Here is a 72,089-nt window from a genome sequence, read left to right on the forward strand (position 1 = left end):
ACACCACCACCTGCAAGTTCCCCTTCAAGTCGCACACCATCCTGACTTGGAACTATATCGCCATTCCTTCATCGCTGCTGAGTCAAAATACTGGCATTCCCTCCCTGCCAGCACTGTAGGTGTACTTACACCACATGGACTACAGTGGTTCAAGAAGGTGGCTCACCAAGGGATGGGCAATAAATGTTTGTTTTGCCAATGACGTTCTCGTCTAATGAACGAATAAAAAAAAGTACGAAATGTAAATAAAAATCCAGGTTTAATTGTGCTAAACCAAGGCCCGGTCTGCCCTCTCAGGTGGACATAAATGATCCAATGCCACTATTTCAAAGCAGAGCAGCGGACTTATCCCCGATGTCGTGACTAATATTCAGCCCTCAATCAACATCATAAAAGCAGATTATCTGGTCATTATCACATTGCTGTTTGTGGGAACTTGCTGTGCATAAGATGCCTGCTGTGTTTCCCACGTTACAACAGTGAATGCAAAGGTACTTAATTGGCTGCAAAGCACGTTATGAGATCCGGTGGTTGTGAAAGTCACTATATAAATGCAAATTTTTCTTTTTTTTAACTAATTGTTGTCTATGCTATATTGTTTGAGTACAAGCTCATTTTATCTAGAGGAAGTCACAGTCCTGCGAAAGCTGCTGGCTGAGTCTAGAACACTGGTGTATTTACTAATGTGAATTTATGTTTGTTAAATTAATACTAAGAATCTGCTTTTCCATGTAATTGCCAGGTGTCAAATGCAGCCAATAGCTCTCCATTAATTGTTACTGGTTGGATTGCTATTAATTCAGCCAGCAGCATGCTGACCTTGAAACAGAGGTTTAAACATGTCATGACGTTATCTCTTTATGGACTACTTGAGTCATATTGAGTAGATTAGTATTTCAGAGAATCATACAAATTAGAAGACATTAACCTGTAATTTCGGAGGAAACAGTTTTGTGGAGTAAGATTGATGTTTTAATTATTCGACAATGGCTAAAGAGGACTGTGCCATATTGCTTTGTACAAAAATAGCTTATATTGTATCAAATCCTTCTGCATAATTCTTTTAACATTGCCAGACAGCAAACAAAACTCTGATTTGTTGGGAAGATTGTTCCACATTGACCACAACCATTTTATTTGATGAGTGTCAGATGTTTTATTTTTATTCTCTTTAGAAACCATTTCTATTTAGAACAGATCACAAGATGTCAGCTTTTGCAATTGTGCTGATGTACATGGGTGTTTAATCTCTCTCATTTACCCTCCATACTGAAACAGACATCACTGTATCAGTTGCATTCAGGAAAGAATAGTCTTTTGCATATTGGATGCAGGCCAATTAAGGTTGATTTAACATCAACCTGCAGCAGCATTTCTCTGCCTCAATGTTAATTACAGGGAGTTTTATTAATTTGGATTAGTCGTAGAATCCTTTGAAATGACTTGTAAATGGATCTACATGTTATCCTACTTGATTGCATTTGGTATTAAAAGTTTACATCAGTTTTCATCATAATTTACTGATGTGGAATTATGTTTGATATATTTTTGCTGAAGGTCTTTTTTTTTCAAAATCATTAAAGGTTTTGAGAGGCTAAATAGTGAAAGCGCTGATATTAGTAGGGAGGCGGGGAGGGTGCAGAGCAGCCTGGAAGTGTGGGAAGAACCAGGCAAGGCCAGGAATGTGGAGGTCCTGATAATCTAAATGGCAGGGCCTCATTTAAATAATTCTGTGCAGACTCTGGCCTGACAGCAGACCAGAATGACTACCTGGTTGGTGGGTGGGAGAGAAAATCTCGCAGGAGGCCATAGTCAGTGGGGGCAGCTTCCAGCTGCGATTGGGTTGGGATTGGAATCAGGGTTACTATTGGAGGAGAAAGTCTGCTCATGGCGGTGATCGAGGTGGGGTGGGGGAGGGGATGAGGGGTGATAGTTGTGGCTGGGGAGGCCGAAGGCTTTCTTAAGGCCTGCTCCTCTAGGCCCCCATGGAGCTTAAAACCAGACAAAGTTATAAAAACCCAGACTTCTTCTGACCAGTTGACTGCTCCCATCATGTTTCTGCTGTCAGGCCACAAACTGCAAAGAACTACCCCTGTATTGAGGTAAAAATAAGTTGTGGCACCAGTGATATTGTTTGGCTGCATCTTTCGCCTATTAAGGGAAGGCGGTGGTGTAGTGGTATTGTCAGTGGAGTGGTAACCCAGAGACTCAGGATACTTCTCTGGTGACATGGGTTTGAATCCCACCATGGCAGAAGGTGGAATTTGAATTTAATTAATAAATCTGGAATTAAAAGCTAGTCTAATGATGACCATGAATCGATTGTCGTTAAAAAAAAAGTCTGGTTCACTAATCTCCTTTAGGGAAGGAAATCAGCTGTCCTTGCCTGGTCTGGCCTACATGTGACGCCAGACCCACAGCAATGTGGTTAACTCTTAAATGCCCTCTGAACTGGCCGAGCAAGCAACTCAGTTGTGACAAAGTTGATAAGGAATGAAACTGGACGGACCACCAGCATCGACCGAGGCACTGTAAACAACAACGCCAAACCAAGCCCTGTCGACCCTGCAAAGTCCTCCTTACTAACATCTGGGGGCTTGTGCCAAAGTTGGGAGAGCTGTCCCACAGACTGGTCAAGCAACATACTCATGGAATCATACCTTACAGACAATGTTCCAGACACTACATCACCATCTCTGCAGAGGTGGTGGCACAGTGGTATACAGTCAGGAGGGAGTTGCGCTGGGAGTCCTCAACATTGACTCTGGACCCCATGAAGTCTCATGGCATCAGGTCAAACATGGGCAAGGCAACCTCCTGCTAAATACTACCTACTGCCCCCCTCAGCTGATGAATCAGTACTCCTCCATGTTGAACAGCACCTGAAGGAAGCACTGAGGGTGTCAAGGGCCCAGAATGTACTCTGGATGGGGGACTTCAAAGTCCATCATCAAGAGTGGCTTGATAGAACCATTGCTGGCTGAATCCTAAAGGACATAGCTTTTAGACTGGGTCTGCGGAAGGTGGTGACAGAACCAATAAGAGGGAAAAACCTTTTTGACCTCGTCTTCACCAATCTGCCTGCTGCAGATGCATCTGTCCATGACAGTATTGGTAGGAGTGACCACCGCACCGTCCTTGTGGAGACAAAGTCCTGTCTTCACATTCAGGATACCCTCTACCGTGTTGTGTGGCACTACCACCGTGCCAAATGGGATAGATTTTGAACAGATCGAGCAATGCAAAACTGGGCATCCATGAGGTGCTGTGGGCCATCAGCAGCAGCAGAATTGTACTCAACTACAATCTGTAAAATCATGGCCCAGCATATCCCCCACTCCACCATTACCATAAAGCCGGGAAACCAACCCTGGTTGAATGAAGAGTGCAGGAGAGCGGGCATGCCAGGAGCAGCACAAGGCCTACCTAAAAATGAGATGTCAACCTGGTGAAGCTACAACCCAGGACTACCTGCATGGCAAATAGTGTAAGCAGCGTCCAATAGACAGAACTAAGCAATCCGACAACTAACAGATCAGATCTAAGCTCTGCACGCCTGCCACATCCAGTTGTGAATGGTGGTGAACAATTCAACAACTAATTGCAGGAGGTGGCATCACAAATATCCCCATTCTGAATGATGGGGGAGCCCAGCACATCAGTGCAAAAGATAAGGCTGAACCATTTGCAACAATCTTCACCAGAAGTGCAGAGTGGAAGATCCATCTCGGCCTCCTCCTGATGTCCCCAGCATCACAGATGTCAGTCTTCAGACAATTTGATTCACTCCACGTAATATAAAGAAATGGCTGAAGGCACTGGATACTGCAAAGGCTATGGGCCCTGACAATATTCCGGCAATAATACGGAAGACCTGTGCTCCAGAACTTGCCGTGCCCCTAGCCAAGCTGTCCTAGTACAGCTACAACACTGGCATCTTGCCCAGGTATGTCCTGTACACAAAAAGCAGGACAAATCCAATCCGGCCACTGCCCCATCAGTCTACTCTTGATCATCTGTAAAGTGATGCACGGTGTGACAGTGTAGAAATGCATCAAGGTCTGGACAATATTTAGCTTGGGCTGCTAAGTGGCAAGTAACATTCACGCCACACAAGTGCCAGGCAATGACTATCTCAAACAAGAGAGAATCTAAACATCTCCCCTTGACATTCAATGTCATTACCATCACTATCAACATCCTGGGGGTTGCCATTGACCAGAAACTGAACTGGAGTAGCCATATAAATACTGCAGCATCAAGAGCAGGTCAGAGGCTAGGAATCCTGCAGTGAGTAACTCACCTCCTGACTCCCCAAAGCCTGTACACCATCTACCAGGCACAAGTCAGGAGTGTGATGGAATACTCTCCACTTGTCTGGATGGGTGCAACTCCCAAACACTTGAGAGGTTCAACACCATCCAGGACAAAGCAGCCTGCTTCATTGGCACCCCACCCACATTCACACCCTCCACCATCGACGTACAGTGGCAGCAGTGTGTATCATCTACAAGATGCACTGCGGCAACTCACTTAGACATCACCTTCTAAACCCGTGACCTCTACCACCTAGAAGGACAATGGCAGCAAATGCATGGAAACAGCACCACCTACAAGTTCCCCTCCAAGTCACACACCATCCTGACTTGGAACTATATCACCGTTCCTTCACTGTTGCTGGGTCAAAATCCTGGAACTCCCTTCCTAACAGCACTGTGGATCCACATGGACAGCAGTGATTCAAGACGGCAGCTCACTGCCAACTTCTCAAGGGCAATTAGGGATGGCAATAAATGCTGTCCTGGCCAGCGACGCCCAAATCCCATGAATGAATAAAAATAAGTAGGTTCCTGCTCAAATTCTGTCCGGGACTGAATTACCACCATAAATGGAGTCTGGTTGCTCAAATCTGATATTTTAATTCGAACTCCCACTCTTGCCTGTCAGGAGCAGGTTAAAATTGAGGCAATTTCTTCTACTGGTTAATTAGTAATTAGTTAATCAGTAACAAGGAGACAGAGGCCGGAACGTTATGTTGTGGCATGGCCCCGCCCACTGGTTGAAATGTCCGGGACAAGCCCGCCTCTGCCAGGCCTGGAAGCCACAGTGTGGCTCAGGCCCTTAATTGGACTCGGTCAGAACATCCACCCCACTGTCAAGACGTTCCGCCTCCAAGAGCTTCTGGCCAATCAGAGATCTGGCAGCTCTTCAGTCCCAGCCACACCACCGGGAGTGGCGACCGCTGCTGGGACTGCACCCAGCAAGAAGAGGAACAATGGACGTTGCCCTTCAAAAAGGTAAGTGGGGATCAGGCCTTGCCAGGGACAATCAGCTGGGCCCTGGCGTCAGAGAGCAGGACGGGGTGCTAATTTTAGCGGGGGTGGCCTATGCTACTGGGGTGCCCAATCACGGGGTGCCCCCCCAGCCCGCGAGGAAGCCACCAGGTATTACTGGGCAGCCTCTTCAAGTGCTGAAGCACCCATCCGCCACTGGTAAAATAGCAGCAGTAGCAGCAGGAGGCCCTTAAGTGGCAATTAATTGGCCACTGAAGGGCCTCAATTGGCCTGGGACAGGTGGACCATTTTCCATCTCACCCGCCACTGGCAAAAGAGCAGCAGGGACGGGTAGTTAACAGGCACGCCACTCCCCGTCTCCCACTCGATTTTACACGTTCCAGCCCGTTCCCTGGGGCGGGCATAAAATTCCAGCCTTAGGAGTAGAAATTGGTTTGCTTGAGCTGGGTGCATGGAATGATCCCTTCCCCAAAATAGGCAGGCTCGATATGAGGTCTCATTTACACAAGGCCAGCAAGCTGCATATGCCTATGGGATATTTCCAGGCAGTTCGCCAGCTCAGAGGATTTGGCTTCACATTAAAATATTTACCTTTTGAGTTACTGCCTGGCATTCGTTATACAACCCAATTTTACACAGGGGCCCGCAGACAGTTTCCAGGCCTCCATTTCTACATGCAAATTCCTAAAGCCAATTTCAGGTGAGGATGCTGGATGCCTCTTTTTCTGCATTCTGCATTCATCAATATGGTGGTGGGGCACTTCTGGAAAGAAGATTGTGAGATTATGGAATGTACCATTTAGCCTGGGTTGAGTCATTTCATTTCTGGATTCCTATGTTTTACAGAACTAATTGAGAAACAAAATGTGGATTGAGTACATTCTGACTATCTATTGCCTCTACATCACAACAACAACTTGCAGTTGTATAGTGCCTTTAAATGTAGTAAACTACTCCAAAGCATTTCATATGGGCAAAAGCAGTGGTAGGAGAGGAATTAGGGGAGGTGACCATATGCATGGCCAAAGAAATTGAGGAAATACTTGACAGAGGGAAAAGAAGTAACAAAGCAGATGAGTTTTAGGAGTACATTTAAGACCAAGACAGCTGAAGACTCTGTCATTGAAGGTGGAGCAGAGAATGCAAGGGATGTAAAAGGAAGAGTAGAGTCATGCTCTGATTCTCAGGGCCGGATAAGAAAGCACAAATGGTAAGGAGCACGGTGGTGGAATCATATGTAATTAGGAACAAAGATTTTTAATTCAATGCATTGGGAACAGGGAACCAATACAGATTTGCAAAGGCAGGAGTAATAGGAGAGCAGGACGTGACATGAAATAGATTGAGGCAGTAGAGTTTTGGATGAATTGTCATTTAATTAAGGCAGAGCTCGGGAGGCTGATGAGGATACGGTTGGTGAAATTGAGTCTGCAAGTGACAAAGGCATGAAAGGAGTTTTCATTAGCAGTGGGGATGAGATAAGAGAAGTGAGCAAGGTTGCAGAGTTGGAATTAAACAGTCTTGGTGGTTGAGGATATAGGGTTTGTAGCTCAGCTCAGGATCAAATGGGACGCTAATAGCTATTTTTAAAATTCATTCATGTGATGTGGGCGTTGCTGGCTAGGCCAGCATTTATTGCCCATCCCTAAATGCTCCTGAGAAGGTGGTGGTGAGCTGCCTTTAAGAGCTGTTGCAGTCCATGTGGGGTAGGTACACACAAAGTGCTGCTAGGAAGGGAGTTCCAGGATTTTGACTCAGCTAACAAGAATTTTACTGCAACCTCAGACATCTCCTAGTTTGGACCCATTTCAAATTGCATAGTATTTATTGTCCGGATGATGATTTTGTAACATGCATAAAAACAACATTGTTACTGTCTGTGAACCACTTGCTAAATCAATGCCTTTCATTCAATGGTGCAGAACAGTAACTACAATATTTGGTACTAAAGGCAGTGATCTCCATGAAATCTGATTTATATTCATTCACTGTTGTACAAAAGCTGCAATTATCACTAACATTTCATAGATCTCAGTTTTTATTTAACCCCTTAAATTGTTGACACGTAGAATGAAATGGCAATCTTCCTGGAAGAATGAATGAACAGATTTTCAGATTTGAAATTGCAGCCCTCTTGCAGTAATATCATTACTCAAAAGTTAGGTGTAGGTTTAATTCTGTTACATTTACCTTAAGCTACTGGAACAAATTAGATTTTTGTCTGTGTTGCCTGCATTGAATTTCTAAACTTACAATTATTCCTCTATGGTTAAATTCAGCATTTTTCTCAACAATTAGCCAGTAGTCTGAAACCAGATTAGTATGATAGTTATTTGCAGTGATGGTGTGTAAAATATATATACTCTTTACCTATAATCTCAGGCATGTGAGGCCTTTGTGAGTGCACCAGCCTCTGTTTAGTCCCGTGAGGCCGGTGGATGTTTCATCCCATTTGCACGGCTAAGGACTTAGTTGAGGTCGACATTTAGGAACCTTGTACTCGCATAACAGGCTATGTTGATAAAAGCAAAATACTGCGGATGCTGGAAATCTGAAACAAAAACAAGAAATGCTGGAATCACTCAGCAGGTCTGGCAGCATCTGTGGAAAGAGAAGCAGAGTTAACGTTTCGGGTCAGTGACCCTTCTTCGGAACTGACAAATATTAGAAAAGTCACAGATTATAAGCAAGTGAGGTGGGGGTGGGGCAAGAGATAACAAAGGAGAAGGTGCAGATTGGACTAGGCCACATAGCTGACCAAAAGGTCACGGAGCAAAGGCAAACAATATGTTAATGGTGTGTTGAAAGACAAAGCATTAGTACAGATTAGGTGTAAATACACTGAATATTGAACAGGCTATGTTGATAGTTTGGTGGGCTGACCTCCACTTTCAAAGACTGAAGGCAAGGGTCAGCAAAGTCTACCTGTCTGTCTGAGACACAGAGTACAAGCTGGCCCTAGCAGGCAGCAGCAGAAGTTGCAATTTAAAAGTATGTGCCAGCTAGCTTTGAGTAGCTTAGCCCATAAAGCAAACCTATGTTTACGGAGTTAATCACTTGGAATTTTCACTGGAATTTCTAGGCAGCTTTCTCTTACTGTTCTGGCTCTTCATAAATAAGGGGATGAAGTTGCTTGCTGTGGAATGTATTATTTATTTAATATATGTGGACTGCTGTCTGTGACAGCTGGGAAACAGTCTGACTTGAAAAGGTTCAAGATTGAGGGACATTGACACTGAATGACAATGATGTGCCTGCCCTGGAGTCAAGCTGACAGTCATTTTGTAGCATACAGACAATTGTGTTGCTGCCTTCCTGATGAATCTAAGTTTTTGTATGCTTTGTTAATTAGGCATAATGAGATAAGTCACCATTATCAATAGTTGCAGTTGCAATGGTGGGTTGGGATTTTCTCCTGTCACATAACCTAACTTTCCTGGCATCCCTGATTCCATCCTTGTACCCTTCTTCCTCGAAATAACACGATACAGTGGGATTCTCATAGGATAACCATTGTGTGAGCGGCCATGGGGGCCGTAGAGTGAACAACCCAATGAAGCCCTAAAAAACTTAATCTCTTTACAGTTGTACAGAAAACAAAAAAAAAGAACATTCTCCTGCAATTGAAAAACTGCATTTAAATTACAGGTCCTCTTTAACCATCCTTTCTTGTAAAGGTGCAATCTAGCAAGTGTGAATACCCAATTTAGATGAGTAGAATTAGGAAGGACTCTTGCAAGAGCCAAGTTGAAAATCTCCTGATGGTATAAATAAAAAAATGATTTTTTTAATATATTAAAATGACCAGTAAAGGTCGGCTCGGATCTGCAAATCAAGCCCGACCCGAGCTCGACAGAACCACCTCCAGATTTGAGCCTGACCCGGCCCTAGTCCTTTCATTTTTTCCCGCGCCCAACCTGACCATCAGTTAACCTACCTTCCATTTTTCACTTTGTTGCTTATCTGTACAAGCTTAAAATAACTGTAACAAAACCACTTTTCAAGTCCAAAAAGTATATTAATATTGGAGCCACTTGCCGGAGGTGATGATAGAGCGTGTCCGATCCAGCCTGACCCGACCCGAGCCCGAATGCCAGACCTGGAAGTGCGACCCGACCCAAACCTGACACATGTCGTTGGGTCCCGTCGAGTTTGGGTCGGACAGCACAGTTAGCGAATACATACAATTGAATTGCTGTCATAAAAATAACGTACATGTATCTGCTCTCAAATGGGCACATCTCACTAGATAAAGTGTGGTTAGTTCATTTACATCATTTGCTGGCACTCCAGATGCATCTCTTTGAAAGAGCCAGCACATAACCGATGGGTTGAATGACCTCCTTCTGTGCTGTACTATTTTATGATTCTGTTCTATGATCTCTCATGAGCATCAAAGCTGCAGTGCTCAGTACTAGCAGCCAGTGAAGGGCTGTTGGATGCCTGCTGTGCACCAGGCATTATCATACGAGAAGGGACACTGGGCAGGAGGGCTAAGGAAACAGGGGGCAGGGAAATCAGGAGAAAAAAGAGCATGATTTCTTGAATTTTTTTCCAATTCTTATTGTGATTTCCCCTCAATTTTCATTCCAATCATATGCAGTGCCGACAACCTATTATTGAATCTATTATTAAGGAGGTTATAGCAGCTAATTTAGAAAATCTCAATGCAATCAGGCAGAGTCAACATGGTTTTGAGAAAGGGAAATCATGTTTGACTAATTTATTAGAGTTCTTTGAGGAAGTAACAATCAAAGTGGATAAAAGAGAACCTGTGGATGTGGTGTACATGGATTTCCAGAAGGCATTTGACAAGGTGCCACATCAAAGGTAACTAAACAAAATAAGAGCCTATGGTATGGGGGTAACATATGAGCATGGATAGAGGATTGGTTAGTTAACAGGAAACTGGGCTGATAAGTGGCAAGTAACATTCATGCCACACGAGTGCCAGGCAATGACTGTCTCAAACAAGAGGGAATCTAACCATCTCCTCTTGGTGTTCAATGGAATTACTATCGCAGAATCCACCAATATCAACATCCTGGGGGTTACCATAGACCAGAAACTGAACTGGACCAGCTACATAAATACTGTGGCTACAAGAGCAGGTCAGAGGCTACGAATTCTGCAGCAAGTAACTCACCTCCTGTCTCACCAATGCCTGTCCACCATCTACAAGGCACATGTCAGGCGTGTGATGGCATACTCTTCACTTGCCTGGATGGGTGCAGCTCCAACAACGCTCAAGAAGCTCGACACCATCTAGGACAAAGCAATCTGCTTGATTGGCACGCCATCCACCACTTTCAACATTCACTCACTCTACTACCGCGCACAGTCGCAGTTGTGTGTATCATCGTGCACTGCAGCAACTCACCAAGGCTCCTTCGACAGCACCTTCCAAACCTGCAACCTCTACCAACTAGAAGGACAAGGGCAGCAGATGCATATGAACACCATCATCTGCAAGTTTCCCTCCAAGTCACACACTGCCCTGACTTGGAAATATATCACTGTTCCTTCACTGTTGCTGGGTCAAAATCCTGGAACTCCCTTTGTAACAGCACTGTGAGTGTACCTACACCCCAAAGACTACAGCGGTTCAAGAAAGCAGCTCATCACCACCTTCTCAAGGACAATTAGGGATGGGCAATAAATACATGTTTAGCCAGGGATGCCCACATCCCAGAAATGAATTTTTAAAAATTTGCTGCGATCCTACCAGGCATTCACAATCTTTTGCATGACATGCGGCATTCATGTGCCTTCACTTGCCTGTCTTTGAAAAGCTGGTGCCAGCGAGACGAAAGTCATTGGTGCCTGCAAAGGTTAGGTAAGTTATCCGTTGTTATCTTCTGGAATTTTGTTTTTCACATCGGACATTGCTGCTGAGCTCAATCTGAAGATGTGAGGGAAGAAGGGAACTCTGCAAGTGGATACTGTTGCGCGGAGTGCTGGAACTCTGCAATCCAACATCAGGAGATGCCATTAACAGCGTCTCCAATGCTGCCCCCGTCAGGTGATTGGGCGGGGGGCGGGCGGGAATGGCCGATGTCATTATGCTAAATGGCTGCCCACCGCGAGACTGCCAGCAATTTGCATACCCACTGAGATCAGCAGCAGGATAATAAAGTCCAGCCCTAGGTGTGGGAGGGGAGGGCTGATCGTAGGAGGCCATACCCAGCATACAGGGTGTACAGGTCCAGAATGACTTTCCTGGATCTGACTGAGGAGCAGTGCTGTAGGAGGCTTTGCTTCATCAGTCAGACTGTGTCAGACATCTGCAATTTCCTGCAACAGGACCTGCTACGTTCTGCCAATGGAACAACTATTCTGCAGTTTAAATTGCAGTCCTGTCAAGTCAGGGTGGCGAGGCCGCCTTAGTGCTTTCCTGCCACTGAATAAATCCGGAAATGACGTCACAATGTCAGATTTACATGCAGATTCACCTGACACTATTCATTGGCCCCCCCATGCCTCCATTCCCACTCCAAATGGCTGCATTAAATCCAGCCCAGCGAGTCACAGAGCACCAGTAAGCTACACAGGATGGAAGCAAATTCCTCCTCTGTTAATCATCGTAGTAACATTGCTTGGCAGTCCTTCCAATACCTCATACATCTAGTGTGTGATTCCAGCTGTTTTCTTTTCATGGTTGGGCCCTGTAGTTAACACATGGGTGAAACTTTGCCCTCCAGTGAGCTGTCTCCTGTGCTATTCCTGCCACTAATACCTGTTTCTGCTTACTGGGGCTCTGTGAATCACTGGGCTGGATTTAATGGGGGGTTGTGATATATTAGTATGTTATTGATTGTGATTCAGTTGGGGGCTTGGAATTATGTGGATGATGTGCAGCCTTCACATGCCTTTGGATCACCAGCTGTTGAAAGCTGGTGGGACTACGGCGAGGCTTTAGTGCCGCAACGGGTAGGCAGCCATGACCAGCACTGCATAAAGAAGAAGGGGGAGCGAATGCAAAGGAATCCAGCTATAATAAGAGGCTATAAGGTTAAAAGAGTTATTTTCCCATGAATTAGGGATTAAAAAATTAAAACAGGATTAATCCGCCTGGAAGGTTAAAAAAAAAGTTTCATAGCATATCTGTAACATGTCCCTGTAGTCAAGCATCCTAACACCCTGTAGTCAAGGATGCAGCATAATTGCCTCTTCCTAAGAACACAGTGGCAGGTTCTGACAAACAGGAACTTGCTCCTCAAAAGCATAAGCAAATTTACTTCAGAAAAGTATGGACAATAGATGTCTCATGAATAATCATTTGAAATTTACCACAACCTAACAAGGGATGACATGATTTTCTGCAGACGCAATTAATTTACCTGTCAAATGAATCTGGGAAACTGAGTTATTGGTCAGAATTTTACACCCCCCCCAAACAGCGGGAAGGTGCGGGGGAGTGGCGTAAAATGTAGCTGGAGGCTCGGGGGGCCCTTCCCAACCCGTTCCCGCCTCCACCGCCACTTTATGCAGAGCGGCAGCAGCTGAAAACTGCCCGCCCACCCCAGGCCAAACAATGACCTTAGGTAGCCACTGAACGACCACTTAAGGGCCTCTGCCCGCCGCCATGGGGATTTTACCTGTGACTGGTTGGGCGGCCAGGCCTGAGAAAAGCCACCGATTAAAAGCTGGCGGCTCTCTGATGGCGGTGGGGGTGCCTTATAATCGAGCACCCTGTGCCCGACGGAGGGCCGCCCCGCTGCCCCAACCACCCCCAACACCCAACATGCCCTCCCATCCCCCCAGTCAAGCTCCCCTGCCTTACCGGGGCATGACCGCTCACCTCTGTGGAGACAACAAAAACTTACCTGCATTCCGGGGTTCCCTGACATCATCCTCACAAAGCTGGGCTGCAGTCCCAGCAGTCGCCACCGCTCCCTGTGGCGCTTCTTGGACAGAGAGCTGCCGGCCTGCTGATTGGCTGGCAGCTCAATGAGAACGATTTCTTGCCTCAGCGAAGTGGAAGTCCCACCTCAAAACAATTAAAGGCCAGGGAACCGCAAAACGCAGGTCGGATCCCCAGTCCAGGCAGAAGTGGGATCGCCACCGACTTTTCAATTGGAGAACGGCTCCCGTCTGCCAAGTGTAAAATCCCGGCCTAAGGCCTAAAACACTATTGTATTTTTAGGAAGTGCATCATCATGTCTCCAATATTCTTCCTTCTAGCTCAGCCTTTTCTTAGAAATTAAATAATGTGGATTTCAACTAGAAATCGACAGTTATAAAGCCTTATTTGAGAAAGAAAAGGGGACAAACCTATTTGCAAGAGAGGTAACACCTACATATTTAAAAAAAAACTAGTTATGCAGCTTAGAAATTGTATAAATATTGAAACCACGCAGTGGATCTATAGAATTGTTGGATTCATTCCAGCCTTTTTCATGCGAAAGGTATGAGCTACCTGGTGCAGCAATGATAGTTCCCCCCTTAATTGGGATAGAGGTATCTCACTAAACTCTGTAGCTTTCTATTTGGGAATTTAAGGTAAAAGCTGCTTTAAATATTTTTGAATATCTTAAATATTTTACTGTAACATTATTTAGACTTAAAACTTGGATTCTCCACTGGGAATAAGATTATACTTTCTTTTCCTAGAACTATTAGTGTTGCGATTGTTTTACCCATCAAAGTGTGAATTGCATGCTCAGTTCTTTAATAAACTTTTCTATAATTGAGAAAATATATTATCTCATATAGTCTTCTGTATCTCAATTCAAGAACCCATCTCTGTACTCTCTTTAGTGGAGAGGTACATTATTGAGGAGAGATACCTGGACCCTTGTAATATCCAGGTTGTTATAATCTGGCTAAAACTTGTTAAAAAGGCTACCTGGAAGATGGTAATATCCTTTGCTGGTTCCTTTCTTTCAGGGAGAGTTAGATCAGTTCTTCAGATCCTTTCAGGTGTCTATGAGATCTGTCTTTCTCAACCTTAAGTGTGAGTGATCATCTGGGGAGTACGCCTGATCTGGGATGGTTCCAAAAAGGGGCTAGGATTATAATCCACTTCAGGCAGGTCATTGTTGGCCTATAGGGCTGTGCGCGCTGCATGGCTGAGCTGGGTCTCGAATGCCAGTACTAGGTGGGCTAGGTCTCGGGTGGTCTGCAAGGGTGAGCTGGGTCTCGGGTGGTCTACAAGGGGAGGCTTGGTTTTGGGTGGCTGTTGTTAAATTCCAGAAAGCTTGTTGTGGAAGGATAATGCTGGAACTTATCTTTACTCAGTTTCACATTTATTGTACAGAGTAAAAGGATTATGACAATGTAGCTCCTCACTCAAACCATCCACCAGTCTCAGTAAGAGTGTCCTTATAAGTGGTCAAGTAAGATCTCTGTTAACACTCTCCACCTGCATATGATTAAACAATTGATACACAATTAACAGCTGTATGGGGGGGCCAAACTGTTGGATGAGAGGGTCAGTTGCCCAGACTGCATGGTGAGAGGGTCATCAGGGAGCCTGCTGGGAGAAATAGCAAAGGGACAGCTGCCAAGTCAGGGTTGTCTCTGCAATGTCAGTAATCTGGAGGCTACTGATCACATGGCATGGGTCTCATACACCTTGTCATTTTGGACGTCTGTGATGATGGAGGGAGGTCCAGGATGCAGCTGCACCTGCCCGTGAAGCTCTATGGTGAGAGCAACAGCAGCTGGCCATGCTAAGAATGGCCCACCTGGACTCGAATCAGCTACCTCCACATATCCGAGCAGCACTGTCAGTGCAGACTATTGCTGTCCATGGAGGCTATCACCAACTTATGCGCCCTGCTGCAGGACGACTTATGACCTATGGGAGTTAGTGGTCACCCCATGCCCGTGGCCTTGAAGGTCGGTGACTATGTGCACTACCAGACCCACCCTGAGAGTCAGGCTGAGAGGGCCATCCGATTCGGAGCCATTGCTGAATTCCCCCAGGTGCAAGATGTGATGGATTGCATGTGGCCATCCAGGCTCCAATGGACCAGCCAGCCACCTTCATCATCAGGAAGGGCTTCCATTCTGTCAACGTGCAACTGATCTGTGACCACCAAATGCATTTCCTGCAGGTGTGTGCCCGCTTCCCAGGAAGCAGACATGGTGCCTGCAAACTTCAACAGTCCCAGGTGCCACAGCTTTTCAGGCACTCGGCTCACCTTCAGGGACAGATTCTCAGGGACAAGGGCTACCCATTGAAAACATGGCTACAGACGCCTGTGAGGAACCCTCGCACTGTAGCAAAGGTGAGTTACACATTTGCCATGGCCCCACCCAAATGATTGTGTCCTCTGATTTCGATTTGAGGGGGCGATCTTCTTGATGGTTGGCCCAAAAGCTCTCTTAATGCCATCATACATTCCTCTGATGTTTCCGGTGTCAGAGGCCAGCTGAATATGACTGCATAGGTGTTGCCAGTAGTCATTTGCGCAGCGCCTGGCTGTTCTTTGTGCAGTGCTTCTGGCTGCTTTAAGTGCTATGAATGTTAACTCGTTGGGGGCTTTCTTGTAGTTCAACAGTGCAATGTACTTAGTGGCTATGACAGGTTCCAGCTCTTCAAAATTAGATTGAAACCAGTCTGCATTCCTCTTCGCACGTTTGCCATAGGTGGTCAAAGCTGACTCATAGATGGCGTCTCTGATGTGGGCCCACTTGGTCTCAGCATCCCCTGTGGGAGTGTTTTGAAGGGCTTTTACAAGTGAATTTGGACATTTTTGTAACAGCTGTGGATGAGAAATTCTGCCAGTGTTGATACGCGGGTGGCCCTTCTGCTTGGAGTGATGCAGCTTCTTTGGTTTGAGTCTAACCTTGCTGCACACCAGGGAGTGGTCGGTGTCGCAGTCCGCACTGTGGAAGCTGCGTGTGATTTGAACACTGTTTAAGGAGGCTCGCCTTGTGATGATGAGGTCCAGCTGGTGCCAACGACGCGATCTTGGGTGCCTCCATGAAACCTGGTGACAGGGTTTAGTGTGAAAGAACGAGTTGGTGATGCAGAGGTTATGATAGGTACACAACTCAAGCAGTCTCTGTCCATTCTCATTCATCCTTCCAACGCCATAGCGCCCAAGGCAGGAGGGCCATGAGTCATGGTCAGCCCCAACCCTGGCGTTAAAGTCCCCCAGCAGGAACTGATCTTTAGCTTCAGGTGGGGAGCAGAGTGTTGGAGCATAGATGCTGAGTAGGTATACTGGACCAGAGGCTGTGAGCAGTCGGATGGACAGTATGCGTTCCGAGCCATTTGAGGGAGGCTCTATCATGCTGAGCAAGGTGTTTCTGATGGCGAAGCCCACTCCATGCTGTCTTGGTTCTTCAGGATCCCTACCCTGCCAGAAGAAGGTGTAGTCTTGCTCTGTTAGAGATCCACTTGCAGGGAGGTGTGTCTCCTGAAGTGCTGCAATGTCTACATTGAGTCTACTGAGCTCGTTGTTAATGATGGCGGTCTTCCGAGAATCGTTGATTTGTGTAAGGTCTTCCGACAGGCCAGGACACATAGTTCTGATGTTCCAGCTTGCAAAACGAAGGGCTGGTACCTTCTTTCCTTTTTTCGTGCTGTTTGGTGCGGTGTTGCACTCCATTTTCCGGGCAATGACCCTGAGCTCCAAGCACCCATTGAAGCAGGTGGACTGTGGCGGGACAGAACCTTATTGACCGGGGGCTGCCCGGCTTGAGGCGGGCGGCAGCTGTCCAGTGAGGTGCGATGACCTCTCCCACCGACAAAGGCAACCTGTGGCGCCCAATCTCTACGCCAATTGAGCTGGACTTATAACCCTTAACTGCTGCCTTCCGTGTTGTTTCGGTCGCTGTGAGGCGACAATGGAGTGACCTCTCCATGGCGCACGCCTGGGCGAATGTATGGAGGTTGAGAGTTGCCCAAGCGTCAAAACCCCCCTCTCGGCCTTTCTGGTGGGGTCCAAAGGAGTGCAGAGCACGACGTTTGGCATCGGTATGACTGCAGGAATTGCCGGAAACATGCCAAAAGTGACACATGACCGCCTATGGGGTTCCGCTCCGGATTTTCTGTTAGGGTTTATTCCCTTAGCCTTGGTCTCTCCCGAGACGCCCACAAGGCAGTGGGGTTGTTAGGGCACCTACACAGGGGTAGGAGGATGCCGGTGGGAGGAGTGGGTGCGGGGGGGAGGGGTGGAGGGTAGGGGGTGCGAGGGGGAGCTGGGAAGGGGGCTGTAAGGGGGTAGAGGGGGTGCAAGGGAAGTGGGTGCAGGGGGAAAATGGTGCGAGGGGGAACCTGGGAAGGGGTTGCGAGGGGGGAGGGGGTGGGGGAGGGGGGTGTGGGAGAGGTGAGCTGGGAGAGTGGAGCTGGGAAGGGGAAGGGGAGGGGGGGGAAGGGGAAGGGGGGGAAAGGGGGAGCAAGTAATAAACCATTTCATCATTACCCCTGAAATAATCAAGAGTGCCAAGCCTGCTATACTCTCAGCACTACATGAACTGCTATGCCTGTGCTGGGAGGAGGGAGCAGTACCTCAGGACATGCGCGATGCCAACATCATCACCCTCTATAAGAACAAGGGTGACCGTGGTGACTGCAACAACTACCGTGGAATCTCCCTGCTCAGCATAGTTGGGTAAGTCTTTGCTCGAGTCGCTTTAAACAGGCTCCAGAAGCTGGCCGAGCGCGTCTCCCCTGAGGCACAGTGTGGCTTTCGAGCAGAGAGATCGACCATTGACATGCTGTTCTCCCTTCGTCAGATACAGGAGAAATGCCGTGAGCACCAGATGCCCCTCTACATTGCTTTCATTGATCTCACCAAAGCCTTTGACCTCGTCAGCAGACGTGGTCTCTTCAGACTACTAGAAAAGATCGGCTGTCCACCAAAGCTACTAAGTATCATCAGCTCATTCCATGACAATATGAAAGGCACAATTCAGCATAGCGGCACCTCATCAGACTCCTTTCCTATCCTGAGTGGCGTGAAACAGGGCTGTGTTCTTGCACCTACACTGTTTGGGATTTTCTTCTCCCTGCTGCTCTCACATGCGTTCAAGTCTTCAGAAGAAGGGATTTTCCTCCACACAAGATCAGGGGGCAGGTTGTTCAACCTTACCCGTCTAAGAGTGAAGACCAAAAAACGGAAAGTCCTCATCAGGGAACTCCTCTTTGCTGACGATGCTGCTTTAACATCTCACACTGAAGAGTGTCTGCAGAGTCTCATCGACAGGCTTGTGGCTGCCTGCAACGAATTTGGCCTAACCATCAGCCTCAAGAAAACAAACATCATGGGACAGGACGTCAGAAATGCTCCATCCATCAATATTGGCGACCACGCTCTGGAAGTGGTTCAAGAGTTCACCTACCTAGGCTCAACTATCACCAGTAACCTGTCTCCCGATGCAGAAATCAACAAGCGCATGGGAAAGGCTTCCTCTACTATGTCCAGACTGGCCAAGAGAGTGTGGGAAAATGACGCACTGACACGGAACACAAAAGTCCGAGTGTATCAAGCCTGTGTCCTCAGTACCTTGCTCTAGGGCAGCGAGGCCTGGACAACGTATGTCTGCCAAGCGCGACGTCTCAATTCATTCCATCTTCGCTGCCTCCGGAGAATCCTTGGCATCAGGTGGCAGGACCGTATCTCCAACACAGAAGTCCTCGAGGCGGCCAACATCCCCAGCTTGAGTCAGCGGCGCTTGAGATGGCTTGGCCATGTGAGCCACATGGAAGATGGCAGGATCCCCAAGGACACATTGTACAGCGAGCTCGTCACTGGTATCAGACCCACTGGCCGTCCATGTCTCCGCTTTAAAGACGTCTGAAAACGCGACATGAAGTGCTGTGACATTGACACAAGTCGTGGGAGTCAGTTGCCAGCGATCGCCAGAGCTGGCGGGCAGCCATAAAGGCGGGACTAAAGTGTGGCGAGTCGAAGAGACTTAGCAGTTGGCAGGAAAAAAGGCAGAAGCGCAAGGGGAGAGCCAACTGTGTAACAGCCCCGACAACCAATTTTATCTGCAGCACCTGTGGAAGAGTCTGTCACTCTAGAATTGGCCTTTATAGCCACTCCAGGTGCTGCTCCACAAACCACTGACCACCTCCAGGCGCTTGCCCATTGTCTCTCGAGACAAGAAGTGCAAAGAACCCAAATGACCAAAGAACAGGACATTGGGCTGCTGAAGATGAGCTTCCATTGCCTAGATCGATCCGGCGGCGCTCTGCCACAGAGCAGGTCTCATGTTTCCTTGTGGTCTGCTGTGCTCTGCACAATCTAGCACTGCAGAGGGGGGAGGCCTTGCATGATGAGGACATGATTGAACGACACTCCTCCACCGACGGGGAGGATGCGGAGGAGGGTGATGCGCAGGCAGCAACGGGTGTTGAAGCCCTTGCACCGGAGTTCAAGCAGATTGAGTGATCGGTCAAGGAGGCAAGAGACAATCTCATACTTACCTGCTTCCAGCCACCATGATGGCCACTCAGAATAAAAACAATAAAGACTCACCTCAATGCATGCAGCCTGTCGCCTCCGTTCTATTTATCTTCCCTGTTTAGTGTTCAGCTGAACCAGCGCGATGGCCCATGGGAGACTGAACTGAGGACTGTACCTACATTGGCATCCACTAACGGGGAAGGGGGGAGTCAGCAGCTCACAATTAAGGCATAATAGAATAATCACTTTTATACAATGAAGGTTAATTTCAAAAACAAATGGAACGTACATGAAAAAACAAATGTTAAATTTCACACAGCCTTGAACTTCCCAGTGTCTCTCGGTGGTTTTCTTTATATGTTTGAGTGCTTCTACTCAGTGTGACCCCTGCACTCGTAGCTGGGCTGGAGGCAGGCTGCTGATCAGACTGCCCCTTGGCCTGTGATGACTTTAGCAGCCGCCCTCTGACTGCCTGAGACCTGGAGGGTCCCGGCTGCCTGACGGTTTCCTACACTGAGGCAGGACTTTCCTTTGGCATCATGGCTACTAGAGCTGGGCTCACTGGCCGAGGGGCTGAGAGGCTGAGGGGCTGAGGGGCTGCTGTCCACTCTTGGAGCGCCCTGTGGTTGGGGGGCACGGGTGGCATCAGTGGAGGTCAGCTTCTCATTTTTTTCAAGGCTCATTTAAACCTCCCTACTGAGCAGAGAAGGACGTGGAGCTGGAGAAGACTCCAGGTGCCTTGTCCTTTTCTCGCCTTGCCACTGCTACGTCGAGTTCATGGCCAAGGCGATGGTGTGCAGGTCAGCGCGTATTTGTGGGATCTGGCTCTCTATGAGAGTCGCCAACCTCTCGATGGAGGAAGCCATGCACTCACACACCTGAGATATAGCAGCAGTCATGTCATAGATGAACTCCTCCTTCGTCTGCTCCTGGCTGCGCACTGCCTCTGGCATCTCCGCCAGATGTTGCCTTAACCATCTCCACATCTCCAGCATGCCCCGTGCTGCTGACACCAGAGGCTCATCACGTGCCTGGGGCTGAGTATGGGCTTTGCCACCCACAGTCCTCCGACTGTTGAAAGCTTGGCTGTCACAGCCTCCGTCAGTTGAACAGGTGCATGTGACCCTGATTCTATAGCCGAGCGGAAAGCCAATGAGGTGAAGTCTGTGCACTGGTGGAGGGTGCAGGAGACTCACGTGATGGTGCATCCTCTGAGTGGTGATCTTCCTTAGAGGTGGAATTATGTCCCCCTTCAACTGGAGCCGCCTGTGGTTGCCAACCTGCAGGTGTGGGTTAGACATTGCAGATCTTGTCATTTCAATGATGCGTGATGTGAATCTTCAGAAGTGTGTTGGATGTCAGAGGAAGACAATCCTCACTCTCTTGCATGGAGACTCCAATCTCACAATCCTTTATTGAGCAGCCGCCCTGGGTCGCCGCTAATTCTAGTGCTTCTTCCTCTGGTGTGGAGAGAGGCCAAAGATCTGAGATGCCTCCGCCAGTCCGGGATGTATCCCTCCTGTTATGGGCCCTCTTGCCCTGCAAGTGGAAAGAGGGAGATAGTTTTACTTCACAGAGCGATCAACATGACAGTTTTGCTAGTGGCAGCCCCTCGTCCCCTACTGGGGTATCCTTTCTAGTTCATCCTCCTGTCAGCTCCCAGGCAAGTTAATGGGGGTTGTTACGATCAGGTGAGGAGGGGTCACAAGGCTCCCCTCTTGTCCTTCCTCTTATTTGACTGCAACAGGGTTTATTCCTTTTTAAACAGTGGTTGTGCTTGCCACTTCAGTGAATGTTTATCTTTTACCTTTGTTGTGATTGTAAAAGAACCAATTGGACAGGTTTTCTTGAGTTTAAACAAGAAAGAGGTGAGTTTATTATACTTAACAATCTAAACCCAATCTAAATAAAAGAATAAAATTATACTACACATTTACACACACACTCACACGAGAATTCTTGCCTTGGTGTCTTTGTCTTGGATCCAGCAACCAGCAGCTAGGCTTCGTACACCTCCACCAGGCCTTCTGGGGAGAGAGAGAGGGGTGGGGAAGGGAGAGCTACAGCCATTCTGGCTTCTGCCCAGAATGAGTCACTGGCTTGTCTGCTTTGGCCAAGGGAAACTCCCAGCTGTCACAGAGATGGACAGTCACATGACTGCCTCAGTGCATTGTCTGGAATCTTGTAATAAGATTCAAGTCTATGAATTTCAGTCCCTCAGGCCTCAGGATATTAATATTTACATCTGGAAAGGTTAGCTCTTTCAAGGTTAATGTTCCAGGATGGCTTTGAATGTCCTGCTAATTAAAGCAATCTCCTGTGGTTCACTCAAATAGAGCAAGCCATTGTTTTGGGTACAGGCTCATCAGACATGGGTGTCCTCTTTGAGGCCTTGGAATGTGCAAGGTGCTTGAATGTAAATTATGGTGGCCATCTTGGCTAACAACATTTTTTTAAAGTTAACGATAGAATTCCAGCTCTTTGTGCCTCATTAAAAGTTTAATGTAGGTTTCCAATCGATGAATTAAAAAATACTCCTTTGGCATAGCAGGTTTTCTTGATTGGTGAGCTGTGAAAGAAGGTGACCTGTGGCCGAGATGCAACCATGTATTTGTCAGGATGAGGTGATGCTTAACACCCTTTGCCAGTGCCTTTGTGGTGCCTCCCTCCCCATGTCCTGCTTTCTCCTTTGCAGCCACATGCAATCCCTAAAAAGGAGAGAGATGTGGAACAGTCACCTTGGCAGAATGAAGGAGGTCATTGACCCTCTTGCGGGACTGTACCCATGTCCAGGGGGTGACCCCATGGCTGCTGACCTCTTTGTCCAGGTTGCTTAGTCAGGTGGGAGAACCTCTTCTTGCCATCGTTCAGGAAGAGACCCCCTGCCTTTCCCTTGCAGCCTGGGGGAGAATCTCGAGGGAGGCATCGGTGAACCATGGGACCACCCTGTGTCTTGTCTCTGCCGTTCTGCGGCATCCTTCTCCAGTGGGGTTGGGGATTCAAACTCTCACAACTGCAACGGCTTCAGCAGACAGCACTGCAAATGAGTCCAAGGTAGCAATGCAAGCAGGGCTGCTGGGCTTTAAATATGGTGCTAGCACCTGCTCCGGTGTCATCTGACGCTGTATTCAGTGCCTTGCATCCCGCCCTCACTGCGTGATTGGCCAGGCCCTGTGCCTCCATTATTGTATTTGGCTGCCTGCCGCGCGATCGCGATGGGCTAGCCACCAATGTGATTAGCAGGGATGGTGCCCATTTCGGGGTCTGCTGCCAGGACCCATGACGGGCTCACTAAATTCGCCCACTGCTTGAGTGAGGCAGATCCCTCAAACATTATCTGTCCCTTGCAGAGCACCAATTTTTGAGCTGGTGACTGGAAAGGATAGAGCACTCGATGATGCATTCTCTCCTCCGAGGTGCTTCTTATGAAGGAGGCTCATGCTGCTGTGAAGTATCTTGAACAAAGAAAAAAGGGTTATGATGGGAGATAGAAGCTGCACATTTTGAGATGATAATCTTAAAATATGGTTACATACCAACATACGAATTAGGAGCAGAAGGAGGTCATTTGGCCCTTTAGCCTGCTCTACCATTCAATAAGATCATGGCTGATCTGTTTGTGTCTCGAATTCCACACCCCCATCTACCCCATACAAAGATATGAGGTTGCGGTTGTAGAACTTGCTGAGGTGAAGGAAAGGCTATAAGTACTATGCAGATACTCCTCTTTACATTGTCAGCTTCACATTCCTCGATAGTATTGGCTCTGCCTGGATCACTGATCACCAGGGCATCCTGCTCTGCTTGAGTGAGGCAATGATGTTAGGTACTCCTCCCTTAGTCTTTATTTTCTCCTTTCCACTGTCTTGATTTGCAGAAAGGGAGGGATTTAATGACAAAAAAATTATCTCAATATGTCTACATTTAATGCACCATTCTCTGCTCTTGTTTGAGTGCTGGGAAATAATATTTGAAAATGCAGTGGATCACTTAAAATAGTAGAAAATGTGCTTGAATAATAATAAAGGCCTCTAACATACTCCTTTAGTAAACAGAGGACAGCAAGCCAATTGAAAAAATCCACTTGAAGTTTGTCATTAAATCAACCTGCCTATCCACAGTTCTTTACTGCAATACAGGTGGTTGTAAATTACTAGCTCAACATACTGTGGCATCAAATCATAACTTTTTATGGGCCACAAAAAAGACAAAAATACTAATTTTTTTCTCTGTGAAAACCTACAAGTGTTATAACAAGAGCATAACAAGGTCTGCAATATATTACAAATATTTCCACTCACAAGGCCTACTTCTTTATCATTATTAGCCAAATTTCTTCATTTAGCAGATATTTAAGATACATCTAACCATGGTCTAAGGAATAATTTATGATAGCATTTATACGATGCTTTATCATATCCTCAGGATGGCCCAAGTGCCTCACAGCTAATGATTTAATTTTGAAGTGTAGTCATTTGTTCAGTAGGCAAAGCCTCTATGTTGCATTGATGTCAAGTCATTTGGATTTGTACTAAAAATGATTACAACCCTTGTGTCTATAGTTCATGAATTATAGGGCTTTCCTCCTCAGGAATGAGCAACATAATTGTCTATGGTGAAAAAACCACAACCCCATTATTATTTTCAAAAGAATATATGTATATCTGAGAGCATTTTCCAAACCCTTTAAATGATAATTGTAAACTTTCTTCATGCAGTGTAACATAGGCCCCTTATTTTATAGGAATCTGCTCCAACTTGAGCAGGCATCAGTTCATGTTGGAGCATCAGGAATCTAATAGTTTAGAAGGATAAAGCTCACAACACTAATCTAATTATTCTTGAAATGCGGTAAAACTGTGGGACAGAAATACTCACAATATCAACTTTGTTCTACCTCAATTCTTGAGACAATAGGCTTTGTACTACTACTGCATAGAATTGTGTGGGCTGATAACCTTATGACCTGTTATGAGGCCTGTATTATTTATGAAAACAGCAAAGATAGACATCAATTATGTAGACCTGGAGTTGACAGCAAATAAATATTGTAGTGTGCATTTTTTAAGAGGGAAGGTAACATAGGTTGGAATTTTGCACCCCCCATAGGAGCCGGCGGAAGCGGGGGCGGGGTTGGGGGGAGCATAAAATTGAGTGGGAGGCGGGGAGTGCTGTTCCTGTCGCCTTACAGCCCCCGCTGCAATTTTAGCAGTGGTGGCATAGAGAAGTGGCCTGTCCGCCCCAGGCCATTTCATTGCTATTTAAGGGCCCCCTCCCACCGCCGCTGGTATATTACCAGTGGATTCCCAGGAGGCCACTCAGTAAAACCTGGTGGCCTCCTCGCGGGCTGGGGGGGCGGCCCTCCTGCTTGGGCGCCCCGTGCCCCACAGAGGGATCCTCCACGGCACAAGCCACCCCACTGCACTACATTCCCCCCCCACCTCCCATCTGACACCCCTTGCCTCACCAGGGACCAGCCGATTGTCCCCGGCGAGGTGCAACACACTACCTTCATTCTGGGACCAGCGTCCCACTTGCTCTTCTGGCTGGGTGCAGTCCAGTGACATTGGGTGCAGTCCAGTGAGACTGAAGAGCTGCCAGCTCGCTGATTGGCCAGCAGCTCTTGGAGGTGGGATTTCCTGCCTCAGAGGGGCAGAAGTCTTGTCCGAGGCCAATTAAGGGCCAGGGCCACGTAAAATCATAGCGTGGCTTCCAGGCCCAGAAGAGGCGGGCTTGCCCCCAACTTTTTGGCCGGTGGGCGGGGCCTCCAGCCCAACGTAAAATTCTGTCCATAATCCTGCATTGTACAAAATTTTGTGCTTCCTACTGCTTCAGATTGTCTGTTACTTCAAATTCTGAATGTCCTATTGCAGGTGGAGAATAAAATTTGTGCTTCTTCACAAAATGCTCACAAAAACAATAATTCTGCACAATTCTAAGATTGAACATCATGAGGATGATAATGTGGTACTTGGCAGTGATATTGCTGAAGCACATTAAGCATTGGCAACCAACCGTGTTGGGCATTAAGGCTTGAGGCCTGTTGTGCATTCATTGTGCATAGCACAATAATGTGCTGGGGAAGCAGCTGTGGAACTGAGGAGCTGCACACTAGGCGTACTCATTAAGGCCTCAAAAAATATGTTAATTAGGTCCTTCCAGAGCTCCCTGAATGACAAAAGAGATAAAGGTGAAGAAGATAAGGTGTTCTTATGACAAGTGTCAAATGGATAATACTGTAATGCTGTAAAGCATTGCTGGAGTTTAGCATCAAGATGAGACAGGCAGTGAATGGTTAGCCCATTCAAAAATGTTGGCTCCTATTTCTTAGAGAAGAGCCTTCATAGTTGCATCCAGTACCTGCATGTTGATCCAATGACATCATTGGGTTTCACTACTGCTGTTATTCACACCTTATTAAAGCTGAAGATCTTGGTACTGATTCAATGCACTTCCTGAACCTTACACCAGTCATCTGAACATGCAGATCTATGACTGTCTCACAAAATCTCCCATGGTGTGCTATGAATACCCTCGGCAACTACTTAATATAATGATACGATGGCTGGTGTTGGTTAGCTATGTAGCACAGCGGCAAGCTGGGGAGGAGCAACCAGTAGCGATTGGGGCCAGAGGATAATGGTGGTGATCGGGGATTGAGGGAGGTAGTGATGGTGATCAAGAGAGGTAATGATGGTGATCGAGGGAGGAGGTAGTGATGGTGATTGAGGGGAGAAGGTAGTGATGGTGATCGAGAGGAGGTTGTGTCGGTGATCGAGGGAGGAGGTAATGATGTGATTGAGGGGAGAAGGTAATGTTGGTGATCGAGGGAGGTAGTGATGGTGATCGAGGGTAGTAGTGATGATGATCAAGGTAGGTAGTGATGGTGATCGGTGGAAGATAGTGATGGTGATCGGTGGAAGATAGTGATGCTGATTGGGGGAGGTAGTAATGGTTATTGGCGGAAGATAGTGATGGTGATCGGTGTAAGATAGTGATGGTTATCGGTGGAAGATAGTGATGCTGTTTGGGGGAGGTAGTGATGGTTATTGGCGAAAGAGAGTGACGATAATCGAGGAACGTAGTGATGATGATCGAGGGAGGTAGTGATGATGATCGGGGAAAGATAGTGATGGTTATCGGTGGAAGATTGTGATGGTGATTGTGGGAGGTAGTGATGATGATCGAGGGAAGATAGTGATGGTGATCAGGGGATAGTAGCAGCAGTGATTGGGAGGAGGTAGCTGTGATGATTGGGGGTGGAGGTAGAGGTGGCAATAGTGAGGAGGTAATTGCTGCTAATACTCACTTTTGCCCTAATGGCATGCTAATTCCCGAAGAGGACAAAGGGGACCTGAAAAATTGACCCCATTTACACATCTAGCAGCAACCAAAACAAAATAAATTAATAATCAGGTTGTGAAAGGGATGGAGATCATCAGGGAAGATGATAAGTTAGTTGAGTCCTGAGTATGATGGTATATTTACATTTGGTATTTTGTATTATAGTAGATAACTATATGCCACTGAATAATAATCCAGTTCAAGTAAAATAGTGGGCTGAATTTTCCCGGCCCATTGGTAACAGGCTGGGAGGTGGGAGGACTGGCAAAATGGTGGGGGAAGGCATTGGGAGGGGAGCCCGATGTCTTCCTGCCACCATGCCATATTGCCAGTGGCAGGAAAGTTGGCAGCTCAGCCTCCCACTGTGTGGCCAATTAATCCACTTAAGGGCCACTTCCTGCCACTGTGGTCTTTTTGCTCGCATTGGCAGGGCCCACCGCTGCGTGGGGAGACCGCCCAGTCCATGTACACCACACCAACAGCATTGCTCTCATCAACCCTTTCTGTTACTTTATCAAAAAACTCAAGCAAGTTAGTTAAACATGATTTGACCTTAACAAATCCATGCTGTCTTTCCTCAATTAACCTGCATTTGTCAGGGTGTCTATTAATTTTGTCCCGAATTATTGTTTCTAGAAGCTTCCCAACCACTGTGGTTAAACTGACTGGCCTGTAGTTGTTGGGCATATCTTTACATCCTTTTTTGAACAAGGGTGTAACATTTGCAATTCTCCAGTCCTCTGGCACCACCCCTGAATCTAAGGAAGACTGGAAAATTATGGCCAGTGTCTCTGCAATTTCCACTCTCACTTCTCTCAGTATCCTTGCATGCATCTCATCTGGTCCTGCTGCCTTATCAACTTTAATTCCAGACAACTTATCCAATACATCCTCATCAATTTTAAAACCTTCAAGTGTCTGAACTACCTCCTCTTTCACCATGACCTGCACAGCATCTTCTTCCTTGGTAAAGACTATTCAAAGTACTCATTTAATACCTCAGCCATGCCCCATGTGTAATTAAAAGCAAAATACTGCGGATGCTGGAAATCTGAAACAAAAACAAGAAATGCTGGATTCACTCAGCAGGTCTGGCAGCATCTGTGGAAAGAGAAGCAGAGTTAACGTTTCGGGTCAGTGACCCTTCTTCGGAACCCGGAGTTCCGAAGAAGGGTCACTGACCCGAAACGTTAACTCTGCTTCTCTTTCCACAGATGCTGCCAGACCTGCTGAGTGAATCCAGCATTTCTTGTTTTTGCCCCATGTGTAATTCCCCTTTTAGGTCCCTAATCAGCCCCACTCCTCCTTTTACCACCCTTTTGCTATTTATACGCCTATAGAAGACTTTTGGATTCCCTTCTGCTCTCTATGCTTTATCAATTCCCCTCTGAACCTTCTCTATTGAGCCTAGTTCTTGGTTGTATTATCCATCTGATACTTGTCATAAGAACACCTTATCTTCTTCACCTTTATCTCTTTTGTCATTCAGGGAGCTCTGGATTTGTTTGCCTACCTTTCCTCGTCATGGGAATATATCGTGACGGTGCCCAAACTATCTCACTTTTATGGGCAGCCCATTGTTCAGTTACTGTTTTGCCTGCCAACCTTTGATTCCAGTTTATTTGGGTCAGATCCATTCTTACCTCATTGAAGTTGGTTTTCCCACAGTTCATTATTCTTACTCTGGATTGTTCCTTGTCTTTTTCCACAGTTAACTGAAACCTCATGCTACAATGATCACTGACCCCTAAATGTTCCCCTACTGACACTTGATTCACTTGGCCCACCTCATTCCTAAGAACCAGGTGTAGCAATGCCTCCTTTCTCGTTGGACTGGAAACATACTGTAGAAAATTCTCCTGAAAACAATCTAGGAACTCTTGCGCCTCTCACGTAACATCTTGACTATAGTGTGACAGAAATCACACTTGCCAAATGGAAACATATTAATTTTGTCATGTGGGACACTATTTGAATCTTTTTTTTTACAGGATATTGCACATAACTTGTTTAAAAAGACCACAGAACTGAAAACATAGAATAGAATAGAATCATAGAACGTTTAAGGCACAGAAAGAGGCCACTTGGCCCATTGTGTCTGTGCCGGCCAAAAAATGATCCACCCATTCTAATCCCACCTTGTAGCATTTGATCTGTAGCCCTGCAGATTACGCAGTTGAGGTGCATATCCTGACTCGAGAGTTTCTGCCTCAACTACCCTTTCAGGCAGTGAGTTCCAGACCCCCATCACCCTCTGGGTGAAAAAAACTTTCCTCATCTCCCCTCTAATGTTTCTACCATTCACTTTAAATCTATGCCCCCTCGTCACTGACCTCTCTGCTAAGGTGAATAGGCCCTTCACCTCCGTCTATCCAGGCCCCTCAAAATTTTGCATTCTGAGAGACAGTTGAATAGAGAGACAATAGGAGTGCTCCCTGATTCAATTCGAGAGATGGGTTTTGTCAATAGTGATGATCTTTGTAAGAGACAAAACTACACCCCCCCCCCCCCCCCTCCACCAAGTGTCCAGAAGACTCTGAAGTCCAGCAACCCTCCAAGAGGTTGCTATTTCAAACAAAGAGATGGTCACATGACTTACCTGCTGGCCAGACTGGGGTCTTTTTTGAATTGTGCCACACAGAAAGGGATCAGACTGCAACTGAACTCTAAGAAGACCTCTCTCTCTCTGTCTCTCTCTCCAACAAAGTCACAGGAAAACCATTGTGGCAGTTTCTACGCATCAAGACTACAGACAAAGCATATCTTCAGCCTTCTGGTACCAGAGAAGCAAGTCTAGAATTGTGCACCGGACCCCAGCAAGCACTCCAAGAACTTAACTTCAATTGAGGACATAGTATCAAAGACATGACCACCCAGTAACTGAATTCTATTTATTACCAACTCTACTTCAACACCACCACCATCCCCCCCACAATTCTTTCTCCCCCTCTGTATCTATTTGTGTGTGTGTTTCTCTTGTGTGCATGCGAGCGTGGTTGTATTGTGTATTTTAGTAGTTTTAACTGAGTTAGAGTGATAAGGCGAATAAACTTACATCTCTTTTGTTTAAACCTTTGTTCATTTGCAATTACAAATAGAGCACAGTGAGCAAAGACTCACTGAGGTGGTAAGCTAAAATCACTGTGTTTTAAAAGATAAACTCTGTTACGGCCAAACAAGGAAAGGGGCAAGAGTGGAGCTTGAGACCCCTTCCTCACCCGGTCATAAAAGAAATTTGGGGGCTAGCATCTGGATTGGACCCACAGACAAATGAGAAATTGGAAGTGGGAAATCAAATTGATCCCAATCAAAAAAAAAAGAAAAGGCCTGAATACAGGTTTTCTTGTGGTTTTGTTTGCTAAAATACTAACATGTTTGCAACCGAAGCCAGTACCTCCCCAAGCCAGGATGAAGTAACTTGGAATAAGTTAAAGGCACTGTGTATGGAAGAGTTGAGGAATATGGCTGACCGTGACAAAGCTAGGAAATCGGAGCTCCTAAGACTAGTGGTCAACCATTTTCCCCTCGAATCTGAAGAATCAGAGGAAAGGGTAGAATTCGAGTCAGACAGGGTAATATTGGCAAAGGTACAATTGGAACAGAGGAAACTGGAATTAGAAGACAGTGTCATGCAGACCCCCACCTGCCAAGAATGAGGCACATTAATTTTGCCACATGAACATTAAATTTCAAATTGTTGCTGGGAAGAAGAGAAGGCCTGTTACAAGGGATTGCAGACCCCTGGCTGGAAGGACATTTTCTCATGTTAACAGACACTGCTTGGAACAAAGGAGCTATCCCCTGCTCCCAATACACAGAATAGACATGGTCTGACCAGTTTAGTCACATGACTAACTGGCTGTTTCCGAGTTTGAACTGAGAGTTTTAAATTGGAGAAACAGTGTTTGAAGGCAGAAAGCTCTTGGCTTCTGGACTGAAGCAGACCTCCTCTCCTCCTGTCTGCTTCCATCTCTTTCTCACAAGCTTTAGAATCCATTGAAGACACATGAACCTCAAGAGAGAAAAGTCTCCTACAGTGAACAAGGTTTAAGAAGAATACTGGGCCCCAACGAAAAGCAAGAATTACCTACAAGAAAGGACTCTACAGTGAGCTCGAAGAACCATAACAACTCTTCAGATATTGCCTCAAACCTTTCCATTATATTTTTTTCTTCTGCTCTTTACTGTCCCTATTTGCATGTGTGTATCGCGCGTATGCATGCTAGCTTGGGGCATGACCTGTGTCCGTAGACATTAACCAAATTAGAGTTTTAAATTTAAGTTTATTAAATTTCAGTTTTCTTCTTTAAACCTAAGGAAGCCAGTTTGTGCTAATTTCTTTGCCTTATAATTGGAAAGCGGTGAACAAGGATTCACCAAGGGGAGCTCAAAATACAGTGTGTTTAAAATTAAACCCTGTTACAGTAAGATCAGGTGAAGGCTGAGAGGGACCCCTTGACACCTTTCTCACCTGGTAGTAACACCAGGGAAAGAGAGAGAGAAAGGGAGAGAGAGAGAGAGAGAGAGAGAGGAGAGAGAGAAAGAAAGACAGGAGAGAGAGAGAGAAAGAAATTTCCAGAAAGAATAGGAGGAAAGAGAGCTGAGGTTGCTTGAGTTAACTAGGGGGTGACAGAGTAACCCCAGTGAAAGCCTGGGCAACATGGAGAGTACAAGTAATGCAGGGCTGTGTACTGAAGTTTTAAAATTTTCCCAATTGATTCCAAAATTCAATGAAGGAGATGCAGAAGCATTTTTTTGTATCTTTTGAGAAACTTGCACGGCAGTTAAAATGGCCAGCTGAGAGCTGGACTCTCCTGCTGCAAAGCAAGTTAACCAGAAAAGCCCATGAGATTTGTTCCCTGTTGCCAGATGAGAGTTCATCAAATTATGAACTGACTAAAAATGCTATCCTCGGGGCATATGAGCTAGTACCGGAAGGCTATTGCCAGAAGTTCTGAACAATCTGGAAACAAGCTGATCAAACTTACTTGGAGTTTGTGAGAAGTAAGCAGCTGACCTTTGACCAGTGGTTGGGGGCTGTTAAAGTACAGCCCACCTATGAAAACCTCTGAGTGGTGATTTTACTAGAGAAATTTAAAAACTCTCTCCCACTCTCCATAAAGCTCCATATGGAGAAACAAAAAGGACATAGAGTGAGGCAACCTGCAGTTCTAGCTGCTGAGTTGACTCTCATTTACAAGTCAGCTCCCCAAGGGAAAACCTTTCCTAGTCACCTCCACAAACCCGAAAAGGACAAAAGGTGGGAAGGTGATAGGAGCCCAAGCAGTCCTGGGAGAGAAAGAAAATTTAGACACAGGGGCCTCTTCTCCAGACAAAAATAGGAGTGAGACTTGAAAACCTGTGTGCTTCCATTGTAATAAGGCAGGTCATCCAAGAGCTGACTGCTGGAAACTATGGGGAAAGCCTGTGGGGTTAATCAGGGCACACCCGCTCAGTGCAGGAGAAGGGACCCTGATGGAAAGCACAGCCGAGCGGGCTGTGGCTTTACCTGCAGCAGCAGTAAGACCCAGAAAACATACTGCTGTGGGTGGAGGAAAATCTAATGAGATCCCTGAAGGCTATCAGGATTTTGTATCCAAAGGGAGAGAATGTTAGTGCATGATTGGGTGGTAGGTAGATGCAGTGTGATGCTGGTGATGCATTATTGAGAAGTGTGTTTGTGAGATGGGATATTACCTTGGCCACCTATGTTAAAGCATTAGTTTTTTTGTGGCACTGGAGCCATGTCTTGGGGGCAGTGCTCCTGGCAATGACCACCTTGGTGATCTGCTCTTAAATTCGCCACATTAATTGCCTCTGTGGTCTCTTTGCCCTCTGTGTATACAGGACATCCATCCTCCCCTGTAACTCCCCTACCAGGACCTCCAGTGCTACCTCTGAAAACCTCTGAGTCCTCTGCCTCTGAGCTATCCTATTCTGAGAAGTGTCGTTGCCCTACTCCTTCACTTTCACTGCCAGTCAGTACACTCCAGACCTTCAGTGGAAGTGTGTGCATGGAGGTTAAATCTGCAGGTCTCTGGGTCTCTGTTTTAGCACTTACAAACATGCTTAAGTCATGGCAATTACCAATTAACCTCAAGATTATAGATTAAATCCAGACTTTTAAACAGATGCATTTTATTTGAACATACACCCTTTCCCCAAAATAACCTCCATAATATTGTTTGATCTGAAGGGTTTGATCAAGGCAATTATTGATTCTGTCAGCAACATAAAGAAAGAAAGACATGTATTTACTTAGAATTACATAGGATATACAGCACAGAAGCAAGCCATTCAGCCCAACTGATCCATTCCAGTGTTTATGCTTCTCACGAGCCTCTTCTCATGTCTCACCATCTAACCCGATCAGCATAACCTTCTATTCCTTTCTCCTTCATTTATATAGTGCCTCTCAGGACCTCAGTGTCAATTGCATATTACAGTAAAAGCTTTGTTATCCGGCATGTTCCGGACCTGAGAGGTGTCGGATAAGCAAAAGTTCTGGTCAATCAAGAGTTGTACTTACCAAGGCGGGTGGAGATCTGACCTTCCGCCCCCAAGTTATTGCTGTGAGAGTGAAGGGTACTCAGGGGTCGGTGCACCAATATAGTACGTGGGAGAGCTTGCCCTTTCCAATGAGCCATCTCCGGTGGAAATTGGATGCGGAACTCCAGAGCAAAACGTGTCTGACTGCAGGGACCAAGAATTCCATTATTGGGAATGGGGAACCAGTCACCAAGGCAAGGTAACATTTCTAACTTCAGATGGCAACCTGAATTCCCATGGAAATTCTGCATAATGGAGCTTGCTGGTTGGTAAACTGCCGGATAACAAAGCTTTTCCTGTAACTGTATTTACACAGGATTCTTACCTTCCGGGAGCAGAGCGGAGAGGACCTGTCGGGAGAACGCTGGGAGCGGAGCCTATAAATCGACTCCGAGAATTGAGGCCCAGTCTCTCACCTTCCGGGAGCGGACCGGTGGGGAGAACGCTGGGAGCGGAGCCTATAAATCGACCCCAAGGATCAAGGCCCAGTCTCTTACCTTCCAGGAGCGGAGCGGAGCGAACCTGTGTGACAGCAGTTGAACCTCTTCCAACGCGCCGGAGTTTTGGAAAAAAAAGGCAAACAGTGACGTCAAAGGAGAGTTGCAAGGTGATTGGTTGGTGAGTAGCAGCTGTTAGAATATCTTAAAAAATAAGGGATAAGTTTTTTTTTTGTTGAAAATAAGACTCTGGGGATAAGGTGAGTATGACTAAAGTGTTTTTTTTAAAGGACTTTAGATTGAAGTAGGTAGAACAGGCCCCTAGTATAATTAGTAATTTGTAATTAAGGGAGTAACGAATTAACCGAAGGGTAAGTCATGGCAGGAGAGCTCAGCCCTGTGATTTGCTCCTCCTGCGCTACGTGGGAAGTCAGGGACGCTTCCAGTGTCCCTGGTGACCATGTGTGCAGGAGGTATATCCATCTGCAGCAACTGGCTACCCGCATTATGGAGCTGGAGCTGTGGGTGGATTCACTGTGGAGCATCTGCGATGCTGAGGAAGTCGTGGATAGCATGTTTAGTGATGTGGTCACACCGCAGGTAATGGCTGCACAGGCAGAAAAGAGATGGGTGACAACCAGACGGAGTAGTAGGAGCAGGCAGGTAGTGCAGGAGTCCCCTGTGGCCATCCCCCTCTCAAACAGATACACTGCTTTGGACACTGTTGGGGAGGATGATCTCCCAGGGGAAAGCAGCAACAGCCATGTTCGTGGCACCACGGAGGGCTCTGCTGCACAGCAGGAGAGGAAAAGGGTTGGAAGAGCTATAGTGATAGGGGATTGTAAGGAGTGCAGATAGGCATTTCTGTGGACACAAATGAGACCCCAGGATGCTATGTTGCCTCCCTGGTGCTAGGGTCTTGGAGCAGCTGCAGGACATTCTGAAAGGGGAGGGTGAGCAGTCGGAGGTCGTGGTCCATATTGGTACTAACGACATAGGCAGGAAGAGAGATGAGGTCCTGCAAAGTGAATTTAGGGAGTTAGGCAGAAGGTCAAAAAGCAGGGCCTCCAGGGTTGTAATCTCAGGATTACTCCATGTGCCACGTGCGAGGGAGGGTAGGAATAAGAGGATTAGGCAAATGAATGCGTGGCTGAAGAGCTGGTGTAGGCGGGAGGGCTTCAGCTACTTGGATCATTGGGATCTCTTCTGGTGCAGAGGTGGCCTGTACAAGAAGGACGGGTTGCATCTAAACTGGAGTGGGACCAATATCCTTGCGGGGAGGTCTGCGAGTACTACTTGGGAGGGTTTAAACTAGTCTTGCAGGGGGGGTGGGACCCAAAGTAGTAGTCTCTCAGATGAGATAGTTGAGGCAAATGTAGAGGTTAAAGCAAGCAAGTCCAGTAGGCAGGCCGGGCAGGGGCAGGACAGGGAGCATGGAAGGTCTGGTAGGCTAAACTGCATTTACTTTAATGCAAGAAGCCTTACAGGTAATGCAGATGAACTCAGAGCATGGATCGGAACATGGGATTGTGATATTATAGCTATTACGGAAACGTGGTTGAGGGATGGGCAGGACTGGCAGCTCAATGTTCCGGGGTATCGATCTTTCCGGTGTGACAGAGGTGGAGGTAAGAAAGCAGGGGGAGTTGCACTATTGATTAGGGAGGACATCACGGCAGTACTTAGAGAGGATATCCCGGGGGGACTGTCCAGCGAGGCCATATGGGTAGAACTTAGAAATAAGAAAGGGGTGATCATTTTGATGGGATTATACAATAGGCCGCCCAATAGTCAGAGGGAAGTGGAGGAGCATATATGTCGGGAAATCACGGATAAGTGTAGGAATTATAGGGTTGTAACAGTAGGTGATTTTAACTTCCCTAATATTGACTGGGACTGCCTTAATGCTAAGGGATCAGATGGGGAAGAATTTGTTAAGTGTGTCCAAGATAGTTTTCTGAAGCAGTATGTGGATGGCCCTACTACAGAAAGGGTTACACTCGACCTCCTCTTCGGAAATGAGGATGGGCAGGTGGTTGATGCGTCAGTGAGGGAGCATTTTGGGACCAGTGACCATAACTCTATTAGCTTCAAGATAGTTATGGAAAAGGATGGGACTGGTCCTCAGGTTGAAGTCCTAAATTGGGAGAAGGCTAATTTCGATGGTATCAGACAGGAACTCTCAAAAGTTGAATGGGAGAGGCTGTTTATAGGTAAAGGGACGTCTGTCAAGTGGAAGGCTTTTAAAATTGAGATAGGAAGAGTTCAGGGCTGGCATGTTCCTGTTAGATGGAAGGGCAAGGCTGGAAATTTTAGGGAACCTTGGTTGATGAGGGATATTGAGGGTCTGGTCAGGACAAAGAAGGAGGCATATGTCAGGTGTAGGTAGCTGGGATCGAGCGAGTCCCTTGAGGAGTATCGGGGATGTAGGACTACACTTAAGAAGGAAATTAGGAGGGCGAAAAGGGGCAATGAGATTTCCCTGGCAGATAAGATAAAGGAGAATCCTAAAAGATTCTATAAGGATATTAAGAGTAAAAGGGTAGCTAAGGAGAGAGTAGGTCCCCTTAAGTATCAGTGTGGCAATCTATGTGTGGAGTACGGGAAATGGGCGAGGTCTTAAATGAATATTTCTCATCCGTATTTACCATGGAGAATTGCCATGGAAGCTACTGAGTTCAAGGGAGGGAACAGCGATATCCTGGATCATACCTACATTACAAAGGAGGAGGTGTTGGAGGTTTTGAAGCGCATTAAGGTGGATAAATCCCCAGGGCCTGACCAGGTGTATCCTAGGATGCTATGGAAAGCAAGGGAGCAGATTGCTGGGGCCCTGGCAGAGATTTTTGTATCATCGTTAGCCACGGGTGAGGTACCAGAAGACTGGAGGAAAGCTAATGTTGTGCCTGTATTTAAGAAGGGCAGCAGGGATAAGCCAGGGAACTACAGGCTGGTGAACCTTACATCGGTGGTGGGAAAGTTATTGGAAGGCATTCTGAGAGACAAGATTTATATGCATCTGGAAAGGCATGGTCTGATTAGGGATAGTCAGCATGGCTTTGTGCGTGGGAAATCATGTCTCACGAATTTGATTGAGTATTTCGAGAAGGTGACCAAGAGGATTGATGAGGGCAGGGCGATGGACGTTGTCTACATGGACTTCAGCAAGGCCTTTGACAAGGTTCCGCATGGTAGGCTGGTCCAGAATGTTTGAACACATGGGATCCAGGGTGAGCTAGCAAATTGGATACAAAATTGGCTTGGCGATAGGAGGCAGAGGGTGGTAGTGGAGGGTTGTTTTTCAGATTGGAGGCCGGTGACCAGTGGTGAGCCGCAGGGATCGGTGCTGGGCCCTCTGTTGTTTGTCATATATATTAATGACGTGGATGTGAAAGTAGGGGGCATGATTAGTCAGTTTGCAGATGACATCAAAATTGGTAGTATAGTGGACAGTGAAGAAGGTTGTCTAAGGTTACAACAGGATATAGATCAACTGGGAAAGTGGGCAAGGGATTGGCAAATGGAATTTAATGCAGACAAGTGTGAAATGATGCATTTTGGGAAGTTAAACCAGGGCAGGGCATATATAGTGAATGGCAGGGCCCTGGGGAGTGTTGATGAGCAGAGAGACCTAGGGGGTGCAAGTACATAGTTCCCTGAAAGTGGAAACACGGGTAGACAGGGTGGTGAAGAAGGCGTATGGCATGCTTGCCTTCATCGGCCGAGGCATTGAGTACAAGTCTTGGGACGTCATGTTACAGTTGTACATAACGTTGGTTAGGCCGCATTTGGAGTACTGTGTGCAGTTCTGGTCACCGCACTACAGGAAAGATGTGATTAAGCTAGAGAGGGTGCAGAAAAGATTCACAAGGATGTTGCCTGGTTTGGAGGGCTTGAGCTATGAAGAGAGATTGGATAGGCTGGGTCTGTTTTCCCTGGAGCAAAGGAGGCTGAGAGGGGACATGATAGAGGTATATAAAATTATGAGAGGCATAGATAGGGTAGATAGCCAGAGTCTGTTTCCCATGGTAGGGGTGACTAAAACTAGAGGGCATAGATTTAAGGTGAGAGGGAGGAGGTTTAAAGGGGATCAAAGGGGTAAATTTTTCACACAAAGAATAGTGGGTATCTGGAATGAGCTGCCTGAGGAGGTGGTGGAGGCAGGAACAGTAGCAACATTTAAGAGGCATCTGGAAAGGTTCTTGAATGAGCAAGGCATAGAGGGATATGGAATTAATGCAGGCAGGTGGGATTAGTATAGATAGGCATTATGGTCGGCATGGACGCGGTGGGCCGAAGGGCCTGTTTCTATGCTGTACGACTCTTTGAATCTATAACCAGTAGGGTGTGGGGATTCTACCCTCATAAACTTGAGGCCATCCAAATGTCCGCTGCCCCTGTCCTCATTCGTGCCAATGCTTGCTGACCTACATTCGCTCCTGGTCAAACAGTGCCATGATTTAAAAATTCTTATCCTTGTTTTCAAGTCCCTCCATGGTCTCGCCTGTCCCTATCTCTATAATCTCCTCCACTCACAACCCTCCGAGATATCTGCACTCATCTAATTCTGGCCTCTTGAGCATCCCTGATTTTAATTACTCTGTCATTGGTGGCCATACCTTCAGCTGCCTAGACTCTAAGCTGTGAAATAAAAACAGAAAATGCTGGAAATACTCGGCAGGTCAGGCAGCATCTGTGGAGAGAGAAAAACAGAGTTAATGTTTCAGGTCGATGCCCTTTCATCAGAACTGGAAAAGGTTAGAAACGTAAAAGGTTTTAAGCAAGTGAAAGGGTGGGGCAGGAAAGAACAAAAGGAAAGGTTTGTGATAAGGTGGAAAACAGCAGAGATTAAATGATGAAAGAGTTGGTGGTGCAGCTCTGGTGTTCCCTCCCGAAACCTCACTGTCTCTCTACTTCTCTTTCCTTTTTTAAGATGCTCCTTAAAACCTACCTCTTTGGCCAGGCTTTTGGCCATCTGCCCTAATATCACCGTATGTGGGTCAGTTCTGCTTCATAATGCTCCCGTGAAGTGCCTTAGGACATTTTATTATGTTAAAGGTGCTATATAAATACAAGTTCTTGTTATTGTTGGGAGAAAGGACAAACAAAGGGAAGGAACAGAAAGTGATGCAGCTACTACCATCCTATGTTTGCTTTCTTGTCAAGGATTGAGAAAGTCAGTTCCTACAAACTTTTAAAAATGGTAATTGCTGGGCAGCTGTAGCAAGGTTTGCTAGGATATTCTAAATTTACCCACATTTAATTTCTGAAGACGATTGTACAAGTGAAAGTTAATCACAGAAGGGCCAATAATGTGACCTGTGCTCAGTGCTGACAGGGTCTGTGCTTTTCAGGTGGTTGATCTGCCTATGCTTCAGAAATATAATTTTATTGGACAACACAAGATCAAGTAATTTGCATGTTTTCGCAATCCTCCCAGCATACAATGCATGGCATGAATCATAGAATCGTACAATGATGCATCACAGAAGGAAGCCATTAAACCCACCATACCTGTGCCGCCTCTCTGAAACAGCTGGTACCATTCCCTTGCCCTGTGCCCATAGCCCTGCAAATCTTTCCTCTTCAAAATTTTATCCCCTTTGAAAGTTATTATTCAATCTGATTCTGCTAACCTTTCAGGTAGTACATTCCAATTCATGACAATCGCTGCCTAAAAAAATTCTCCTCATCTCCCCTGTGGTGCTTTTACTAATTATCTTAAATCTGTGTCCTTTGGTTACTGACCCTCCAGCTACTGGAAGCAGTTTCTTCCTATACACTCTATCAAAATCCCTCATCACTTTGAACACCTCTATTAACCTCCCCACCCTTCATCTTCTGTGTTCTAAAGAGAAAAATCCCAGTTTCTCTAATCTCTGCACATAACTGAAGTCCCTCATTCATGGTGCCATTCTATTAAATCCCTTTTGCATCCTTTCCAAGACCATGATATCCAACAACAACTTGCATTTAAATGATACGTTTAATGTAATAAAATGTCCCAATGTGCTTTACAAGTGTTGTCAAACAAAACTTGCCACCAAGCCACATAAGAAAACATTAGTCCAAACATCTTAAAGAAAGAAAGAGAGGTATATAGGCAGAGAGATTTCGGGAAGAAATTCCAGAATTTAGGGCCATGGCAGCTGAAGACATGGCTGCCGATGGTGAAGCAACTGAAATCAGGAATGCTGAAGAGGTTAGAATTTGTGGAATGCACAGATCATGGGGCTGTAAAGCTGAAGGAGATCACAAAGATAGGTGCCCAGAATTGAACACAGGCAAAGTAAGCAGTGGATGTGCAGAAAGAGAACAAAGCCTATCTAGATTGTATGGCTTCATTAATGTTGACATCTTTCTCCTGCCGGTGGAAATGGACTCAACAAAATCAGGTGGAGTGGGAGTTTGAAAATTGGGGCAGGATTCAAACTTTATCTGTGGAACTAACCAGGGAAGAGGTTATTTTAGATCTTGTATTGTGTAATGAGATAGGGTTAATTACTCCAGCTGAGGCCTAAGAATTGCTTTATAAATGTTTATCATAACTTTCTTGTTCTTTTACTCATGTCTCACTTATAAAGGATCCCATTTTTTTTTAATAGTCTTCTCAACTTGCCCTGCTACCTTCAAATTTGTGTACATAAATCCCTTGGTTTCTCTGTTCCTACACCCCCTTTAAAATTGTACCATTTAGTTCATATTGCCTCACCTCATCCTGCCAAAATGCATCAGTTCACACTTCTCTGTACAAGATATCATCTGCCATGTATCTGCCCATTTCACCAGTCTATGTTCTCCTGAAGTACGTTACTACGCTCCTCACTGTTACTACTTTTCCAAGTTTTGTGTCATACTTACATTCATGATTTACGTACCAGCTGTACATTGTTGATATAATAGCCCTTTATCTTCAAGAATGGCCGAGTGTTTAGTCTAAGGGCATGCCTGGCCTCATGAATGAAATCGTTGATGGCCTTGAATTATGGGAATCTTGCCAATGGTTAAAGTGAAGGAATAGCTCTTTCTATGTTGTACAGGAAACAGGATGTAATCAATGGCCCTGAAAAACAATGGGTTATATTGTAACTTGGGGCAGAATCAGTATGAGGTGGGTTGGTGGTGCGGGGGAGGCAAAGTGAGCAGTGGATGTGCAGAAAGAGAACAGAGCCTACTTAGACTATATGGCCTCATTAATGACATTTTGGAAATAAAAAAAAAATAATTTTGACATCTTTCTCCTGCCAGTGGAAATGGCCTCAACAAGATCATGTGGAGTGGGAGTTCGAAAATTGGAGCAGGAATCGGACATTATCAGTGGAACTAACCAGGGAAGAGGTTATTTTTGATCTTGTATTGTGTAATGAGATAGGGTTAATTAGTAATATCATAGTAATGGATCCTATTGGACAGAGTGATCATAATATGATAGAATTTTACGTTACGTTTGAGAGTGACATACTTTTGACTGAAACAAGAGTCTTAAACTTAAATAAAGCCAATTACATGGGTTTGAGGCGAGTTGGCTAAGGTTGTTTGGGGAGGAGTGGCAAACATTTAAAGATATAATTCTAAATAATCAACGAAAATGCATTCAATTGAGGAAGAAAAACTCCACAAGAAAAGTGATCCATATGTGGATTACTGATAAATTGAAGACAGTAATAGATTAAAAGAAGAGGCTGATAATGTTGCAAAGACTAATAATAAGCCTGAGGATTGGGAGAATTTAGAAACCAGCAAAGCACGATCATAAAATTGATGAAAAGAGAAAATAGAATGAGAGTAAACTAGCAAGAAATATTAAAACAGGTTGTAAAAGCTTTTACAAGTATATACAAAGAAAAAGAGTCACAAAAAATAAATAAAAACAAGAAATGCTGAAAATACTCAGCTGTTCTGGCAGCATCTGTGGAGAGAGAAGCAGAGTTAATGTATCAGGTCAGTAACCTTTCATCAGAACTGGCAAAGGTTAGAAATGTAATAGGTTTTAAGCAAATAAAGTGTGGGTGGGGCAAAAGATAACAAAAGGGAAGGTATTGATAGGATAGGGTCACAGAGAATAACTGACCAGAAGGTCATGGAACAAAGGCATACAACATGTTAATGGTGTGCTGAAAGACAAAGTGTTAGTGCAGAGAGGGTGTTAATTGACATAAAAATGAACAGCCCTGGCCCAAAGCACAAACATAAACCACCCCTCCCCCAACCCCCCCCCCCCCCCCCCCCCCCCCCCGCGCCAACACCCCCCTCACCCCCTGGCTCTCATGCCCACATTTCTGTCCTGGGATTGCTGCAGTGTTCCAGTGAACATCAACGCAAGCTCTAGGAACAGCATCTCATTTACCAATTAGGCACTCTACAGCCTATCGGACTGAACATTGAGTTCAATAATTTCAGAGAATGACGGGCCCCCTTTTTTATTTTGTTATTTTTTCTTTTTTATTTGTTTTTTAGTTTGTTTCATCATTCATTTTTTTTTTTACCATGTGCCTGCCCACTGGTTTATTTTATGTTTCTATTTTGGGCCAGGGCTGTTCATTTTTCTGTCAATTAACACCCTCTCTGCAATAATGCTTTGTCTTTCAGCAAACTATTAACATACCGTTTGCCTTTGCTCCATGACTTTCTGGTCAGTTATTTTTTGTGACCCACTGTCCTATCAACACCTTCCCTTTTGTTATCTCTTGCCCCACCCCTGCTTTATTTCTTTAAAATCTATTACATTTTTAACTTTTGCTAGTTCTGATGAAATGTCACTGACCTGAAACGTTAACTCTGCTTCTCTCTCCACAGATGCTGCCGGATCTGCTGAGTATTTCCAGCATTTCTTGTTTTTATTTCAGATTTCCAGCATTTGCAATATTTTGCTTTTATTTTAGCAAAAAAGAAATGTTGGTCCATTCAAGGCTGAGACAGGTGAAATTATAATACAGACTATGGAAATGATATACCAAAAATAATAGGGAACCAAAGGGCAAATGAGAGTAAGGAACTTAAAGTAATTAATATCAGTACAGAAAAGGTACTAGAGAAACGAATGGGACTAAAAGCTGTTATATCCCCATGAACTGATGGCCGACATCCTAGGATTCTAAAAGAGGTGGCTGCAGAGATAGGGAATGTACTGGTTGTGATCTTTCAAAATTCCCTAGATTCTGCGATGGTCCCAGTGGATTGGAAGGTAGAAAATGTAACAGTACTATTCAAGAAAGGAGGGAGAGAGAAAACAGAACTACAGGCTAGTAAGCCTGACATCAGTAATCAGGAAAATGCTGGAATTCATTTATTAAGGTGTTCACAAAGCAATTAGAAAATCAAAATATGATTAGACAGAGTCAACATGGTTTTATGAAAGGGAAATGGTGTGTGACTAATTTATTGGAGTTTTTTGAGGATGTAACTAACAGGGTAGTTAAAGGGGATTCAGGGCATGTAGTATATCTGAATTTCCGAAAGGCATTTGATAAGGTGCACATGAAAGGTTATTACACACGAGTTTGGGGTAACATATTTGCATGGAAAGTGGATCGGTTAATGGACAGAAGGAGGCATTTTCAAGTTGGCAGGCTGTAAGTAGTGGGGGTGCCACAAAGATAGGGGAGATAGTGGCACCTAGGGGAGGCAGTGGCATAGTGGTATTGTCACTGGATGAGTAATCCAGACTCCCAAGCTAATGCTCTGGGGATATGGGTTCGAATCCCACGACAGCAGAAGGTGAAATTTGAACTCAATTAATAAAAAAAATCTGGAATTAAAAGCTTGTCTAATGGCGACCATAAAAACCATTGTCGATTGTTGTAAAAACCCATTTGATTCACTAATGTCCTTCAAGGAAGCAAATCTGCCATCTTCACCTGGTCTGGCCTACATGTAACTCCAGACCCACAGCAATGTGGTTGACTCTGAAATGGCCTAGCAAGCCTCTCAGTTCAATGGCAATTAGGGATGGGCAAAAAATGCTGGCCTCGCCAGTGACGCCTACATCCTATGAATGAATAAAAAAAGACATAGTCATTCTGGCACCGAAGGAGGCCATTTGGCCCATTCAGTTCATGCCAGCTCTCTGTGGAGCAATCCAGTCAGTCCTATTCCCCTGCTTTATCCGTGTAGCCCTGTAAGATTTTTTTCCTCAGGCACCCAACCAATTTCCTTTTGAAATTATTTATTGTCTCTGCTTCCACCATTCTCATAGGCAGTGAGTTCCAGGTCAATACCACTCGCTGCCCAAAAAAGTTCTTCCTCACATCCCCCTGCATTTCTTGCCCAAAACCTTAAATCTGTGTCATAGAGTCATAGAGTCATAAAGTCGTGCAGCAGAGAAACAGGCCCTTCGGCCCACTGCATCCATGCCGACCATAATGACTATCTATACTAATCCCACCTGCCTGCATTAATTCCATATCCCTCTATGCCTTGCTCATTCAAGTACCTGCCCAGATGCCTCTTAAATGTCGCTGCTGTTCCTGCCTCCACCACCTCCTCAGGCAGCTCATTCCAGATACCCACTATTCTTTGTGTGAAAAATTTACCCCTTTGATCCCCTTTAAACCTCCTCCCTCTCACCTTAAATCTATGCCCTCTAGTTTTAGTCACCCCTACTGTGGGAAACAGACTCTGGCTATCTACCCTATCTATGCCTCTCATAATTTTATATACCTCTATCATGTCCCCTCTCAGCCTCCTTCACTCCAGGGAAAACAGACCCAGCCTATCCAATCTCTCTTCATAGCTCAAGCCCTCCAAACCAGGCAACATCCTTGTGAATCTTTTCTGCACCCTCTCTAGCTTAATCACATCTTTCCTGTACTGCGGCGACCAGAACTGCACACAGTACTCCAAGTGCGGCCTAAGCAACGTTATGTACAACTGCAACATGACGTCCCAAGACTTGTACTCAATGCCTCGGCCGATGAAGACAAGCATGCCATACGCCTTCTTCACCACCCTGTCTACCTGTGCTGCCACTTTCAGGGAACTATGTACTTGCACCCCAAGGTCTCTCTGCTCAACAACACTCCCCAGGGCCCTGCCATTCACTATATATGTCCTGCCCTGGTTTAACTTCCCAAAATGCATCACTTCACACTAGTCTGCATTAAATTCCAATTGCCAATCCCTTGCCCACTTTCCCAGTTGATCTATATCCTGTTGTAACCTTAGACAACCTTCTTCACTGTCCACTATACTACCAATTTTGATGTCATCTGCAAACTTACTAATCATGCCCCCTACATTCTCATCCAAGTCATTAATATATATGACAAACAACAGTGGGCCCAGCACCGATCCCTGCGGCTCACCACTGGTCACCGGCCTCCAATCTGAAAAACAACCCTCCACTACCACGCTCTGCCTCCTATCACCAAGCCAATTTTGTATCCAATTTGCTAGCTCACCCTGGATCTCATGTGTTCAAACCTTCTGGACCAGCCTACCATGCGAGACCTTGTCAAAGGCCTTGCTAAAGTCCATTTAGACAACATCCACCGCCCTGCCTTCATCAATCTTCTTGGTCACCTCCTCGAAAACCTCAATCAAATACGTGAGACATGATTTCCCACGCACAAAGCCATGTTGACTATCCCTAATCAGACCATGCCTTTCCAAATGCATATAAATCCTGTCTGTCAGAATCCCTTCCAATAACTTTCCCACCACTGATGTAAGGTTCACCAGCCTGTAGTTCCCTGGCTCATCCCTGCTGCCCTTCTTAAATAAAGGCACAACATTAGCTATCCTCCAGTCTTCCGGTACCTCACCCGTGGCTAACGATGATACAAAAATCTCTGCCAGGGCCCCAGCAATCTCCTCCCTTGCTTCCCATAACATCCTAGGATACACCTGGTCAGGCCCTGGGGATTAATCCACCTTAATGCGCTTCAAAACCTCCAACACCTCCTCCTTTGTAATGTTCATATGCTCCAGGATATCATTGTTCCCTCCCTTGAACTCTAGTCCTTGTACCATCAGCTAATCAGCACAGTCTTTCTTTGTCTACCTTATCTAAACCTGTCATAATCTTGTACACTTCTATCAAATCTCCCCTCAAGTTCTGGGGTCTCAGCTATTTACAGTCTATATTAATGACTTAGATGAGAGGACTGAGAGTAATGCATCTAAGTTTGCTAACAATACAAAGCTCGGTGGGACAGTAAGCTGTGAGGAGGACATAAAGAGGCTGCAATGGGATATAGACCAGTTAAGTGAATGGGCACTAAGGTGACATGGAGTGTAATGTGGGGAAATGTGAAGTTGCTCACTTTGGTAGGAAGGACAGAACATTTTTTAAATGGTAAGAAAATTTAAATGTTGATGTTCAGAGAGATTTGGGGGTTCTAGTGCAAAAAACACTAGTGCAAAAAGTCCTGGGGAAAATTGATGTACAGAGAGATTTGGGTGTTCAGGTCCATTGTTCCCTGAAGGTGGCAACGCAGGTCAATAGAGTGGTCAAGAAGGCATACGGCATGCTTTCCTTCATCGGACGGGTATTGAGTACAAGGGTTGGCAGGTCATGTTACAGTTGTATAAGACTTTGGTTCGGCCACATTTGGAATACTGCGTGCAGTTCTGGTCGCCACATTACCAAAAGGATGTAGATGCTTTGGAGAGGGTGCAGAGGAGGTTCACCAGGATGTTGCCTGGTATGGAGGACGCTAGCTATGAAGAGAGGTTGAGTAGATTAGGATTATTTTCATTAGAAAGACGGAGGTTGAGGGGGGACCTGTTTGAGGTGTACAAAATCATGAGAGGTATAGACAGGTTGGATAGCAAGAAGCTTTTTCCCAGAGTGGGGGATTCAATTACTAGGGGTCACGAGTTCAAAGTGAGAGGGGAAAAGTTTAGGGGGGATATGCGTGGAAAGTTCTTTACGCAGAGGGTGGTGGGTGCCTGGAACGCGTTGCCAGCGGAGGTGGTAGACGCGGGCACGATAGCGTCTTTTAAGATGTATCTAGACAGATACATGAATGGGCAGGAAGCAAAGAGATACAGACCCTTAGAAAATAGGTGACATGTTTAGATAGAGGATCTGGATCGGCGCAGGCTTGGAGGGCCGAAGGGCCTGTTCCTGTGCTGTAATTTTCTTTGTTCTTTGTTCTTTGTTAACACAAAGTTAGCATACAGGTACAGGAAGCAATTAGGAAGGCATGTTGTCCTTTAATGAAAGGGGGTTGGAGTACAGCAGGAAGATGTTGGGCTCCTCCCCCCACCCGACACCTTCCCCTGCCAGCCTCCCAGCATGTCTCCAAAGGAAAAATCAGCCAGCAGTGTAAAGCATGGAGCTCATTAATAACAAGAATTCAACTAGATGAACAGCTCTACCTAACACCGCCGGCTTTAAACAGGTACGCAGCCTATCAGGCAATGCTTCTATCGCTCAGTCCTGTAATTAAGAGGCCTTGCCTCATTTACATCAAATTTATACCCAGTGCGTAGGCTTCCAGAATACAATGCATATCTGCCCCAAACTGTGTGTACCACAGTCATCAGGCAAGGAGGTCTGCAATCACCGACATACCTTGCCAGATGTGTAATAGCAGATCAAGCACCCGACATTGGATTATTGTCCAAAATGTGTTATGCGTTAGTACTCAACAAAATTTTTTGTACATACCTTTACGCACTGACCCTGAAAATCCATGGGTGGAAAACATAAGCTAAAGAATCATCCCCCTGTAACCCTCATAAAGTAGGTGACCACTTTGAAAATTAAAAGCAAATTTTTAACTCTTAACCTTCAAAGGATCCAGGCTCCAATCCCAACCTGAACCCTTAGGTGGGCCCCAAGTCTGCCATGTCAGGGAACTATGCCCTGAGTTGATACTACACTGAGTCCCAACTGAGTGCCAGGGTATTATACTTCCCAACATAAGGAGCCCACATCTGGGCTTTGCAATTGTCAGGATCCATCTGGCCAGATGCAACTTCAGTGCTGAACAGGACCAAGTTTGCAGGGTCATGAAGAGATCCCTTCATTTAAATGTCAATGGCAGACATTCATACCATGAGGTTTACACCTCAGGCATTCGCCCATCAGAAGAGGCTGTCTACTGTGACGTAAAGCGCTCATTCTGTGAAGGGTGCTGGTGCAACCCCTGAAAGATTACACAAATGCCCTCTTTATATGGGCAATTTTTAAAAAAGAATTGCCTGGAATCTTTGGGGTCCAGGCCAGGATCCAGACCTGGACACCTGGTAGTCTTACCTTTTGAGGCTTGGTACACCTGATCCATTGGAAAATGCAAAGCTGGAAAAATGGAAACATCTGGCACTGAAAGTATCCAGTGAAGGCCCAGACTGGCCCTTCTACATTGATGGCCTTGCTTGAGACGAGCAGAGGCTCTGTCCTTAAAAAAGGATCTGGAAATGATGGAATAGGAGGCAACATACCCAAGTTTGCCAAAGACACAATAACAGGTGGCATTTTAAGCAGTGTAGATGGAAGTATAAAATTCCAAAGAGATACTAATAGATTAAGTGAATGGGCAAAACTGTGGCAAATGAATTTCAATGTAGGCAAATGTGAGGTCAGCCACTTTGGACCTAAAAAGGATAAAGCAAAGTACTTTCTAAGTGGTGAAAAGCTAGGAAAGGTGGAGTTCCAAAGATACCTGGGGATCCAGGTACATAGATCATTAAAATATCAGGTACAGAAAATAATCAAAAAGGCAAATGGAACTCTGGCCTTTATATCTGGAGGACTAGAATACTCCACATGATATCAAGAAACAGTTGAAGGCACTGGATACTGCAAAGGCTATGGGCCCTGACAACATTCCAACAATAGTACTGAAGACTTGTGCTCCAGAACTAGCTGAACCCCTCGCCAAGCTGTTCCAGTACAGCTTCAACACTGGCATCTACCCAGCAATGTGGAAAATTTCCCAGTTATGCCCTGTGCACAAAAAGCAGGATAAATCCAACCTGGCCAACTACCACCCCATCAGTCTACTCCCAATCATCAGCAAAGTGATGGAAGGGGTCGTCGACAGTGGTATCAAGCGGCACTTGCTCAGCAATAAACGCTCAGTTTGGGTTCCGCCAAGCTCACTCAGCTCCTGAACTCATTACAGCCTTGGTCCAAACATGGATAAAAGAGCTGAACTCCAGAGGTGAGGTGAGAGTGACTACCCTTGACATCAAGGCAGCATTTGACCGAGTATGGCATCAAGGAGCCCTAGCAAAACTGCAGTGAATGGGAATCAGGGAGAAAACTCTCCACTGGTTGGAGTCATACCTAGCACAAAGGAAGATGGTTGTGGTTGTTGAAGGTCGGTCATCTCAGTCCCAGCACATTGCTGCAGGAGTTCCTCAGGGTAGTGTCCTAGGCTCAACCACCTTCAGCTGCTTCATCAATGACCTTCCCTCCATCATAAGGTCAGAAATGGGGATGTTCACTGATGATTGCACAATGTTCAGCACCATTCACGACACCTCAGATACTGAAGCAGCCGATGTCCATATGCAGCAAGACCTGGACAACATCCAGGCTAGTCTGATAACTGGCAAGTAACATTCACGCCACACAGATGCCAGACAATGACCATCTCAAACAAGAAAGGATCTAACCATCTCCCTTTGACATTCAATGGCATTACCATCACTGAATCCACCACAGTCAACATCCTGGGGCTCACCATTAACCAGAAACTGAACTGGAGTCGCCATATAAATACCATGGCTACAACAGCAAGTCAGAGGCTGGGAATTCTGTGACGACTAACTCACCTCATTTCTTCCCAAAGCCTGTCCATTATCTACAAGGCACAAGTCAGGAATGTGATGAAATACTCTCCACTTGACTGGATGGGTGCTGCTGCAACAACACTCAAGAAGCTCGACACCATCCAGGACAAAGCAGCGAGCTTGATCAGCACCCCATCCATCACCTTCAACATTCACTCCCTCCAGCACTGACATACAATGGCAGCACTGTGTACCATATACACAATGCATTGCAGCAACACACCAAGGCTTCTTCGATAGCACCTCCCACGAGGGCAGCAGATGCATGGGAGCACCACCAGCTGCAAGTTGCCCTCCAAGCCACACCATCTTGACTTGGAGTTATATCGCCGTTCCTTCACTGTTGCTGGGTCAAAATCTTGGAACTCCTTTCCTAATGGCACTGTGGACCCCACATAAACTGCAGCGGTTCAAGAAGGCAGCTCACCACCACATTCTCAAGGCCAATTAGGGATGGACAATAAATGCTGGCATAGCCAGTGATGCCCACATCCCTGAACGAATATGAAAGAAAACAAGGTGGTAGACGATATGCTACAACTATACAAAACCCTCTTTAGACAACACCTGTAGTAATGTGAGCAGTTCTGGGCAACGTGCCTTAGAAAGGATATATTGGCCTTGAATGAAGTGCAACATAGATTTACCAACTTGATACCTACACCCCAAGGATTAAAATCCAAGGAAATTAAATAAACTAGGGTTGTTATCCCTGTAATTTAGAAGGTTGAGGGGTGATTTGATTAAAGTTTTCAAGATATATTTAGGGGAACAGAGAGAGTAAATACAGAGAAACTATTTCTGCTAGTTGTGAAGTCTAGGATTAGAGGCACAGTCTAAAAATTAGAGTTAGGCCTTTTAGGAGTGAAATTAGGAATCACATCTTTGTGCAAAGGGTGGTAGAAGTTTTGAACTCTCTTCTGCAAACGGAAGTTGATGCTAGATGAACTGTTAATATTAAAACTAAAATCGATAGAATTTTCTTAGCTAAAAGGTACCTTTGAGTGATAGATAGATATAATGATAGATTTTTGTTAACCAAAGATATTAAGGATAAAGATGTATTAAAGATATGAAGTTCGGTCACAGATCAGATCTCACTGGGGGAACAGGCTCAAGGACCTAATTGGCCTGCTCGTGTTCCTATGAAATTCCCATGCCAAGCCAGGATCCAGGTATGCTGGTTCCTGATCTAATTTGTTTCCCTTCTGATGGACTCCCGCCACATAACTCTGGAATGGCTGTGGAAGTTCAGCCATGCCAAAAATTGAGTAGAGGAATGTAAAGGTAGCAAAGAAGCATCCCAAAGGTTGCTAGTTCAAATTTCACCATAACAAGTTGTAAAACTGAAATCAATAGATTGATTAAATTGTGAGCTAGCACAAAAAGATGACCATGAAAGCTTCTGGATTAAAGTAAAAGCCAAATATTTCACCCATGTCCTTCAGGGAAGAGAACTTAACAACACCATATGTAATTTCAGACTCACAACTCTCAATGCCTTTTAAAATAACACAGCAAATGATCACAATGTTTAAGATGGCTCATGGGCCATCACAAGGCAGCTGTGTGGTTAATAATTGCAATCTTTCCAGAGTTATTCGCATCCGAGAACTATTCTTCATTTTTTTTAAAACAAAAAACCATGCTGTACTTAACACCACATTCAATGCCATGTGCTGCCATACGCATGCTCTCGATCTGTCTCTTCAGCGGCACCGACTCACTCTATCTCAAAGCTGTCCTGGTCCGTAGTTTCATTTCATCCTTCGTCTCATCTGGCGCTTTGACAAAAACCTTTTTTCCTTCCTTTCAGGTGTGAAGGATTGCAAGCTTCAACAACTCATGGGGTACCAACACCCCTCTGGATCTTTCTTCCCCTTCACTTCCCTCTGACACGATCCCTTCTTCCAATCTCAACTCTTGCCATGTATTCACAATATCCTCCGACCTTTCCCTTTCTGACCCTGAATGCTCTGCCCTTAGCAAAGGCCTCAGCTTCATGCCCTTATGCTCCCACCTCAATGAATTTTGAGCTCGGCAAAATGCTGAGCTTTTCTTCCGTTGCCTTTTCCTCTGCGCCCACTTCTTTGTTCATGAATCTATCTCCCTTTGGCAGACCCATTTACCCATCTCCAGTATTCTCCCTCCACCTGGATCCCTCTCTCTGGCCTCTTACCCTCTCTAGATCTTGTCAGTGAGAACTGCCAGTGTGACATCGGTAGTCTTTATTCTTTTGCTCCCCTCACTAACTCTAGTTTATCTCCCTCTGAACTTGCAGCATTCTGTTCTCTCAGGTCCAACCCTAAAATTGTCATCAAACCTGCATTTTGGTTACTGGTGAAGGCGATGGTTCCTCAGAGGAGTGCAGCCAGAGCCAAGTCCATGGCACCATGGGAGGAAGAAGACTGGAAGAGCAACAGTGATAGGGGATTCGTTAGTGAGGGGAACAGGCAGGTGTTGCTGTGGCCGCAGATTTGACTCTGGGATGGTATGTTGCCAGGGGCAAGGATGTCATAGAGCGGCTGTAGGATATTCTTCTGGGGGAGGATGAACAGCCAGAGATCATGATCCAAATTGGTACCAATGACGTACATAGGAAGAGGGATGAGGTCTTGAAGGCAGATGTTAGAGAGCGAGGAAAGAGATTAAAAAGCAGGACCTCAAAAGCAGTAATCTCAAGATAACTCTCAGTCCCACATTCTAGTGAGCATAGGAATAGGAGGACTGAGCGATTGAACATGTGGCTGGAGCATTGGTGTAGGAGGGAGGGCATCAGATTTCTGAGGCATTGGGACTGGTTCTGGGGCAGGTGGAACCTGTACAAGATGGTCCTTAGCAGGACCGGGACCAACATCCTCACAGGGAGATTTTCTAGTGCTGTTGGGAACTAGATTGACAGAGGGATGGGAACCTGAGAGGGAGCTCAATAAAGAGGGAAGCAAAACTGGTAGCAGGAAGTAGAAAAGTAGCAAGTGAAATTAGAAAACAGACGAAGTGAAGGCAAGCAACAAATAGGTTCAGAATGCAGGATAATGTTAAAAAGACAAAGTTAAGAACATGCTATCTGAATACACACAGCATTCGCAACAAGGTAGATGAGTTGAAGGTACAAATAGAAGTAAATGAGTTTGATTTAATTGCCATTACAGAGATGTGGTTATGGGGAGGCCAAGACTGGGACATGAATATTCAAGGATATTCGTCATTTAGGAAGGATAGGCAAAAAGGAAAAGGAGATGGGGTAGTGTTCTTGATAAGGGATGAGATCAGTACATTAATGAGAGGATCTGAGATCAAAGGATCAAGATGTGGAATCCGTTTGGGTGGAGCCGAGGCCACTACACAATAGTGGTAATGTTGGGCACGGTATAAATCAAGAAGTTAGAGTTGCATGTAACATGGGTAATACAGTAATAATGGGTGATTTCAATTTACTGTATAGACTGGGTAAACTTAATCAGACCAATACTGTGGAGGATGAATTCCTGGAGTGTGTACGAGATGGGTTTCTGGAGCAGTACATTGAAGAAGCTACTAGGGATCGTTCTATTTTAGATTTAGTATTATGTAATAAGAAAGGGCTAATTAATAACCTTCTGTAAAAGAGCCTTTAGGAAATAGTGACCATAATATGATAGAATTTTACATCAAGTTTGTAAGTGATATAGCTCATTCTGAAACTAGGGTCTTAAATCTGAACAAAAGAAACTGTGAAAGTATGAGGGTAAGTTGACTGTGGGTGGATTGGGAAATTACACTAAAAGATTTGACAGTAGACAGGCAATGGATGGTATATAAAGAAGTATGTGTTGAAGGAGGTGGCAAAGAGATGGTGGATGCATTGGTGGTTATCTTTCAAAATTCTACAGATTCTGGAAAGGTTCCTGCAGAGTGGAAATTAGCAAATGTAACCCTACTATTTAAGAAGGGATAAAGAGAGAAAATGGAAAACTATCGACCTGTTGGTTTGACATCAGTAGTCGGGAAAATACGAGAATCTATTGTAAAGGATGTGATAACTAGCCACTTAGAAAATAATGATATGATTGGGCAGACTCACATGGATTTATGAAAGGGAAATCATGTTTGACAAACCTGTTGGAGTTTTTTGAGGATGTTTTTTGCCGCATAAATGAAAGAAAACTAGTGGATGTGGGGAATTTGTATTTTTTGAAGGCTTTTGATAAGGTCCCACACAGGAGGTTAGTAAACAAAATTAGAACTCATGGAATTGGGGGTAATACACTGGTATGGATTGAGAATTGGTTAACAAACAGAAAACGGAAAGTAAGAATAAATGGGTCATTCTCAGGATGGCAGGCTGTTACTAGTGAGGTACTGCAAAGATCAGTGCTGGGGCCACAGCTGTTCACAATCTATATAAATGATTTGGATGTGTTCCCAAATGTAGTATTTCCAAATTTGCTGATGCCACAAAACTTGGTAGGAATTTAAGTTGTGAAAAGGATGCAAGGAGGCTTCAAGGGGACTTGGGCTAGCTAAATGACTGGGCAAGAACATGGCAGATGGAATATAATGTGAATATGTGTGCGGTTATCTATTTTGGCAGAAAAAACAGAGTATTTCTTAAATGGTGAGAGGTTGGGAAGTGTTGATGTCCAAAGCCACCTGGGTGTCCTTGTTAATGAGTCATTAAAAGCTAGCATGCAGGTGCAGCAAGCAATTAGAAAGGCAAATGGTATATTGACCTTCATTGCAAAGGGATTTGAGTACAGGAGTAAAAATTATCTTGCTGCAATTGTATAGAGCCTTGGTAAGACCGCACCTGGAGTATTGTGTATAGTTTTGGTCTCCTCATCTAAGGAAGGATATTCTTGCCAGAGAGGGAGTGCGGATATTCGGATATTCACCAGACTAATCCCTGGGTTGGAGGGATTGTTTTATGAAAATAGATTGAGGAAACTGGGCCTGTGTTCCCTAGAATTTCAAAGAATGAGGGATGTTCTCATTGAAACTTACCAACTTCTTACTGAGTGTGACAAAATGGCTGAGATAGGATGTTTCCCCTGGCTGGTGAGTCCAGAACCAGGGGACATCTCTCCCCGGATGATGACCCCACAACTGAACATCAAGCTGTTGCTTCCAGGACTGTCACTGACCTTATCTCCTCTGGAGATCTTCTATCCACGGCCTCCAACTTCATAGTCCCCCAAACCCTAACAGTCCGCTTCTACATCCTTCCCAAAATCTATAAACAGGTTTGCCCTGGTAGACCTATCGTTTCAGCCTGTTTCTGTCCCACTGAATTGTGTGTGTGTTTCTATATGTGTATGAGAGTGGATGAAGTTGCATATATTTTCAGATGTTGTATAATAAATATTTGTCTTTCTTTTAAACTTACAGGAAAACCTGTCATTTGTCTGTTTGTTGACCATTAAAATGCTCAGGGGATAAAACCCTTTTTAAAAACATGCTGTCTTCAGTCAGCTGGTTGTCAGCGTAATTATTAGCGCACTGAGGATTATTTAGCAAATGTTGTCCAATCACGAAATCACATCTAATGTTGGACTCTGTGTTTTGAGTTTTGGGAGCACGGGCTGGTTGGGTACAGCCTGTATCTTGCCCGTCGTGAACAGTGGAAGGGACATGTTGTTTGATATGATCCTCCAGTCTTAGGGATGTATGGTCTATATACCTAGCTTCGCACTGGCATTGAAATTTATATATCACATTACTCATTTGTGTGATAGGCAGAAGGTCTTTTAAGAATTACGCTGCCAACCAATTTAAGATTGTCAATTGGGCTAAATGTGTGGCGCATTTGCGTGTACTGGAAGCTACATATATTAATACACAGGGCTCTGTCCTTTGCAGACAGAAAGAATATGTACACATATTGTGCCTGTTTCAGCTAAACGAATAAGTGACAGCCATTTGCTGGTTCATTCCTCAGGGCAATGCCTTGGCCAATCAGAGTCAAGCTGCCTGGTTCAAATTTCAAACAAAGCTTGCAGTTAACTATCAGTCACCATAAACTGGTGCATTCTCCATGGCAATGCCTCTACCAATCAGAGTCCACTTGCCAACCAATCAGCACTCTCTTCTCTTACAGTATAAATTTGTTGTTTCCTTTACATTAGTATTCTTTCGAGTTGTCCTGATGAGTGCAAGACGAAAAGCTTCGACAAAATGTCTCTATTTTCAGCAATGCTCAAGTTCTGTACTACCAAATGACTATTTTTATACCTTCCCTTTTGTTCTTCTTCCCACCCTCGCCCTCTTTCCCTTGCTCAAAACCTATTACATTTCTAAGCTTTCCCAATTCTGATGAAAGGTCACCAAACTGAATGTTACCTCTGTTTCCCTCTCCACAGATGCTGAGTGTTTTCAGGATTTTCCATTTTTATTCCATTCTGCACTTAATAGGGGAGTGCTTGAGATTTATATTGAATAGTAAGTTAAAAACCTTCCATCCTTCAGAACAAATATTCCCTTCCTTGCTAAACACAAAGTCACTTGTAGAATGTAGGAATCAGGTTATTCTCAGTAATGTAATTAAATTTATTGCTTGTATTAACATGCATAAAATGTTCCTTCTCCAAATTCAGAGAGACACAACTCCAGGTGCTGTAGATTCTACAAGCAGAATTAACAATGACATAAAGTCCCCTTCTCCACTTTGCCCTCAGGCGACATTCACACTGACGCAAATGTTTGAGTTCTCTTCCCAATTTACTACATAAGCTGTACAATATGTCACAATATTAAATATTTTATGAACAATAACATAAAAAATAGAGGAAATAACTTCCTGTTTTGAGCACAGCTTTGGTGAACTATAATGAATTTAGCTAACCCATGTAGTTCCTTTGGCAATACTGCACTTAAGTACAGGGCGTGTCAGCAGATGCTCAAACATGTACCAGTCAGTAAGGCATACCAAATTGACAAAGTGATTCTTTATTTCACACAGTTCTAGATACTCTGTAATGTTTATAAAAATGTAGGACGTAATTATAAACTTATCTTTGTAACATTTCAACACCATTTTCCGTTAAACTTATGCCTGTGGAAAAGTAAGACTCTGGAAATATTGCTTTAAACGAGTATTGTTACGACCAGGTGAGGAAGGGGTCTCAGGCTCCCCTTTCGCCCCTTCTCTGGTTTGACTGTAACAGGGTTTATCTTTCAAATACAGTGATTTATCTTACCAGCTCAGTGAGCACTTGCTCCTATTCTTCTAATATGGTATTGCAAATGAACCAATCAGACAGTTTCTTGAGGTTAAACAAGAAAAATATAAGTTTATTAACCTCATCACTCTAAATTGATTAAAATTACTAAAATATGTGATGCATCCATGCTCACATTCCTACGAGAGGCGCACACACGCACACAAATAGATACAGAGGGGAAAAGCAGAGTTGGGAGGTTAGAGTAGAGTCCTTAACAAAAATGGAATTTAAATACGGAAGTGTAGTCCAGTGTCCTTAGTTGAAATTGAAGTCTTGAAGTCCTCGCTAGGCCTCATGTACAATTTGGGCTTGCTTCTCTGGTTCCGGAAGGCCGAAGTTCCTCCTTGTTGCTGACTGTGGGGATTTGCAGATTTGAGGTCTAGCTGCAGCCAAGGCTCCCCTGGGACATTGCTGGAGCGGGAGAGAGAGTGAGAGAGTTCCTTCTTTGGAGTTCAGTTACTGTCTGCCTTCTGAGGCATAATTCACAAACCCTCAGAGTTACACTGGTAGTCATGTCATGTGACCACCTCTTTGTTTGAAACAGACGTTTCTGGAATGATCTTTGAAATTCTAGGCTGTTCAGACATACTTGGTAGGCAACGGGGTGGGGGGTGGGGGGTGGTGGGGGTTGGCTCTTTCAAAGTCAATGGGTGTCGATGGCTTTTGATGAATAACATTGACAAAACCATTCTAGATAATTGAATCAGTGAGCACCCCCATTGTTCTGGCTAGATTGGGTAATTACCTTTGTCTCCCAGTCAGCCTTTGGCTTCTCATATACAAATTGTGTGTGGCCATCTTTAGCTGCTCTATTCTGCTTTTTTAAAAGTTATTTGTAATCATGTCCAGTAAAAGGTCTCAGGCAAAGCTCTGTACAATGAAATTAAATATTTTCCATTTGGCATGTGGGATTTCCATCACAGTATTCACTCTCTAAATGTAAATATTTAAACTCTGAGAACAAGTTATATGTATGCACAATTATAAATTAACAACTGCTCTACAATCTAAATTTCATACATTTCTATAATCAAACTTTATCAGATTTAGAAATATTAAAAACATTTATTATGCAAATATTGTATGATAGGAAAAAAAGATAACAAACGTTCAAAGGTTTTTCACTACACAGAATATACAAGATAAATTTAAAAGAAAGAATGCACAGGTTTTTATCTTTCTTTAATAAATTGAATCTATATTCTAGTTAAATGAATAATGAATGACTGTGTAGATATCTCTATCACTTCAGTCAAGGTGCCTTTGTGAACACCAACAATACAATGAGGTGAGACCTTATCAATCTCTCTTTGCCCTATACTGGTTAGCTAGTCTGCCTCTGACTAATACTATGCTTGACAACCTGCCCAAAACAAGCAACTCATTGTCTGTGAAAAACTCGTGCAAATGTTAACCAAGCTTAAGATCTGAATCCAACCTTCCCAGCTGCAGAATAGCTTATTTTACATATTGCGCCCCTGGGGCTGAAATACCAGTGTTAATCACCTTTATACTTAAACTCTGGTACTGTGCTGTGCAAATAAGTAAATACTAATGAAAGTAAAATAATCCTGCTATATAAAGCCTGCAAACCAGATCAAACATTAATTAAGACCCACTTAAAATTCACATCAGTAATTTGAGGAGTAGATGAAGGCATTCTGCAAAAATAAAATCTTCCGGCCACGACAAAGTTTGAACTATAATTTATACTTTTATGGGTTCCTTGTCTTCATTTCAGTTACCTCATTGTCACAGGGAGCGTTAGAAAAATTAACTTGCTTTTTTCTGTCTTCTCCCACTCCATATGATAATCTACTAAATTGCAGTAAATTAGAAAGAATGAAAAACTTACATTTATATAGTGCCTTCCAGAGCTTCAGTCCATCCCTTCACAGCTAATGAATTACTTTTGAAGTGTAGTCACTGTTGTGTTGTAGGCAAACACAGCAGCTAAACTATGCGTAGCAAGATCCAGAAAAACACTGAGATAAATGATTGAATAATCTACTTTTGGTGGTGTTGATTGAGGGATAAATGTTGACTAGGACAGCAGAGAACTCCCCTGGCTCTTCTTCAAATAATGCTATGGTATATATTACTTGAACAGCCTGTCAAGGCCTCAGTTTAACATCTCATCCAAAAGACAGCATGTCTGACAATGCAGCACTCAGTCAGTACTGCACTCAAGTATCAGCATAGATTACATGCTCAAGTCCTGGAGTGAGACTTGAACTCATAACCTTCTGATGCTTAAGTTAAAGGTAATGTCTATAGGAAATATTATATATTTCAGATATTTCATTATAGTTAAAAACATGAAATAAAGTGTAGAGCAGAAAATTATTCTGAAAATTGAGGCCCTGCTATGTACTGGAGAGGGGTGCGGGGAGAGAGCAGGGGCATGTGTTTTTGGGGGGGGGAGATGTGTTTTTGGTGGGGGGGGGGGGCGCGGTGGGGCTGGGCAAAGCCCCACAAATGCTGAGAACATGTGCAGGTCCTGATGCTTTAATGGCATCATCATTTCTTTAAAAAAATCTGTTTCCTGTCTGGCTAGTAGCAAGATTAACAGGCTGGCTAGCTGCTAGGCGGGAAGGCCCATGGCAGAAGGCTGCAGCTGAGGACTGTTGAGGACACTCCCCAGCAACCAGGAAACATCACAGGTTGGCGGTTTGGGCGAATAGAGTCAGACTGGTAATTGGGAGGGAGGAAAGACCAGGGCAAGCAGGACATATCCATTCTGGCCAATTACTGCCCCATCAGTCTACTCTCAACCATCAGCAAAGTGACAGAAAGTGTCATCAACGGTGCTATTAAGCGACACTTACTGACCAATACTCTGCTCACTGATGCTCAGTTTGGGTTTCCCCAGGCCCACTTGGCTCTAGACATTATTACAGTCTATGTCCATACATCAACAAAATAGTTGAATACCAGAGGTGATGTGCGAGTGACTGACCTTGACATCAAGGCAACATTTGATGGAGTTAGCATCAAGGAGCCCGAGCAAATTTGAAGTCAATGGGAATCAGGGAAAACTCTCCATTGGTTGGAGTCATACCTAGCACAAAGGAAGATGGTTGTGGTGGTTGGAGGCAAATCATCTCAGCCCCAGGACATCAATGCAGGAGTTCCTCAGAGCAGTGTCCTAGGCCCAAATATCTTCAGCTGCTTCATCAATGACCTTCCTTTCATCTTATGGTCAGAAGTGAGGATGATCACTGATGATTGGACAGTGTTCATTTCTATTTGCAACTCCTCTGATAATAAAGCCATCCATGCCCGCAAGCAGCAAGACCTGGACAACATCCAGGCGTGAGCTAAGTGGCAAGTAACATTCATGCCAGGCAATGACCATCTCCAACAAGAGAGAATTTAATCATCTTCCCTTGACATTCAATGGCATTACCATTGCTGAATCCACCAATATCAACATCCTGGGGGTCACCATCGACCAGAAACTGAACTGGACCAGCCACATAAATGCTGTGGCTACAAGAGCGAGTCAGGCTGGGAATTCTGCGGTGAGTAACTCACTTCCAGACTCCCCAAAGCCTTTCCACCATCTACAAGGCAGAAGTCAGGGGTGTGATGGAATACTCTCCACTTGCCTGGATCAGTGCAGCTCCAACAACACCTAAGAGGGTCGACACCATCCAAGACAAAGCAGCCTGCTTGATTGGCACCCCATCCATCACCTTCAACATTCACTCCCTCCAATACAGTGGCACCAGTGAGTACCAAGTACAAGATGCACTGCAGAAACTTGCTAAGGCTCCTTTGACAACACCTTCCAAACTTGTGACCTCTAGCTTCTAGAAGAACAAGGACAGCAGATGCCTGGGAACACCACCACATGCAAATTTCCCTTTAAGTCACACACCATCCTGACACCATCCTTCACTGTCGCTGGGTCAAAAACCTGGAACTCCCTCCTGAACAGCACTGTGTGTGTATCTACACCAGATGGACAGCAGCGGTTCAAGAAGGCAGCTCACCACCACCTTCTCAAGGGCAATTAAGGTTGGGGAACAAATGCTGGCTTTGCCAGTGATGCCCATATCCCATGAAAGAATAAAAAACAATTGCTGGTTTGGCGAGATGAGTTAGACCAGAAAACCAGAGGGAGGGGGCGACCAGGAGAGATTGTTTGTTTGGAGGGTGGGGGTTGGTTGATTATGGCAGATGATTTGCTTAAGGAGCAGGGGGAAACACTCCTACTCCTCCTGGCCCACAAGCAGGGTTATAAAACACACTAGCCTGCTGGATATGGCTGCTCTTGCCTCCCTTTTGTCCTGAGAGCACTAAATTGAAATGGCTGCCCAAATATCAGGATCAGAACCTTGTTTACATATTATAATGACAAACCCATCTATTTAGAGTGGGTTACTCGATGGCCCTAATCTTGCTGCTGTTAACACATTTGCAGGATTTGGTTTTGCATATTTGCAGATTTAAACCCCTCCCACAAATCCTCTTGCCTATTTTGTTGTGGTGGGTTAAAACATCCCCCTGATGTCTTAACTGAGACAGGTCTCCAATCCTCTCCTTGAAGCTGAACCAGATAGTTTGCAAACTTGGTGCCATATTTGACTCCTGAGATGAGCTTTTGATCACATTGCTGCAGCATCATATAGACAGTCTATTTCCACCTCCATAGGATTATCTGACTATGCATCACCTCAGTTCATATGTTGCTGAATCCTTCATCTATGTGTTTTGTTACCTCCAGATTTAACTACAACACACTCCCAGCCAGCCTCCCACATTCTACACTCTGTAAACTTGAAGTCAACCTAAAATCTGCTGCCTGTGTCCTAACTGGCACCAAGTCCTGTTCACCCATCACCCCTCTGCTTGTTCACCTATATTGGCTCCCAGTTAAGCAATGCCACAAACTTGAAACCCTCATTCTTGCATTCAAATCCCTCCATGGCCTCACCCCTACCAATCTCATTAATCACATCCAGCCCTACAGCCCTCCAGGATATCTGCACTCCTCCAATTCTGATCTCTTGCACAACCCAATTTTAATTGGTCCACCAATGGTGGTTGAGCCTTCAGCTGGCAAGGCCTGAACCTCTGGAATTCCGTTCTTATGAATGTTAGCTGCGGCTCAGTTGGTAGCACTCTTGCTTCTAAATTGCAGGATTCCAGGTTCAAGTCCCACTTCGGGGCTTGAGCACAAAAGTCAAGACTGTCGTTCCAGAGGAGAGCTGCACTGATGGAAGTGCCGTCTTTCCGATGTGATGCTCAACTGTGGGCCAGATCTACCAGTTTGTGTGGATTATATCCCATAGCACTATTTCAAAGAGGAACAGGGGGGTTATTCCCAGTGTCTCAGCCAATATTCATTGCTCAATTGACATTATAAAAAACAGAATATCTGGTCATTATCCCATTGCTGTTTGTATTTGTACAAATTGGCTGCTGCTTTTCCTACATTACAACAGTGACTTACCTTCATAGGAGCAGGAGTAGGCCATTCAGCCCATCAAGCCTGCTCCGCCATTCAATTAGATCATGGCTGATCATCTACCTCAACACCACTTTCCTGCGCTATCCCCATATCTCCTGATGTCATTAGTATCCGGGTATCTATCGATTTCTGTCCTGAACATGCTCAATGATTGAACCTCCACAGGCCTCTGGGGTACAGAATTCAAAAGATTCACCACCAGTGAAAGGGGAAAAGTTTAGGGGGGATATGAGTGGAAAGTTCTTTACGCAGAGGGTGGTGGGTGCCTGGAACGCGTTGCCAGCGGAGGTGGTAGACGCGGGCACGATAGCGTCTTTTAAGATGTATCTAGACAGATACATGAATGGGCAGGAAGCAAAGAGATACAGACCCTTAGAAAATAGGCGACAGGTTTAGATAGAGGATCTGGATCGGCGCAGACTTGGAGGGCCGAAGGGCCTGTTCCTGTGCTGTAATTTTCTTTGTTCTTTCTTTGTTCTTTGTTCATATGAGTGAAGAAATCCCTGCTCATCTCAGTTTTAAATGGCCTATCTCTTATTCTGAGACTATGTCCCCTGGTTCTAGACTCACCAGCCAGGGGAAATATCCTATCTACATCCACGCTGTCATGCCCTGTAAGAATTTGGTAAGTTTCAATGAGATAGAAACATGGAAACATGGAAAATAGGAGCAGGAGTAGGCCATTTGGGCCTGCTACGCCATTCAAAAAAGATCATGACAGATCATCTAATTCACTACCCTGTTCCTGGTTTCTCCCCATATCCCTTGATCCCTTTGGCATTAAGAAATATATCTATCTCCTTCTTGAATATATTTAATGACTTGGCCTCCACTGCCTTCTGCAGTAAAGGCCTGCTTGGGTCTGCAAACAAAACCCGACCCGAGCCCGATCCGGCCTGAGTCCTTCCATTTTACCCTGCGCCCGACCCGACCCGACCCGACCCGACCATCAGTTAACGTACCTTCTATTTTTCACTTTCTTGCTGATCTGCACAAGCTTAAAATAACTGTAACAAAACCACCTTTCTAGTTCTAAAATTAAATTAACAGTGGAGCCACTTACCTGTGGTACAGCGTGTCCGACCTGGCCTGACCGAAGCCCGAATGCTGGACCCTGAAGTGCAACCCGACCCTGACCCATGTCGTCGGGTCCTGTTGGGTTTGGGTCAGGTAGCAGGCCTTCATTCTGCGGTAGAGAATTCCGCAGGTTCACCATCCTCTGAGCGAAGAAATCTCTCCTCATCTCGGTCCGAAATGGCATACCCGGTATCCTGAGACTGTGATCCCTGGTTCTGGACTCCCCAGCCATTGGGAACATCCTCCCTGCATCTAGCCTGTCTAGTCCTGTTAGCATTTTATAGGTTTCTATGAGATCCCCTCTCATTTTTCGAAACTCTCGCGTTTCCTCAATCTCTCCTCATAAGATAATACCACCATTCCAGGGATTCATCTGGTGAACCTCCATTGCACTCCCTCTATGGCAAGTATATCCTTCCTTAGATGAGGAGACCAAAACTGTACACAATACTCCCGGTGTGGTCTCACCAAGTCTCTATACAATTGCAGCAAGACATCTTTACTCCTGTACTCAAAACCTCGAAATGAAGGCCAGTATACCATTTGCCTTCCTAATAGTTTGCTGCACCTGCATGCTTGCTTTTCATGACTCATGAACATGGACACCCAGGTGCCTTTGAACATCAGCACTTCCCAACCTTTCACCATTTAATACTGTCTTTCTGTTTTCTCTACCAAAGTTGATATAATCACACTTATTCACATTATATTCCATCTGCCATGTTCTTGCTCATTCACTTAGCCTGTCCAAGACCCCTTGAAGCCTCCTTGCATCTTCCTCACAACTTATGTTCCCACCTAGTTTTGTGTCATCAGCAAATTGGGAAATGTTACATCTGGTTCCCACATCCAAATCATTTATATAGATTGTGAACAGCTGTGGCCCCAGCACTGCTCCTTGCGGTACCCACCTAGTAATAGCCTGCCATCCTGAGAATGACCCGTTTATTCCTTATGAAGAATCTTGAGATGTTTACTATGTTTAAAGTGCTATATAACTGCAAGTTGTTGTTATTATAATATGCACAGCTGCCTTGCAATTTTTGTCCAATTTTTGTACCCTGTAATTTTGTCTCTCTTTAAATCTAAAAATGGTAGAAGATTGAAAGGACAAATAACCAACAATTATCAATTTGCTTTATCTTTGATTATAAATATCTCTGGTAGCAAAAGGGAGACAGAACTTTGAAAGAAACCTCAAACCTGATGTGAACACTGCCACCTTCTGTGTAAGCTCACAGGTAAAGAATGATCACTTGGGGCAGATACTGGTAGTTCCCATAGAATAACACACCAACAGAACGAAGCACCCGAGGAGGGGGAGAGGGCAGTTAGCATCGATCCTTCTGCAGTGGCTCCTCAAAGCTGTTTTTTCTCCTACTCCGAGATTCTGTTTATTCCTATGTTAAACTTTGTTCCAGAGAAGAGGTTCCCAAACTTCACGTTTTATGTTCCACCTTCCAGAGCCACCAGCTGCCCATGTACCTCTAACAGCAGTGTCGTGCAGACTCCCAACTGCCAATAATGAGGCATATTAATTTTGTCATATGAACATTGACTTTAAACTGTTGCTGGAGTGAAGAAATTACTTAGAACCAAAGAAAAATTATGGCACAGAAGGAGGCCATTCAGCCTGTCGTGTCGCTGCTGGCCGAACAAAAACTAGCCGCCAATTTTGTTTGAAGATCACCAGACACTGGGCTGGAAGGATATTTGCAAACTAAGAGATGCTGCTTGTGGAGATAAAGGGCTGTTCATGCTCCAATTAACCCAAATGGATTTTGATCACTAGATATTGAAGGTGTAAGGAAGTGCATTCCAGGCCCTGCTAAGATGATACAATCCACACAGCCAGGACTGGTTAAACCAGCTGGTCACATGACTAACTGGCTGGTCCAGGTTTTTTGAACTAGCCACAGGATAGTTTGAATTCAGAAGGCAGTGAGCAACTCAGGCTGGAACAAGGAAGCCTCTCTCTCTGGGGCATTGGCATCAGTTTTGGAACCGGGGGGATCTGTACCGATGGGACGGTCTCCACCTGAACCGATCTGGAACCAGTGTTCCAGCGAAACGGATAAATAGGGTGGTCTCTAGGACTTTAAACTAGTGACTCGGGGGGAAGGGAAAGGGAAAACGACAGGGAGTATGATGGTAAATAAAAAGGTAAGCAGCAGGTTAACATGTGTGCAGGAGGGTTTAAGTTCAAGGCAGACTATGAAAGAAGCAGAAAGGAAGGATAACTCAGGAGTTATTATTAGAGATGTTGGAAATCATGAGGGTAAGAAAGCTAGCATAAAGGCACTTTACCTGAATGCTCGTAGCATTCGTAACAAGGTTGATGAGTTAACGGCACAAATCATCGCGAATGAATATGATTTGGTAGCCATTACGGAGACATGGTTACAGGTTGGTCACGACTGGGAGTTAAATATCCAGGGGTACCAGACTATTTGGAAGGACAGACAGGAAGGTAAGGGAGGTGGTGTAGCTCTGATATTCAAGGACGACATCAGGGCGTTGCTGAGAGATGATATAGGTTCTATGGAGAATGAGGTTGAATCCATTTGGGTGGAAATTAGAAACTCTAAGAAGAAAAAGTCACTGATAGGCGTAGTCTATAGGCCACCAAATAATAACATCACATTGGGGCGGGCAATAAACAAAGAAATAACTAATGCCTGTAAAAATGGTACGGCAATTATCATGGGGGATTTTAATCTACATGTAGATTGGTCGAACCAGCTCAGTCAGGGTAGCCTTGAGGAGGAGTTCGTTGAGTGTATCCGTGATAGTTTTCTTGAACAGTATGTAATGGAACCGACGAGGGAGCAAGCTATCCTAGATCTAGTCCTGTGTAATGAGACAGGAATAATTAATGACCTCATAGTTAGGGATCCTTTTGGAAGGAGTGATCACAGTATGGTTGAATTTAGAATACAGATGGAGAGTGTGAAGATAAAATCCAATACCAGGGTCCTGTGCTTGAACAAGAGGGACTACAATAGAATGAGGGAGGACTTGGCTAAAGTAGACTGGAAACAAAGATTTTATGGTGTGACAGTTGACGAGCAGTGGAGGACTTTCAAAGCAATTTTTCAAAGTGCTCAGCAAAAGTATATTCCAGTGAAAAGGAAGGACCGGAAGAAAAGGGGTAATCTGCCATGGGTGTCTAAGGAAATAAGGGAGGCTATCAAATTGAAAGTGAAGGCATACAAAGTGGCCAAAAACAGCATGAAACTAGAAGATTGGGAAAACTTTAAAGGTCAACAGAAAGCCACAAAAAGAGCTATAAAGAAAAGTAAGATAGAACATGAGAAAAAACTAGCACAGAATATAAAGACAGATAGCAAAAGTTTCTATAAATATATAAAACGAAAAAGAGTGGCTAAAGTAAACGTTGGTCCTTTAGAGGATGAGAAGGGAAATTTAGTTATGGGATATGATGAAATGGCCGAGGCATTGAACAGGCATTTTGTATCGGTCTTCACAGTGGAGGACATTAATAACATGCCAGTAATTGACAAAGAGACGAACGTAGGTGAGGACCTGGAAACAATCATTATTACGGAAGAGGTAGTGTTGGGCAAGCTAATGGAGCTAAGGATTGATAAGTCTCCTGGCTCTGATGGAATGCATCCCAGGGTACTAAAAGAGATGGCGGGAGAAATAGTAGGTGCACTGGCGGTAATTTTCCAAAATTCACTGGACTCTGGGGTAGTCCCAGCAGATTGGAAAACAGCAGATGTGACGCCACTGTTTAAAAAGGGAGGTAGACAAAAGATGGGGAATTAAAGAAGATTGGGATATTTATAGAAACTTTTGCTATCTGTCTTTATATTCTGTGCTAGTTTAACCTCTGTAGTGGGGAAGATGCTTGAGTCTATTATCAAGGAAGAAATAGCAGGGCATCTCGATAGAAATTGTCCCGTTGGGCAGACGCAGCATGGGTTCATGAAGGGCAGGTCATGCTTGACAAATCTTTTGGAATTCTATGATGACATTACGAGCAAGGTGGACAATGGGGACCCAGTGGATGTGGTGTATCTAGATTTCCAAAAGGCCTTCGACAAGGTGCCGCACAAGAGGCTGCTGCATAAGATAAGGATGCATGGCGTTAGGGGTAAAGTATTAGCATGGATAGAGGATTGGTTGACTAACAGGAAGCAGAGAGTGGGGATAAATGAGTGCTATTCTGGTTGGCAATCAGTCACTAGTGGTGTGCCTCAGGGATCGGTGTTGGGACCGCAATTATTTACAATTTATATAGATGATTTGGAGTTGGGGACCACGTGTAGGTTGTCAAAGTTTGCAGATGACACTAAGATGAGTGGCAGAGCAAAGTGTGCAGATGACTGTGAAACTTTGCAGAGGAACATAGATACATTGAGTGAGTGGGCAAAGGTCTGGCAGATGGAATACAATGTTAATAAATGTGAAGTCATTCATTTCGGTAGGAGTAACAGTAAAAAGGATTATTACTTGAATGGTAAAAAGTTGCAGCATGCTGCTTTGCAGAGGGACCTGGGTGTCCTTGTGCATGAATCGCAGAAGGTTGGTCTGCAGGTACAGCAAGTAATTAGGAAGGCAAATGTAATTTTGTCCTTCATTGCTAAAGGGATTGAGTTTAAAAGCAGAGAGGTTATGTTGCAGCTGTATAAGGTACTGGTGAGGCTGCACCTGGAGTACTGTGTGCAGTTTTGGTCTCCTTACTTGAAAAAGGATATACTGGCACTGGAGAGGGTGCAGAGGAGGTTCACTAGGTTGATTCCAGAGTTGAGGGGGTTGGCTTATGAGGAGAGACTGAGTAGATTGGGATTATATTCATTGGAATTCAGAAGAATGAGGGGGGATCTTATCGAAACATATAAAATTATGAAGGGAATAGATAAGATACAAGTAGAGAGGATGTTTCCACTGGCAGGTGAAGCTAGGACAAGAGGGCATAACCTCAAGATTAGAGGGAGCAGATTTAGGACTGAATTAAGAAGGAACTTCTTCACCCAGAGGGTTGTTAATCTATGGAATTCCTTGCCCAGTGAAGTAGTTGACGCTTCTTCAGTAAACGTTTTTAAAGCTAAGGTAGATATCTTTTTGAACAATAAAGGAATTAAGGGATACGGTGAGAGCGCGGGTAAGTGGATCTGAGTCCACGAAAAGATCAGCCATGATCTTATTGAATGGCGGAGCAGGCTCGAGGGGCCGGACGGCCTACTCCTGCTCCTAGTTCTTATGATCTTATGATCTCTCTCTCTCTCTCTCTCGTTTTCCCCCAAGCCACCGGATCCATGGTAAACCTCAAGAGAGAAAAGATTCTTACATCTGAACAAGTTGAAGCGTGAGCTGGGCCCCAATGAATTGAAAGACTTACCGGCAACCAAAGACTCCACATTGAACCTAAAGGGCTGAAACTACCAGGTATTACCTCAGACTTTTCCCCTTTATTCCTTCTACTTTTTATGTCTCTATCTACGTGTGTGTTTAGCACGTATGCATGCTGGTGTGGTCCTGTCGCATATTCATAGTCGTTAACCAGATTAGGGTTTAAGATTAAGAAACTCTTACCTTTCTTGTTTAAATCTAAGGAAACCCGTTTGATTTTTTTGCCTTACATTTGGAGCAGTGAACAAGGATTCACTAAGAGCTAAAAATGAAACCCTGTTGTGGTTAATTCAGGCAAAGGCTGAGAGGGAACCCCCTAGACCCCTTCTCACTTGGTCGTAACAGCAGGTTCAATATTTTAACCCCTTTAATGCCCAAGCATTGTACAAAATGTACAAATTATAACACATATACAACTTAATGCCTCAATAGTACTACTCACTGTTAATGTGACGGATAAGGTTGAGATTGTTTGTTCAAGCATATGTGCATAATGTTTGGAGTGATAGTTTGAGTGGTAAATTGTTTTCTACACAAAAGGTGCTGAATATCCTTTGATTTTGTTTCAGTCAGTGATGAAAATCCACTTTCACACAGATAAGTTGTAGCAAATGCTATCATAAGTTAGTTATAGCAATGCCTTGTCTGACAATTTGGGGAACACTGCTCACATATAGACTCAAAACTCAGCCAACTACTTTTGTTGGAACCAACGTTCCCGCTAAACTGCGCATGTGTGTGGCCATGCAGCAGCTTGAAAGGTAACCTGTGGAGCTTGCTTCATTTAAATACTTACTGTTTGCAGCTGCGCAAAAAGATTTAAAGGGACCCTGCACTGAAAAACCTGTCCAGGCATAACAACAAAATTTTAAAGGGAACGTTGGTTGTAACTCAATCGTGAGTCTATCATCAGTTGAAATGCCAGGATAAGACTCTCGCATGGATCCTGCAGAAAAATTTGTGAAAGGGTAGCAGACCCAGCGGGTACTGAACAAACCTATCCTGCCAGTTTCACCTAATCGAGGATAACAGATCCCTCAGTTTGACCTAAATCTACTGTTAATAATTAAGGTAGCACTCTAAGTTTGATCATTCCTTACTGTTTGACATTTCCCAGAAACATTTTCAGATACTGCAAAGTTCAAGAATGTGGAGGGTCATTTTTCCCAGAAGCAAACATACCCCTCACTGGTTTTAGTAAATGCAATTCTCAGCACTGGGTATTGTTCAGTCTTGTAACCACTGTACCTACAAGCTACAGCATGCCCACTTTTGAAGTGAACTTTTCTCTTCCTCCAGATGCACTTTTTAATGCATCCTGCTGTACTTAACATCAAACATTTCTTAAAATAGGATTACTTAGACACCTGCTTGGAATATTTTGTTTCCTCTAAGTATTAACATTTTATATTAAAACGTTTCATATTATAATGACGCTGTGTTTCTTAGTCAAGTTTCAGATTTAAATTGGGATGAAAGCATACTTCATAAAAATCAATTTCACAAAGAGATCAGGCAGCGTGTGAAGTTGGTGAAAATAAGTCAAGATTTTCTCAATAAAATGACTATTTTCAAAACATAATACAATTTGAGTTCCTCTGAAAAAACTAGTATAAAACTCTCAAAACTAGCACCTTGAAAGATAGGGAAAAGGGCATACAAAAGAGAACATTTTGGGCAACAACAAGCAAAGTTTATTTTCTAAAGTTGAATTTATTAAGCTAAGGAATATTCCAGCATGTTTGTGATCTGCCTTTCTTTCTTTTTCTTTTGGGCCTCCTTATCTCGAGAGACAATGGATACGCGCCTGGAGGTGGTCAGTGGTTTGTGGAGCAGCGCCTGGAGTGGCTATAAAGGCCAATTCTGGAGTGACAGGCTCTTCCACAGGTGCTGCAGAGAAATTTGTTTGTTGGGGCTGTTGCACAGTTGGCTCTCCCCTTGCGCCTCTGTCTTTTTTCCTGCCAACTACTAAGTCTCTTCGACTCGCCACAATTTAGCCCTGTCTTTATGGCTGCCCGCCAGCTCTGGCGAATGCTGGCAACTGACTCCCACGACTTGTGATCAATGTCACACGATTTCATGTCGCGTTTGCAGACGTCTTTATAACGGAGACATGGACGGCCGGTGGGTCTGATACCAGTGGCGAGCTCGCTGTACAATGTGTCTTTGGGGATCCTGCCATCTTCCATGCGGCTCACATGGCCAAGCCATCTCAAGCGCCGCTGACTCAGTAGTGTGTATAAGCTGGGGGTGTTGGCCGCTTCAAGGACTTCTGTGTTGGAGATATAGTCCTGCCACCTGATGCCAAGTATTCTCCGAAGGCAGCGAAGATGGAATGATCTGCCTTTACCACTCCTGTAATGTCTTGTTCGTCGTGACCTTGGTAATAATCTTAATTGCAAGTCTATATTTTCATTTTAAACTATTTTAACAAAGCAAACATCAGTTTCGCTTACCAAAAGGTTTAAAGCCGATCAAATGCTGCCAGCAAACTCTATTTAACTTAATTAAACTTCTGTTTAACTGTCCACAGTGTCATCAATGCCATTGATTGAGCGCGTGCAGCTCCTAATTTAATGTAAATCACAACAGATCACAGTGAAATGGGAGAAAACAAACAAGGGAGTGTGCGAGAGAGAGTGCAAGTGGAGGGGACACATGAGAGGATCCGCCAGCAAACAATTTCGCCTATGTACCACCTAGAGATGTACGTGTAGCACAGTTTGGGAACCACTTTTCTAGAGTATGGGAAAGCACCAGCAAATGCCTCGAGACAGCTAGAATAGCTTCTTTTGGCAACACCTGTCTATATTTGTATAGATTCAAGGTTTTCATTTCGAAGATAACCTTGTAAGATTTGACTTTAACTGGAAATATTCAAATCTGAGAAAAAAAGATGACACTTACTCATCGAATGTAGCTATAATCTGCTGCATTCTATCCCAAATGTAACACATAAAAATGTTACTTTATTATGAATATTCAAGATTGAGGCAGTGGGAGTGTTCTTAATGAATTCCATTTGCTGAACTGAAAGTTTACAATGCTAAGATCACAAATGATCATTATTTTGTTCTTTATATTACACAATCTTACATTTCTATTTCAAAGAACTACTGTATTCCTAAACAATAACTGTCCATACTTCATTGAAGATGCTATTTCCTGTATATGGAGAAACAAATAATATATTCTTGGTTCCAGTCAGAACTTAT

Source organism: Heterodontus francisci, chromosome 5 (assembly GCF_036365525.1).
Source record: "Heterodontus francisci isolate sHetFra1 chromosome 5, sHetFra1.hap1, whole genome shotgun sequence".
Taxonomy (NCBI): Eukaryota; Metazoa; Chordata; class Chondrichthyes; order Heterodontiformes; family Heterodontidae; genus Heterodontus; species Heterodontus francisci.